Below are 72,089 nucleotides of genomic sequence, written 5' to 3'. Positions count from 1 at the left end.
ATCTAGTGTCACAGGCTCATCACTCTCATGAAAAATGGCAGTGTCGCCTATCAGTGTAGAAATATCATGTGGTCGATCACATACTTGTTTCACCAACTAAACTATAAAAACTATAATTTCTGAATACTTCGTGGAGCAAAACACAGATAGTATGCAAAATACTTCGAAATTTACTCATATTTAGAATATCGCTCTTTCTTGGGAATTCTTCCTTTGAAATCAAACTTACAATATTCATTTACATAAGTTCTTTTATATACTCATTGGTAATCGTCTCGTACCCACACAACGTAGTTATAAGCAAAAATTTGTTTACCTACCTAAATACCAATCACTCCACTGTGATATTCCTTTATTATCGCATCTTATACTTTCCAATATAGTTTAATAAAACCATTTATGTAAATATCACTAAAAATGCTATCATGAAACACAATAGAGATACCAAAACCACCAGTTCACTTTATTAAGAGCTTTATTAAACCATAAACTTCCAAAAGAATAATCGTCATATATTATTTAAAATAATACTAGTGTGCATGATTTAAACAGGACTACACTTCTAATAATACCTCCACTACTACTAGTAATAAAAATTACTCTTAAAAGAGCCTTCCTCCTTGTGATTCGGTACCCTCCTGCTTGGACGGCCCGATATGTCCTCGTTTAGGACACTGCTTGGACGTATGACCAAACTCTCCACAAGTATAGCAACTACCCTGGAAAGTACCAAATTTCTTCCTCTAATGGTTAGCCTATGGCTGACCATGTCCTACATGTAGTCCCCTATTCTGCTGTCTCTGAGCTAACCCAGGGCATTGTTTGGTTATATGCCCATAATCTCTGCAGGTAAAACAATGACCTTTAAACATATTCTGTACCACTGGTACTACTTCTAGTGTCTGCTAAATGTGTGGCTAATTCTAAAGTGCAGTTGCTACGCCTGCTGCTATAGCCTGAGCAATGATGTAAACTAACTGAAGAGAATACTCTGGATTCCTGCCCTGATTGTAGCCTCGATCCTAAGACTCATGAGTCTGCTGAACTTCCTCATGCTCTATATGCAACTAACCATATTCCTCTTGCTCCTCTTAAAACCTAGGCAGTTGTTGCTTTTCCACAACTTGCTGACGTTGTAGGAGATATTGCTACCTACGTGCCGCTTTCCTTTACCGCCTATTTCCTTGCATGTTCTGTTATCTTCTAGTGTTAACTATTCTATTAACACAGAAAGATAGAAATCAATACGATCTAAGCGGACCGCAAAAGAATACAATGAATCCTAAACTTAGGCTCTAAACAAAAGAAGACGCTACTCGGAAGTCTTATAAAGAAAGAATAGTAGAGACACTTGAATCTGGAGTGCTCTGATACCAACTATGATACCCCTCGATTCTAGAGCCACAGGTGATCAAGTTCGAGCACAGATCCGAGAGATACCAAACAATTAAGTATATAAACAAGCATTAGGTACGAAAATAAATAAGAATAAACAATAAGCGGAAAGAAATCTAAATAATAATCCTTGAAATACTAATTAAATAATCCTTGAAATACTAATTAAATAATCCTCCAATAAAAATTTCCAAAACCTCCAATAAAATTACAACTCGAGAATCCATCTAGTGGACCCCTAATAATATCCCAATTGGAAATAAATAACTGAACTGAAAGAAAATCCAAAACTAAAACATGAAGAAGACTCCTACGTAGTCGAAAGAGTGAATGACTGTCTCTTTTCAGCACGAACAAGCTCTAAGACTAGAACTGTCGAATACCTGAAAAATAATAGTGGGTCAGGCCCACGAACAAGTTCTGCTCTACTACAATCCAAACAGAGACCCGATACACATATATATCCTAGTCAACTCAACAATAGCGAAATAGTCCATATATATATATACACATACTATAGGACGCTCACTGGACTATAGGTCTGTCTTAACCTGAATAGAAGGCAACAAGCAAATTGCACATAAAGTAGGCATGAGTACCTAGACCTAGCAGGGCACCCAGAGGTCTACTAAATCCAATTATCCATCCTAGGCAATATACGCACCCTAACCATGATCCTGAGACTCAAGCTCATATCATGGCTCATAACTATATATATATATATAAAATCCATCCTAATCCAGAACATAAAATAAACATCCATTATGTCATTCAACTGTTTCAGTTGACCTAACATGAATATATGTAGGAATTAACATTTTAGTTAATCCATTCCGTTATACATGAATAGGTGGGAATTAATATTTTTAGTTAATCCGTCCCAAATATGCCACTATCCCATATTGGTACATATAATGGATATGATCCATAAATGATGCAACAATTATAATATCAACATCAAATACATCCAGAAATAAGTATAATAAAAATCAGATATATACATGATCATATTATGCAGCCAATATATGATTAAAATCATATAACCTCCGTTTAAATTGCTAGAATAGTATTAAGCAATTAAATTTTCCATACAATCCAATAATTGATGAAATAAGCAAAATAAAACAGTAATTAAATCCAGAACCAAGCATAATAAAATCAGACAATAAACTGAATATATTATACTACTAATGCACGATAAAAATCATACAACATCCATTTAACTTGCTAAATTAACATTAAGCAATTAAATCATCTTTTTACAATATGCAAATTATTCAAATTTCATATTGTTCAAGACCATGGCATATTATTATAAATTATGCATCCTGAGTATTTAACATGTCCATCATAGTCATTTTCAACTCTTAAATTGACCTACACAGCCCTGAAATACCCCAAAACCAAATACAGTAGCCAAAACCCACGCACAGGTGATGTCTCAAGAGTAGAGTGACCTCTACTCCTGCTATCCTCCTTCTTCTTCGTCTTCTGCGATTTTCGGACATTCCGATCGCTCCGTTAAGGTCCCTAAAGGTCCCAATGAAGTCTCATACAGTTCAAAATAATTATTTGAATATATTATGCATCTTAAACACCAATTAAAACAAGTTCTCATGTAATAAAATTCAAGATTTAGCAAGAACACAAAATAATACAAAACTCAATTTTAATCTAATTCTAGCATTCATATAAGATCAATTTATTGTCTATTTAAATCCTAGAATTAACCTAGGCATGCATAAAAACACGAAGTCCAAGGGAAGGAGTAAGTGAAGAACTTGCCTATAAGGTTTTTGGTTCAAAACCTCAAAATTCTTCTTCTCTAATTTTCCAGTGATCTCTGATTGCCGTCAAGCTTCTTACTGCTCTAGTTCTAATCCACAAGCAGACCTCTTCCTTCCTCTTTGGTCCAGCCCTTTCTTGGCCGCAACTCTCTCTCTTCTCTCACACAGTTTCTCTCTATCTGTATCTCTTTATTCTCACGTCCCTCTCTTTGCTCCTATAAGGGTTTACAAGCCCTATTGCAAACCATCTTATGTATATTTAGAGGTTAAACATAATCCAACCCTAGTCCTAATTTCAATCCAAGTCTAACAACGAGGGAATGAAAATAAAATAAAAGAAAAGAAAAATAACACATAATACATATATATCTAATATACTATACGTGACTACATAAATATATATTTATAAAATATAATTTATACTTATATATATGCATCTTACCATCCTAGTATAATAATAATTACTTATTATTAAATAAATTACTATATATATATATATAACTATTATATATATACATCCCTCCATGGGTCAATATCCGTACCCATTAAAAATCATATCCAAGTAGTCCATGCAACCCATTAGTGTGGTCTATTACTACTATCCACAGCCCAACTCCTTTATATAAAAATAAAATAGTTAAATCCTAACAATTAAGCTATACATAATGCACATCAGCAGATACAAATAATTCAATTAAAGCATTTAAATTCAAATAAGCTAACAAATTACATTTAACCACTTAATTAAATTAAACACATAAACAAATCATCAATTAATCAATTAAATAAATTAAAAATGCAAATAAAATAATTAAATAAATGCCGAGACTATCCTTTTAAAATTAGGGGTATTACAGTTTTGTTTATAACTAATCCAATTCTTTTTGGTTTAAAGGTAACAGATTTGATCTGATTGATTGGTTGTCACAAGCATAAAGTAAAATTAAACTAAAATTAAATTAAAGAGATTAGAAGGAGAAGGTTTTAGGTCTTGACTTCAGCACGAACCTTTGTACTATGGTTAACTGTTCAACCTTGGCATTTTAACAATTTATATATTCAATGAATTAAATTCAATAACATTCGTTTAATTCAGTTTTAAAGAAAGATGTTTTATAAATTTCAATTAGCTATAACCTATCTGCGGTTAGCATGGACTATCCACCTACCTACTTCTAACTACTTGAACTAATTTTGCAGTATAATCCATTTTTCCTAAGCATAGACTATGAAAACATTCATTTATAAAAAACATTAAAACACCATTGCATGATCTCCATTCTTATGTCTGAGAAGCTATTAGCCGCCAATCTCATACACTAAGAATGGGTTGAGAATAATTAATGAATACCTAAATCTAAGACAAGGTATTAAATATTCAAAAACTATTTAAACAGTAAAATCCAATTTATGTGACTCAATTGCTCAAAATCATGCAATCCAAATATATAATTCATTAAAGTACCCAAAGTTGAAACAATCAAACCACAGTACTTACATTAGGTTACATCAGTGCCCTAATGGAGGAATTAGCTACTCATGACAACGCAGGATATCATCTGTGCTATTATGGTCTTCATCGTCACGGACGACACTTCTCTTCTCAAGATCTTCACCTTCTATGGTTATGAAAACCCGAAAAACTGCCACTACAATATAAGATTTTTAAAATAATACGAGAGAAAAAGAACAATTTTTCTAAGGCCTTGTGCCTTCTTTTATAAAAGAATTAAGATTCTAATGGGCTTTTAGGTCTTCTAGCCCATCTTAGATGAAATAAGACTTAAAAAGGAAGCTTATAATTCCAACCTGTCATGGAGGGCTCGAGCTTTAGAAGTAGAGCTCGAGCTATTTGGCAAGAGCTCGAGCCTTGGAAGCAGAGCTTGAGCTTTCTTGAACATGGCTCAAGCTTCATTGAATGGTGCTCGATCTTCACTTTTGTACTTAGCCAAATTTCTTCAACTATTTTTCGAAGCGTCTTTTCCATCAACACTTAGAATATTTTTGGATTTTTTTCCTTTTAACAGTGCTCGATCTTCTCTTCAAGTTGCTCGAGCTTTAGGTGTAAAGCTCGAGCTTTTGGCTCAGGGCTCGAGCTCTGAGTGACAGTGCTCGATCCCTTAAGGTCTGGCACGAGGTCGTGGAAGCATGGCTTTCTCTGAAATCAACTCTTCAAATTCCGATGACTCAGGCTGAGCTTTTAGGCAAAGGCTCGAGCACCCTGAGGTAAGGCTCGAACACTCTTAGGTAAAGCTCGAGCTCTGAGATGGTGGAAGGCGTCAGTAGTGTAAGTGATCATGGTGAAAGGCAGTGCTGTGGTGGCAGTGAAAAACGACAATGGTGTAGGTGGGGTGGTGGTGGTGGAACACAATAAAGGTATCGGTGGTGAAAAGCAGTGTTATAGGTGGAATATGGTGACAGTGGTAGTGGTACTAAAGGTGATAGTGGTGGTGGAAGGCAATGGAAACGGCAGCAAAGTGGTGGTGGTTGAAGGCAACGACAGTGGTGGTAATGGTAGTAATGGTGGCAACGACGGTGGTGGAAGGCAGTGGTCGGCGGTGGCAGTGGTGGAAGTTGCGATTATCATTGCTCCAATGGGCTACGAGAGAGTACTTTCGAGATCCTATAATAAATTTGAAGGACATGGTAGCAATGATAGGAAGATAGTGTGTGAGATATGCAAGGATGATATATCAGTTATGCTCTGTACGAGGGAAAGTGATTGTGTAAAAAATATAACTAGTAGAGTGAGGAGATAGATTCGCTCCTGCATAGGAGTTTCCCCTTCTCTTAGGTGATCTCTCTGCATGTCAGAGTCGTTTGATCAGTGTCCGGAGGATCTCTTTGGTTTCTTGCCTTCCTTTATTTTTTTGTTCTTCCTCTTACTCTTTTGTAGGGTTAGGTCGGGTTTGTGAACAGTTGGTCCTTGCTGTCTGTTTTCTCTTGGTACTCTGTAAATTTGTGTTCAGTTGTTCGCGATTTGGGTGTGACGGTTGGAGATTGAGATCACCTCTCTTCGATATGTCTTCATTTGGGTATTATTCTAGATTTTAGCTTGTTATTAGCAAAATTCTAGTTCTTTGGAAAATATGGTGGTGCTATATTTTGTTGTTTTGTCTTTTATCATCTGATCTATTCCATCTCTTGGCTGGTCATAATGGTGGGTTGATTTAGGGTAGTTTCTTGCTTTTCTGGGTGTTGGTGGTGGTTTTAACTGAGATTTGGAGAGACTTTCGCTTGGAATGTGATCGACGATGGGTGTTGTTTTCTTTGGGTCAGATTCTTGGCATCTATGATCTCCATTGGAAATGGATCTAGATTGGGGACCCATTTGGGAGCTGTTATATCGTTGGCTTTGGTGTTGTGATTGGCGATGGCTTCGTCCATGTTTTCTTTGGTTTGTTTGTTGCAAACTGATCGTCGGTGGGATGACTGGTTTGACAATCGCTTGGTCGGCTTGTCGGCTTTGTGGGTCGGTTCATCCTTAGTGGGCCAGGTTCCTAATGATGTCATGGCTAACGATGGTACAGTATCTTAGGCATGATTTATGCTACCTTGTGGTGGGCCAAAGGCGTGGGATCGTTTCATCTTTCTGTTTGGCGGTCCTAAAGTACTTGGTTGGTACTTTTTCCTACAACGGCATATGTATTTTATTCAAATCTTGTGTGCTTAGGGTTAAGGAGCATACTCTTTATGCCTTTTCATCTGCTAACATTTATTGTTTATCTCTTTAGGGTTCATGTGGCTGGCTTTTTCAACTGTGCTTGGCTAACTTTGGGGATCCTCTTATGATTACACTTACATTTTTTATGCATACTTCACTGTATATATCTAGTGTGATCACCCAGCGATGTATGCGTGATATTTTGTTTTTATGGTATATTCTGATTCTGTGGTGCGCTTTTGTTTTCATTATCTTTCCTCCTCTGGTTCTGTCTAAGGTGGTGATGGAGTAAGGTATTATTGAGCAATTCTGGGGGATAATGTTAATTGCGGTGGAGAAGGAACCAATCATTTTATCTGAAGAGGATACAGTTCAGAGTGATCAACTGTGCCAAGCTAGTCTGTTTGCTATAACTAGAGAGTCAGTCTAATTCGGGTGTTCCGGTGTGTAATCCTTCGGCTTCTTCTAGAAGGTCAGGGGCACAAGTTGGGGAGTCAGTTACCTCGAATTCCTCTCAATCTCAATCTTTTACAGCTCAGCTTGTGTTGTTGGTGGGGATGGGTTGTCTAAAAACACACGAATGCCTTCGAATTTACTTTGTGATCAACCATAATCAATACAAAATAAATATAAGTAGCAATGATACAAATATTGAAAATATAACCCTCTAACTATAAATTACATAATTACCCAAAGTGCCGGTCTAAGGATTCCGAAGATTCCGCCGAACAAATCAAAGTAACTACTAATTAATAAAAGAGTCTATACTTCTCTCATGCTTAAGAGTCAAATCCATGACAGTGATAGGGAGCAATCGCATACGACGGCTCTCGCAATATATCTCAACCTAACGCGGATCCAGTTTAAGTCTTAATTAATTAAGAGTCCATCCATAATTACCGACTATGAATAATTTATTATTACTATTTATATTCATGTATTGATCGCCATCACATACATATATAAATATCTCTTATAATCAAGTGGACACTATCAATTCCATAATGAATCGAAACTTAATACATTGAATTCACTAATTGTATAAAGTATAAATATTTCAGATACGTCAGGAACATATGTCACTTTAATCCAAATATGAATTCGCTATGCCGGGACATATAAATCCCAACACTTTCAACAACAACAATAATAAATAACAAAATACGAAGGAAGATGACACTAGCTAAGTCAAAGATTGGCTCAATAACCTCAAACGAATGACAGAGACAATGCATACGGGTTTCGCATAAGATTCATTACTAACAAGAGACTACTCAGTTTAGCATTTGCTACATGGAACGCTTGAACAGTGGTTTATAACGTTAGTCCAATTTTTATTTCTCACATTACTTCACTAAAAACAGACATTTATGTGGAGAGAGCTGTTGCGACCCTCTTCAGCGAAATGAGTTAAGACACAGCTCATACACATCTATTTTTCTTTTCCTATAAGAAACAGCTCTCTCCACATAAAACCCAGTTAAATTTTCTTTCATTCTTTCTTCCCCCACCTCCACCCCCCCCACCCCCCCCCCCCCCCCCCCTCTTATTTCTCCATAGAACACAAACACTTGTTTGGAAAAGTAATGATTGTAACACAACCCTCCAACACCCTAAAAAAATGTGATGACATGGGAGTGATGGGACACGCTCATATGCATGTCTAAATTTTATATATTATTCTATATATATTAGTCAAAAGAGTGACTATAACAAGTATACAACGATCAATGTGGCTAAGTGATTCCCCAATGCTCCATGAGGCCCAACCAGGTGACATTGAAATTGTGAAAATCCATACAACCATTACACATGGATATCCTCTCTTATGATACCCCTTATATCCATAACACCTTTGGGGAACCCTTCAAGAATCCTCATTTTAGGATCTCAACAAATTTTGGCTTAGTTCATGTATTGGATTCTTAATTATCCCTTAAAATAGCCCACCATTACCTAGCTGTTAATAAGCTAGAGTCTCAACTGTTAGTTGGTGAGATTATTGGTCCTATTTGACTTTTATTTTTATTTTTATTTTTTTTTGCATTGGTAAGAAAGACACCACACCCACAACCCTCTTTTTTTTTTTTTTAGTGTGATGATTTAAAGAACAGGAATGTCACTTAGGATAATTGAGACTCATTTTTCTACCATTCATGATCAAAAGGACTAGAAGAACCTAAATTCCTCTTCCATTTAAAAGGTGAATATAAATTAGTACGAGAAGTGTGTGTGGAGGACATGGAAGGTTGTGGGCATATACATTTAAAAGGTTTTCAAAGTATTTATTTTCATAAATTGCATTAACTGGTTGTGTATAAATGGAACAGCTTGCGCATTGAAATTTTTTTAATACGTTCTCTAACCATTACTTTCTGGCATAGCGAAACTGGTTGCGATTCTGTGGAGCAGGTTGCGCTATTTCTACCAAAATAGAAAGTTGAATCCTTTTTAGTTTTGGTTTCTCTTTTTGACGAGATTTTTTAAAGAAATTACATGCACGAAATTGATTTGGTTTCCAAGTATTTGTATTTTTTTATTCAAAAAATCAATTCAATTTTTCCGATTTTATTTTTGAGAGCACACACATTAACACAAGATTGATTTAGAGTGATGTTCTCTATTTGATCAGAATTAGAGTATAATTGAATATTCAACTATTCCGAGAAGCAAGATTTTGTTTGTCTTCGCATAAATTCATATTTGAAGAAAAAGGGTGTTTCGATCACACTTTGATGAGGTCAGAGCATTCATAGAGTGTTCATGATCTACTTGCAATCCTTCTACAAGGTTCAAGGAGTAAGTCTGAAGTCCTCTGTTGGATAGGAGGTCGTAAAGCCGACGGCGTTCAGCGAGTTGATTTTTGATAGAGTGGAGGGGTTTGTACTTGAGTCAAAGTGAGATGTACTTTGCTTCATACATAGTGGATTGATTCAACTGAGATAGCTGAAAGTCCTCGAGGTTTTTCCAATTGGTTTTCCTCACTAAAAATTCTGATGTCATCTCTCAAACTTTACTTAACTTGGTTTATTTCACAGTATTTATTTTTGCGGTTGTTGATGTTTAATTGATCTTAATTTTAGGTGAATTAATCAATCACAAAAATTGAGCAAGTTGACTTATTCACCCTCCTCTAGGTCATTTAGAGAGTTAATCACAACTTAATCAACTTCCGCACCACGTAACTCACACTTATATGTATTTGTATATTTCAGATTCTAGCAAACTAAACAATTTGTCAATTGAAAGAAGAGGTGGAAACAAACAATTAACGCCGGAGCGTCCCTTGCCAAAGCCTAACAAACTCAAGGTTACTTAAACTATGATTTTCTCAAAATGCAGAATTGGTTTTTAGCCCAATTTTGAAGCCCAACCGAGAACACTCCAGAAAGAATTGGGTGAGGAGACACCTATGGATGGAAAGATCTAGAAGTCTAACATGAGTGACCAAAAATTGAATGTAATAAAAAAATTAATCAAAATTTAATTTTTGACTATTTATTACATGTAATCAAATATTAATTAGTTTGCATGTAATCAACTATTAATCATAAAAATTGTGATTAACTATCTAAATGACCTAGAGGAGGGTGAATAGGTCAACTTGCTTTTACCTAAAAAAAAAAAAAAAAAAAAAACTATTAATCATAAAAATTAATTAATTTCCAGGACTTCCCACCAAAAGGATGTTCTAGAGATTCATCCATCAATTTGAATCGAATTGACTTAAGTATTTTGTATAGAAATGAGTTTGCGGTTAACTTCTTCTTCTTGAATACCCTACGGTTTCGTTCTGCACAAATGTTGTAAACAAGAGATGTTAATGCCAAACGAGAAATGTGTGCTCTGTAGTTAGTTGCCTTGCCTTTCCAATGGTGAGCAGCCCGTGCCACCAAGTTGTTCCACGAGGAGGGTAGAATGTGGAAGGCACAACGTGCTTGAATAAATGTCAAAATGGGAGCATGGAAAAAGCATTGAAAAAAAAAAGATGGTAATGTGATTCATATTGCACAGCTGACAGAGGTTTGGAGCATTCAAAAATGATGTGATTGTTTAGTTTACTACATCCTTTCATATAGTTTTCCTTAATGGATCCAAACCATAAATTTACTGTCATGTTTTGCATGAAACTATTGTGCACACTCGTAACATTTGTGCATGGTTGTTAGTTACTTGAGCCTCTGTTTGGTTAGCATATTTAGTGAGGGGAAGGAAAGGGTAAAAAAGAAAAAAGAAAATGATTTCTCATGTTAATTTCATGTTCAAATGAGAATAGAGGTTAGATTTTTTTAATGGTTTGTAATACAATAAAAAGGAGAAATATTATGCAAAATTGAAATATTAAGTGAAAAATGATATTTCATGGTCTTCTAATTCTGTTAGTAAATCCATGAACCAAATGGTCATCCCCGGACCGGAGGAATCAGCAGATGAAAATCATCCGATATTGATGCTCTTTCCTATTATTGAATATTTTACCATTACTAGAGGAATCAGTGGAGAATAATCCTCTAGTAATTATATTATTTCCTATTCTCTATCTATTTCCATTATCATCGTTTATTCTCCTGTATAGAGAAGCCTCCACCATTGTATTGAGTATGAAAAAGAGAGTTTATAATAAAAGTGATGTAGCCCTTAGGGTTTGTGCGTCGTGGTTCAACCTTAGTAGCTGAACCACGTATATTCTTGCTTTGTGTTCTTCATTACTTTGTTTCTCTATTCATTTTTAACAGTAAGTGACATGATTATGCAGAATGTGTACACTACTATTTTGAACTATAGGTTTTGGAGTTAGGATCTCAAAGTAGCATTAGTTAATTACACTCTTTGACTGGAATTGCCCATTTCATTTTCTGAGAAATCATATGCTTTAGCACTTGAAGTGTTCAACATTGTTGCTTGAGAACTTAATTGAATTGCATGAGAAAATTTATTATTGTATTTCGATCAAATAGTTTAATCAATCCATACAGGCTTGAATTGGGGAACAAATGGAAAAATGAAATTACTGACTCATAATGGTTTAGTCTTTGGTTGTGTTATGTACCAAGAAATATGTGCCACCTTTTTACTTTGAACTATATAATGTGTTTGGCATGCAGAAATGAAATGGAATGCAAGTGGGAACGGAATGAGAATGAAATAATCATTCTCATTATTGTTTGGTTGCATATGTGAAATGTGTAAGAATGGAATAACAATAACCATTCTAGGGTTTGGTTAGACCAATTAAAAATTTTAAATAAAATGATTTTCAAATTGAATTCTCCAAAATATCCTTCTTAGTGAAAATTAAATTAAATAAAATTCTTCTATATATATTTTTAAAAGAAATGGTGGCGATGGTGGATGATGCGTGGCGGTATTGGATGGTGGAGGTGGAAGGCGGTAGTGGTGTTGAAAGGCGACAGCGGCGGTAGTAGTGATGGAAGGCATCAGTGGTGTAAGTGATGATGGTGGAAGGCAATGGTGTGGTGGTGGTGGAAGGCGACAATGGTGTAGGTGGGGTGATAGGTGTCGGTGGTGAAAGGCAGTGCTGTAGGTGGAATGCGGTGACAGTGGTAGCGGTAAAGGTGACAGTGGTGGTGGAAGGCAATGAAAACGGCAACAGAGTGGTGGTGGTGGAAGGCGACGACAGTGGTGGTAGTGGTGGTAATGGTAGCAACGTCAGTGGTGGAAGGCAGTGGTCGGCGGTGGCACTGATGGACTTGCGATTATCATTGCTCCAATGGGCTACAAGAGAGTACTTTCGAGATCCTATAACAAATTTGAAGGACATGGTAGCAATGATAAAAGAAAGTGTGTGAGATATGCAAGGATGATATGTCAGTTATGCTCGCTATGATACGAAAGTCACATGCTTATAATAATGTTAATTTTTTTTTAAGCTCTGTTTGTTTGGATGTAAAATATTTTTTTATTTTTTTGTATTTGGTTGTCGTAAAATATTTACAAAGAAAAAAAATATTAAAATTTAACAAAAATAACTTATCCATCAATTTTCGACAAGTTATTTTACATGCCGTGCCCGATGGACTCGACCAAAATTAACCTCGACATAGACCTTTGCCAAACACCGGCAAACTAAAAATAAAAGAAAATTTTACCTGAAAAAGAATATTTTACGTCGAAACAAACGGAGCCTAAAGAAGGGGTTTCATATTTAAACTGTATTTGTATTGTTTTGAAGATTCATATATATATATATATATATATATATATATATATATATATATATTTGAGAGTGTAGGATGTGTAAGCCTTTGAAGCGTCCATAGAGTATTACGCACACGACACCTACCATACGACCAAACTTAATGCACGAGCCTCTGCTCATTGTGGCATTACTTTCACATATCATGAGAGGTTGTTTTCTCTTTTTAGACATGTAACCTTGATTTTCTTAGCTGAAAATCAGTTAACCAGACATGTGGTGGTGCATGTGAGATACGTGTTTTTGTATAGGATAATATCGATGTCAAAACAAGTCCAATAAAATCACATTTTTATTTTATTTTGAGTCTCGATATTAGATGAGATACCTCAATTAAATATGAGTATAGAATTTCGCTTAGAACATGTATGGGAGTGAGGACACAAGTTAAGTTGTTAGGACTTAAGAAAATATATATTGTAAATAAAATTTTAATTTTCAAAAGTGTCAGACCGGTCCCACTTTTCTTAACCAGTTGCACTTCTTTTGTCTAGTTCCATCTAAAGACTAGAAAAGTCCGATTGGTACCTTTATTTGTGATCGACCGCACTTGTTAGAATTTTCATTTTTTGACCGCTGGAAAAATCCAACCGGTTCCATTCTTCCCGACCCATTGCAATTTTTTTCATTCGTGCGGAATTTCATTTTTTTGGTAACTTTTAGGTTTTCTTTTTTAACCAAATTTGTGGGAGATGGACCGTTCGTTTTTTTACCTAATTGTCAACCTATATAAATACTTCCTTTTTTTTTTTTTTTCCTTCTTGTCTCATGAAAAATATAGAGTTCCGAGAATATTATTTTTACAAATAAAAGAGCTTTTTGAGAGAAGATCATCTTTGATTGTTTTGTGTATTTTTTTTTTTTTTTTTAGAGCACGTGTTATTACACATGATTAGAGCTTCTCTCTTTGGGCCTGCTTCTTTTTGTTGTTTTTACTGTTTTGGGAGTTAGATTAATCTTTCGTTTTTACCCTTCTCTTCTCTCTTTCAAATTAATGTGTGCGTACTTGCCTCTATATATTTTTTTATAACTAACATGTCACGATATAATTGGATGATTAATTAATTTTAGATCAAATTTGACCTTAGTGTAAGTAGATTAATCAATTTTTATTATTTTTTCTTTTTAATTTTTTCTTTGTAAAGGATACATGTCACTTTTCAATATAACCATATCAGCAATAAGAAAGAGTTTTCTCCTTTCATGTTTGAATGCAAGTATTCATCGCCACTATTTTTGTAAATGGCATGTAAAGCTCCAGAAAACTAACATAAGCCTGTATTTTAAATTTCTTCTTAATTAAGGGCCTAATTTAGAACCACAATTATTTTGTACTTTTGCTATGATAAAAAATATAAGTAATGTTTCAACTTTAGAGTGTGTTTAATACTATTCGGAAGCTTGTTTACTAACGTATATTTGTTGCATGATTTTTGGAAGCAAAAACATTAAAGTATGTTTGATAAAATATATATATATATATATTGCAAGTTTGAAAAATAAAATGGCTAATTAAAAAGGTCATTTTAAAATTTGTTTTTTTATTTTTTTTTAATGGTACTATCCATCGATACAGTATTTCTGCTACAATGCGGCTTGGTGTTCCGATTTTGGCTTCTTTTTCGGAAGTGATTTAGTACCATTCAAATTATAACAAACGTTACCGGATATGATTTTTTTATATTTATTTTTTGCTAAGCTATAGTACATTATACGAAGCAAAAAACACAAAATGTAAGCGGATGTCAAACAGAATAAGTGTTTATTTACAAGTGTTTGCTTTATTATAATTTTGAGGTTTAATCTACATACGAGTGGGCCTAGACTATAAGATCGGGCCCTAGACTATTTAAATAGAGGTCGACATATATTGGATGGACAGGGAATGAGCTAGCATAGTCCTATATACTACTCTAAATGTGTCAGTCGGTCAAACCCAGCCCGTTTGGCCCATCATGGTCACCCCATTTATTAATTGATTTTTTTGGTTGTTTTTTCTATTAGAAAATTATTATTCACAGGACTTGTACAGTCACAATATCTACTTTAACCTCCGACATCAATTACTTGCTCTTAGTAAAGTTTATTTAACCTCCAAATTAAGGGTAAAACAAATGGAATTATTATTTTTTTTATAACTTTCCAAATCCAAGTCGCACTCCTAACAGAGTTAGGATTCTTCAGAAGCCTTTAGTACATGCATGCTCTGTTTATTACCAAAGTGTTTCCTAATCCAAATCCAATGTTTATCCTATTCCTATTCCAATACTGTTCTTGTAATTTTGTATATATACAACACACTCTTCTGCCGCAAGTTTGAACCATCGCCGATTCACCATCTTTCTTTTTCTTAGTTTTCTAAGTAGGTAGTATCGATCATCATACACCACCTGTTCCTCTTTGTTATCCCCTAATGGCTGCAACAAAGCTGCAGGTTAAGAGCCGAGGTCTTATTAGCGGAAGTAATAATCAATTACTGCCTTCCATTCAACTCTCCCTAGATTTTAAGGTGGAAAAAAACTATCTCTCTTCAGATGGATCCTTCAAAACCAACACCAGACGAGACCTTATCGCACAAATCTCGAAACAACTTCCATGCGAAACCTTAACACCCGATATCATATCCGGAATGTTTTCTGGAATGAACGTACCATTCCCATTAGAGGGATTTGAATACAGACCATATTATGACCACGAAACAGTGTATGAGCTTGACAAGCTAGATGATTTAGTCAATACTGTCATGGCTGATGCTCGTTGGACCGTCGCTAAATTCTCAAACTGTGGCCGAAAAATACTGGTTTTGAACATCAACATTGAGAAAATAGTGATTTTGTCTAGTCAGGAGATCCAAGCAATGGACCATGCAAAGGAGATGGAAAAACGTGTGCTCGAACTTCACCAATTCGTTTCCTGGATCGTAAGGGTGCGGCCTGGTATGGATTTTGATGGCATATGGAAAGAAATAGCAATGAGAGTGAGGAACACAGCACCAAAGAAAGCTCAGTTGGACGAAAGATATGAAAGAAACTTGCTCTTGTCATTGATGGATCGGACCATGAGAGAGTACTTGGGATATGATAGACTAGTGCCTGCAAGTACATCATCTATCGAGGGATTAGAGACAATCAAATTTGAAGAGAATAATGATAGAGGGAAAGTGTGTGCGATATGCAGGGATGATATGTTTATTGGGTCGGAAGTGAGTCGCATGCCATGTTCTCATACATACCATCAAGTTTGCATTTTGGAGTGGCTCAAAAGGAGTCACATGTGCCCCTTGTGTCGCTTCGAGTTGCCAAGCCAACCACATGGAGCAATTTAAATATTTTTTCCCTACCCTTTTTCTTGTTTTCTGTTATATATATGTAGACAAACTACTGAATTTTAATTTTGCATGATTATAGAATGTTTTCTGCAGTAGGATGTAATTGACTTGAAAGTCCAAATCTGGAAAATATGTTATAAAAAAGTAGTTGTTGATATTTTTGTAAGTACTGTCATAAGTAGAATTTATATATTTTCCCTGATGTGATTGATATATCTATAAAACTATACATGTCCAACAAAGACGAATACTTAGGCAACACTCCAAGAAATTTATCACAAGCCAACGGAAGCACCACTTTCAATTACCACCTATATTACCCAGCAAGAACAGTCAAACAGAGGCAGAATGTTAAACCACCCCAAAAGACAGCAAGAGAGAAAAGGAAACATTTACAAACACCCACTGTGTTGTTTACAGATGATGGATATATATTCCTAACTAAACCCCATGACCGGTAGGAATTACAGTAGTATTTCCCCGAAAGAGTCTTTTGGCACGTACACATGGCGGCAGCATATGGAAACAAGACATGTCAGCAACTTAATTTCTGTGTCAATACGTCTGACTGAACTGTTCTTGTTAGCATCTTTCGAAAGTCTTGTAAAGTTTCTCCAGTGAAGCTACCTACAGAAAATAAATAAATAAATAAAATTACTCTAATAATCAAAAAAGAGAAGATACAGTGCACAAGCGTAGAAGGAAAGTATAGAGAAAATAAAAGGAGATATTAAGTGCATTAATGGATGGAACTTGTCGAATGGAAACTTCCAAACTAGGGCATATAGCTATCTTATCGAAGTTCCCACAGGTATATCCAGAATGCAATAGATATGAGGCCTAGGATGCTCGAGAAATGAAACATTTCAATTGGAATATAAAGAATTACCTTGACAAATGTTCCGTTTGTTGCCATCGAATTTGGGGGCTTGAGAAAGAGTCTCATGGAGGGAAACAAGACATGCTGGATTGACCATTCCCGCTGGGCCCAAGCATTCTCTGCCTCCGACAGTAGTTCATGCTCAATTTCATCGCCCATTACATCATCCTCTGTATAACAACAGCATTCTTTCAACAAAAACAATAATAAATAACAAAATGCGAGGGAAGATGACACTAGCGAAGTCAAAGATTGGCTCAATAACCTCAAACGAATAACAGACAATGCATACGGGTTTTCGCGTAAGATTCATTATTAACAAGAGACTGCTCAGTTTATCATGTGCTACATGGAACGCTTGAACAATGGTTTATAACGATAGTTCTAAAGCTCCCAGTTCACCATTTTTAATGATTTATAACGTTAGTTCTAAAGCTCCCAGTTCACCATTTTTAATGGTTTATAACGTTAGTTCTAAAGCTCCAAGTTCACCATTTTTTATTTCTCACATTACTTACTTCACTAAAAACAGACATTTATGTGGAGAGAGCTATTGCGACCCTCCTTCAGCAAATGAGTTAGGCACAGCTCATACACATCTATTTTTCTTTTCCTATAAGAAATTTGCATAAAGCTTGGAAAGATGGTGCATTAATTTTTTGCATCAGCACCCAGTTCAATTTTCTTTCTTTCTTTCTTTCTTTTTTCCCTTTATTTCTCCATAAAACACAAAACACTTTTGGAAAAGTAATGTTTGTAACACAACCCTCCAACACTCTAAAAAATGTGATGACATGGGAGTGAAGGGAGATGCTCACATGCATGTCTAAATTTTATATATTATTCTATATAAATTAGTCAAAAGTGTGACTATAACAAGTATACAATGATCAATGTAGCTAAGTGATTCCCTAATGCTCCATGAGGCCCAACCAGGTGACACTGAAATTGTGAAAATCCATACAACCATTACACATGGATATCCTCTCTTATGATACCCCTTATATCCATAAACACCTCTGGGGAACCCTTCAAGAATCCTCATTTTAGGATCTCAACAAATTTTGACTTAGTTCTGATAGATACACAGTTCGAGGGAAAGGACAAGGAGAGTAGAGTGTTGATATGAAACTCCATGGTGGGGACCCCAATCTAAGGCAAATCATAAACTACGAGGACCTTCTCTATATAGATAAGCCTCAATATCAGCACTAGGACCTCCTCTAAGCCTCCATAATGTAACCTCAGCTTCTATGGCTAATGTTAATGCACTGAAGGGCCCTCGAGAAACCCCTCTCTATAGAGAAGTTTCGAGGATGCTTAAGGGCCATCGAGGAACTCATCTCTCCAAATAAGTCTTGAGGAAGATTGTAAAACCCTTGAGAGACTACTTTTCTACACAAATCTCGAGGACAAATATAAGGCCTGTATAAGTCCCATATATGAATAACAGGCCGTAAAATTTTGAACCTCCTAAGCATAAGACTAATCCTGCAAATACTTTGTGTTATAGAAAAAGAATTCATATGAAAAAAAAAATGCACACATATAATATTAAAATATAATATAGCAAGTGTAATAATAGTATAATTTAAAATTTATGTAAAAGATGTCTGTTAAGCTTATGCATTCATTATTTGAGAAGAAAAATCAAAATTAAATATTACCCATTACAATTTACATACACATACAAGAGTTACTGCCATGTATTCTATGTATCTGACATGTGAGATTCAAATCTATGTTCCTGTTCAAGCTCAATTTACATAAACAGATATTCTACATTTCGAGATTATGTTCATGCTAAAATGTTTGCTTTTATTGCTTGGTGACAGCCGTCAACGCTGTTTAAGTGTCATTCCAAGAGGCCATTATGACCCCTATGCCATATAAGATATAATACTTCTAAGAAAATCTCTCTTATTTGCAACTTCAACCACAATGTCGCCTTCAAATTCCACAGGTTTCTTTTCAAGGTTGTTAGTTTTTCTCTAAATTCTCTTTTGCGGTTTAAAGATAGCAGGGATTTTTCTTACTAGAAGAGGACACGGCCAACCCAAGGTTTTGTCTAGAATAGACTAGAGAGGGCCCCATTCTTGGGCCCAAAAGAGAAATTCGGGAGAGAGACAAAACAATTTGTTGAAACCACAGAGTATTTGCAGATGCTTTATTGATTGACCCTGGGAAAAATAAAATAAAATATGAGAACCTAGCCATGATCAACCTGGATCTCTTCCTTTACATGTAGACCAATAAGATTATCTTTGTTCTTTATTGAGTTCAGAACAATTCCTTCTTGTATACTGGGATATGGGTTCAAGAAGGGAATTAGATTTTTTTTTTCCTAGTTCATACTCCCTCCCTCCACCACCCCACACCCACCCCCACCCCCCCACAACCCCCCCCCCCCCCCCCCCCCCCCAACAAAAGGAATTGTTTTCACCCAAGAGGATATTTTGCTTTCCTACAATGGTGATGAGATCAGGAAGCCACAAGTAAACTTTTGCACACTCCAGGGGCCAACTCTTACAAGAAGCTCTGGGAAGTTCTTTGATACGGAAAGAATTATTCTTACGGTGGGATTAGTAATTTATAATCCAGGATCAGCAAGGACACTTGAATCTAGATCTTTTTCTCAGCCCCTCGATTTGGCGTAAGAGTGAGGAATGTCTATCAAACAGGTCTCTAGGGTACCAAATGCTCAAGGATACTTAAAATTTATGCAGGCAAGTGGATCAATGCTGGAGGGGAGCTTCTGAGGTGCCCATGGTTCAAAATTCAACTGCAGGGGAAAGCAAGGTTCTCAGCTCGCAAATGTAAAGGAAGGAGCAGCAAAAGAGAGCAAGAAATGTAGATTGTTGACCTCGACATAGTTCTTATATGATTATGTACACCTTATTTTAACTTGGCTTTGACTATTTTAGGATTCAAGCTCAAGTCTGCAACCACAAACCCAACAAACACAAAGGCAAGTAGGACGGGAAGACCCTGCTGTTCGAAGTTCCCTAATACAATCTGGATGGCCAGGGCCCAGTTCTCAAAGACAAAAAAAAAAATGAGTAAAGGAAGATGTGATGCAGAAAGAGTGGGTAGTACAAATGAGCCCCCGATACCATAAGCTCTCTTCATGGGAAGGGGAAAGGTCCAATGGAGAGGCTGATCCCAGATGGTGAGGAAGCATCACTAGGATGCTCATCTATGGAGATTAGGCACAAGGAAATATCTCATACAAGGAGGCCGTCTTCGCGGCTGGTGCAGAGGCCCTTATTTGCTGACATAGAGGCGCCAAAAATTGAAGACTATTCCTCCTAAACCTCACAAAGGTCAGAGAGCGAGCACAAATTGTTTTCATTTACTATACATTATGTTACACCAACTCATTATACTTCTATATGAACAATGAGGAAGGATAACATTAAATATTTGGTCTAGTCCAATACCCTAAATTCTGGATTATGGACAGCTAGACACATCTGCACAAAAATCTGGTACTATAAAGCATTAACCTTAAAAGAGGAAAATATCATCCAAATTACTGAGCAACAATTGGAAGGATTCATAGTTTTTCAGCAGAACAGTCATACCTGTAGCTTTTGAGGAATCTCTTGTGTCCTCAAGACCACTGCAGGCTGTTCTTCTCTTGTAAAATTGCAAACCATCACCTGCTGGATTAGGCAACAAAGGAGGATGCATGGCATAGAAGTTTCCTAGAGCAGCGGCAATTGATTGAAAGCAATTTTTCTCATCATCCCAATCAACCTACAATAATGTGCTAAAATCATATTTCTTTTTCTTTTTTTGGTAGTTAAAGCAAACACACACACCCATACCCACAACATGCCCCCCACGTCAAACTCTCAACCTCCCCTTTGGGGAGGAGAGATCATACCATCCAGGCTAGAGGCCTGGTAGCAATGTGCGAAAATCATCATTTGCACAAAGTAAAGAACATATCCCAGCTTTGAATGAACAACACCAGATTCAGAATGCAGGCTTCTTGGTCATGTCTGAGGATTCTCCAGAAAAAACGCATGATGATGGTTTTAAGTGTTTATATTGTAAACATTAAACAAGCAAGAAAAAAGTTTCAATCAGAAGCACAAACAATACAGGAACATTCTTTATGTTTTGTCCATATTAACCAGTCCCAAACGAGTCAAACAGTTGAAGAATCAATGCTCTTCTAGAGCATAGCTTCATATTTTTCTTTATTTTTTTTTGTAAGTAAGATTTTATAGAAGGCGCTCAAAAGGGGAGCGCTCCCAAAGAAGACAACAGCCATCCAAGATGACACTATAGCTTTAAGCTATCCACAAAATCCAAAAGACAATCCATTGAATTACAATCAATAATCAGGAATTTATATATAGTGGACAGAGTTACAAAAATAAAAAGAAAAAAGGACAGCGCACTTCGATCAACCAAGCGATCAATCAAAGGCCACTGAACTTGTGTCTATCGACGGATACTTGGCTCGATTGATCGAAATATGGTGAAATCAATTTCCTTTCGAAAACAAATCTCTTAAAACCCCCCAAGTGTTTTCCGAGACTAAATTCTATATACACCTCATGTTTAGATTTTTTTTTTTTTTTTTTTTTTAATTTTTTTAATAAGTAAAAATTAAATAAAAAGGCATTCAAAGGGGGAACGCATCCCAATTACAAGATTGGAATCGACGCTAAGGCCTCAAAGAATCCAAGAAAGTAATTAAATCATCGGAAGAGGAGCAAGAACTCCTCTTGACATAATTAAAAAGAGAGCGAATAATAAAAAGTTTCAGCGTCGCCGAAGACGACTCCTTCCCTTCGAACATTCTGTTATTTCTCTCATTCCAGATGCACCACCACACACAATGTGGAACGACTCTCCAGTAATCACGTACATCTCTCCGCATACGACATCCTCTCCAAACATGAATCAACTCCTTAGAAGAACGAGGCATTACCCAACGCATGCCAAACAACCCAAGAATAAGAGTCCAACAGTCGTGCGCCACGGGACAATGCATGAGGATATGATCAATTGACTCACCATCTTGCTTGCATAGGCAGCACCAATTGACAAGACAATTTCCCCTTTTCCTCAAATTATCAATCGTCAAAATCTTACCCCAAACAATGATCCATACAAAAAATGCTACCCGAGTTGGAGCCATAGAGCGCCAAATGGTTTTCCACGGAAAGTCAAGGCAATCAAAATTAGATAAGCATAGGAATAAAGATCGCACTTCAAAGCAACCATGGGAAGAGGGAATCCATATCAGATCGTCGCTTCCTCTACCTACTCCTTCCTGCCAATACAACTGATTCAGGAAAACACAAACCTCATTCAACTCCCAATCCTGAAAGAAACGTCGAAAGTGCACATTCCACGTAATCCCACTGTTATCAAGTCGATAACAATCAGCTACGTAAGCATGCCTATCAACTGCAGTACTAAAAAGTCTAGGAAATGTACGAGATAATGGTTGATCACTACACCAAAGATCTTCCCAAAAACGAACGCATCTACCATCACGGATTTTGAATCTAATATAAGAAAAGAAGACATCCCATCCCTTCCGAATGGATTTCCACATACCTACTCCACCTGCAAGGGTAACCGGTCTGGTAGACCAGCCACCAATCTCTTCCCCAAACCGACAGGAAACTAACCTTCACCAAGGACAATGTCTTTCCCTCCCAAATCTCCACAACCATTTGCCCAAGAGAGCTTGTTTAAAAGGAACTAGTCTTCTAAAACCAAGACCCCCTAACTTCATTGGCTTGCAAACTTGCTCCCATCTAACAAGGTGGTACTTAAACTCATCTCCTCTTCCGCCCCAAAGGAAGTCCCTTTGAATTTTCTCAATCCTATCAGCAACGGAGCATGGAATCTGGAACATTGATAAAAAATGTGGGTAGGCTCGATAAAGTGCTCTTTATAGGAGTAACTTTACCCCCTTTAGACAAATATTACTTCTTCCAACCTGCCAATCTCTTTGCACACCTATCAATCACAGGGTCCCAACTGCCTACTCTCCTGGAAAGAACCCCTAAAGGCAAGCCCAAATAAGTAATGGGAAAAGAGCTCACCCTACAACCAAGAACTGCAGCTAAAGAAGAAATATCCTTAACATTCCCTACCGGGACAAGCACGCTCTTAGCCACGCTAACCTTCATATTATACTCTAAGCATATGAGAAGTTAGTTGAGAGTGTGTTCCAGAAAATCTCTACTACAACTTTGTTTATTTGATATCGTCATTATACATAGCTTGGTGAGTATTGAATCAAGGTGTTGATCATCCATTGATACTGAACCTATAAAGTATTCGGCACCATTTAAAGAATTTTCACACCAGTAGACTCTACTTGGACAATTAGTTGAGGAAATCAAAGCCTAGGGTTGGTGCTTGCAACTATCAAATTAGATACTTAAACTCGAGTACTGTATAGATATTTAATTTTTTGATTCAAACTTCAAGTAACCTGTATTGGACTGAGTAATGTTTCATAGCACCTTTAGTCTGAATTTTCAGCATCCCATTTATTACATGATGGATAATTGGCCTGTTGTGCTATGTAGTCCCCAATAGTTGATCTATTTCGCTGAAAGTGATTGAAGCCATGTGCAAAGCATAGAGCACCTCCTTCATGGTAATTTCAGCAAAATAGGCTTGCTTGGTATAGCTCAGGATGTTGTAGGGCAAATAACAAGACGGCCCTTGGCTCTTTTGACCTGCATAGGGCGTCAAATAGCCCTATGCATGCCAACTGTTAATTATTAATTATTCCTTCATGTATTGGATTCTTAATTATTCCTTAAAATAGCCCACCATTACCTAGCTGTTAATAAGCAAGAACCTCAACTGTTAGTTAGTGAGATTATTGGTCCTATTTGACTTTTATTTTTATTTTTATTTTTTTCATTGGCAAGAAACACACTCACACCCACGACCTTTTTTTTTTTTTTTTTTCAGTGTGATGATTTAAAGAACAGGATTGTCACTTAGGATGCTAATTGTGACTCATTTTTCTACCACTCATGATCAATAGGACTTGAAGAACCTCCAAATGTAGAACAAGACAGACAAACTGCCATGGTAAAAAACAGCCTGACGAACTTCCATGAACTAGAGTTTAGACCCAAACAATCTAAACTATTAAGTATTAACAAGATGCATTCAAAATACGTAACATAGAGATCAACAAGACTGCAATAAATTAGAACCACCCCCACCTACCCAAACAAAAGAGACTATAATCAGGTAGATCACACCCAAGGATATCAAAATCAACCTCTTTATGTTAACAAAAAGTGATAAGAAACCATCAGCTTCTCAGATCTTGGTACTAAGAATCAAAAGCCATTTTCGACACTACCAGAAAATGGATTAAGATCCTAGGGCTTCAACTAGAATTCAAACAGAACACCACCAAACGGAAAGACTCAAACTAGTGACCAACTAGATATTATATTAGAGAATCAAACTTTGACCCCATCTTAACCACTACGATACTACGCTGTTATTGTGTTCAGGTCATAGAAAAAATAAGAAAGGGTGAGAGAAAGAAAGTGTTACGACAAACGCATCGAACCAAGAACAAATCATGAATCAAGACAGAAAAGCAAACACGCCACACAAAGAACACAAAGATTTAGCGTGGTTCGACACAAGTTATGTCTACGTCCATGGTGGAGATCCGGGGAAAGATTTCACTATGCGAAAAATGGTAGATTATGAGTTTCAGCCCCCGAACCCTAGTTCTCGCTCTCACTCTCTTTCTTGGAAATTTTCAGTGTTCTCTCATTAACACACTCCAAACCCTAAGTGCCATTATATATCGAGCTACATGAGAGTACTAAATAGGGTCCATGACCTGCAAGCAAAAACGGGTCAATTTTTTTCCTCAAACTGTCGAGGCCAGACAATGTGTGACCTTAGTCATCATATCCACAGGATTCTGTCCCAATCTTCCTTACTGCTATAGCACCATGTGCAATCACATCTCTGATGAAGTGCAACCTGACATCAATTTGCTTGGTCCTCTTATGGAATATCTGATTTTTAGTCAGATGTATGGCACTCTGGCTGCCACAAAACACATTCAAATCAGCCTGCTCTAAGCCCAGAATACCAACCAAGCCTCTCAACCATATAGCTTCCTTCACTGCCTGTGTAGCTGCGATGTACTCAGCCTCAGTACTAGACAATACAACTGTGAATTGCAAAGTCGCCTTCCAACTGATCACACTCCTATAAAGAGTGGAGACATGCCCAGTCAAGGACCTCCTCCTATCATTGGAATGTCGGGTTGTTGCGACCCGAAACCAAATTCGGGCCACAACATCACAGAAAGGCTGCAACAAAATGAGAGGGCTGCAGGATTCTTCTATTACTAAGCTGTTATTGTAATCCATTTTATTAATCCAAAAATTCTGAAGGTACAAAAAGATTACCACACAAAGGGCACGGAGAAATTTAAGGAAGCATGACTCTAGTATGAATGAGCAATTTATAAAAAATAAAATAAAAAAGAAGAAGAATGAACAAAATTTGTCTCACTTTCTGTGTGTCTGTGTATCTATTTTTGAAGTAGAATCATCCTCAATGTATTTTGATAAGTAAAGTATATTAGAAAAGTACTCAAACAGATCCATCAAGAATAGGATTCAACATTTACCGAGAAAAAAAAAAAAAAAAGAATAGAATTCAACCAATAGTAGCACATTATAGTAAAAAACAAAAAAGCATGAAAGGGGCGAAGGAAAATGATGACACGCTATAGACATAGAAACTTACATCATTGCCCAAACAAAGTACAAATTCTGGAACACGGTCCATGTCAGGTGTGTACTGGTCAAGTACAACAGGAAGCCTAGACAATTTACCATGAGAATCAACATGAATGCAGAAATACTCCCCCAGCAATTCAGCCTTTTTCTTGAGCAGTTCTGTATTCATCTGGATGAGCGAAAGAAAAAATAATATTAGTAGAACTTAAAATGACAATGGAAGACTGAACATTAAAGAAAACAAAAATGTATAATTGCATCATTAAAAAAAAAATAATTAAAGAAAAAGAAAAGTTTTGTTAAGATCCATATAGATAAATAAGCCCGTCAGTGAGAAATTTCAAAAGTAAAAAACTCAAGGAAAATAAAATAAAATAAAACACTAATTATTATAGAGAACAAGATGAGTCTAAGTTCGTAATGCCTGGTTGATTTATTTCTCATGAAAATCAAATGTAGTTAATATTCTTCATATGAGACAAGAACAGTAGCTATAATCCTTTTAAGGCACAAGATGACTCTAAAATCAGGAAAGTGAATTGAATTGAATTCCTCAAAATTGGTTGTTCCAAATAAATCTTGATATGGAATTGAATTACAAATCCAGATCCACCAACTAATGAATTCAATTCCTAAGTAGGAGTAGAGATTCCAAATTCCAAATCTAGTTGGAATTCAAATACAACCACCAACGAACATGAATAATATGCATATATAAATATATTCACATATACACACATTATGACACATAGTAAACATAGATATACATATATACACACATATATTGTTAGCATATATGATACCACGATTTATGGAATGACTTACCATAATAGCAGAGATTTGACTGTACATACGTTAGCATATATGATAGCCACGATTTATGGAATGACTTACCATAATAGCAGAGATTTGACTATGCTATAGAATATGCTTTAGAATATGTTGTGATTTAATTTACTTTCCTTTCTTGTAATATGAGCATATTGTCACGGGCCTAGAGATTTGGCGCAGCGGCACGGCCCGTGCGGCACCAAGGCGTTGCTTCAGCTCGCGCAAGCACCCTGGTCAGCCACCACGACCTACCCTCCCATGGATACATGCTGACTGGTTTCGGCCTGCCGTGGCCTCGTCAGGGTAACGGCTCCAGCTCCCGACCAGTTTGTGCAGGGATGGCCAACTCCCTTCTTCATAGTCAAGTCCACGACCAGCGACAAGCACCTCGAACTGAACCGAGTCGACCTGCCTGAACTCTGAAGAGGTACCATCCTGTGGTCCTGCACGCCCCTTCCCTGGAACCATTCCCAGTCAAACTCTGCTCTTTGCCAACCAGCATGCATGTCTTCTATCCTCCAAGCATCTTAGGAATCACTTCGTGACAATATGCTCTTTTTATCTATAAATACTAGAGCTGTAAATGAGTAATTCATCTCATTCAAGTCTTTACATAATTATCTCCTTTTTCTTCTTTTTATATTTCTACTTGTTATCAGAGCCAACACCTTTCCACACCTTTCGGCAGCCTTGCTACTTGTGCGACAGCCACCTTAGGCTACTTGTGACATCGTGTGACGTTGCCTACACATGTTTTTCTGTATAGCTGTTTTGTGATCGAAAACAGGTATTTTTAAGTTTTACAATTTCTTTTTTACTCTTCAAGGATTGGGTAAATTGGGATAGTTGGTCTCCAACACCTAGAAGGGTTTGGGTAAAAAAAAAAAATTAGTCTACAAAGAGGTTCCGGATATTAAGAAGGAGGCTATCTGGCTATATGTAAGCGGGCAGCGCTTCTTAAAAAAGGTATGTATTTGGATTTTTCGGGAATGATCTGAGCAGATATTGTTATTGTTTATGGTTTGGGAAGACCCTTTGATTTATTAACAGAATTTGTGGTGTTTTTGGAGTTTTTTTATTATCGGGTGGCAGATTATGGCAGATTCGGGGTCCTCGATTGTTAATTCTCTTGGCTTAAGTTCTGTGGGTGGTGGTGCCATTTTTCCCACCAACTCATCAGAAAATCCAGGACTTCAAATCACCACAGTGAAGTTGGATGGTTCCAACTATTTGATTTGGGCAGAGTCTGCCAAGATGTTCATTGGTGGCAAAGGCAAGATTAGCTATATTACTAGTTCTGAGAAAGAGTCAGTTGAGTCAGAGAACGCATATCCACAGTGGTTTGCAGATAACGTTATGGTTATGTCTTGGCTAGTCAATTCAATGCAACGAAACATAGTTGTTGGCTATATGTTTATGAAGACTGCTAAGCAGATTTAGGATTCAGTTCAACGCACTTATTCTCATAGGCAGAATAATGCACGAATTTTCCAGCTGAGGCAAGATATCACCAGGATTTCTCAGGGTGACTTGACAGTTTCAGGTTACATCGCCAAGCTTCGTGCTATTTGGGAGGAAATGTCATATTATGATTCCTTCCACTATTGGAAGGATCCAGATGATGCAGTTTTATATGCAGGGATTGTGGAGAAGAATCGAGTGTTTCAGTTTCTTGCCGGGTTGAACGACGAGTTTGAGTACGCTTGTGTTCATTTCTTGGGCTTATCTTCATTCCCTACTCTTGAGGATGCATACTCCTATGTGTTGTCAGATGAGAGCCGTCAGACTCATCCATTAGGTGTTGCTTCTGTTGATCATTCTACTATGGCAGTTCGGGTTCCCAACCTTTTAGGAACTGCACCATCCCAGTCAGTTCAGAGCTCTACCACCGGTCCTCCTCTGGGACGACAACGCGGATGGTGCGACCATTGCAGAAAAATTGGTCACGTCAAGTCTCGTTGTTATGCTCTACGTGGACGCCCACCACAGCAAAATAACATCCTCGATCCTCTGCACATTTTGTTACACAACCAGTCTCATTGTCAACTCCTGACAACTCTGCCTCTACATCTTCTGCCACAATTATCTTGACTCAAGCTGATTTGGACAAGTTAAAACAAATCTTCAACCAAATGAAGGCATCATCTCAGCCAACCTCCACTTATGCCCACTCAGGTACTATTACGTCTACATATAGCGTATCTACATCTTCGACACCATGGATCATTGATTCTAATGCTTCAGACAATATGACTGGTATGTCCTCACTCTTCCAATCTTATAGTATCTGCTCTGGCCATCCCAAGGTACACCTAGCGGATGGCTTTCCATCTTCTATTGCTGGGAAAGGTCACATATCAGTTACTCCTTCATTAACTTTGTCAGATACATTTCATGTTCCACAATTGACTACAAATCTTATTTATGTTAGTAGTGTTACCAAACAATTAAATTGTAGTGTAACGTTCTTTTCCTCTCATTGTATTTTCAGGATCTGGTGTCGAAACGGACGATTGGTAGTGGGCGTGAAGTGGACGGTCTATACCTATTGGATGCTCCTTTGTCACCTCAAGCACATTCAGCTTCATTTTCTAATATTGTTCCATCTAATAAAGCCCAGCTTATGCGTTGGCACATACGTTTAGGACATATTTCTTGCAGTTAAATAAAACATTTATTTCCTTCCTTATTTTGTAACGTAGCAGTGTCAGATTTATCCTGTGAGACATGTTATATGGCTAAACATGTTCGTTCCAATTATCCTGCTGGCAGTAATAAATCTGCTTTAACACCTTTTAATCTTGTTCATTCATATGTGTGGGGTCCTTGCCTAGTTACTTTTAGTCTTGAATTTCGATATTTCGTGTTATTCATTAATGATCATAGTCGTGTTACATGGGTTTATCTTATGAAAACCAAAAATGAGGTATACAACATTTTTAAAAATTTTATGACAATGGCTCAGACTCAATATGGTCGTACCATTAAAAAATTCAGATCTGACCAGGGTACGGAGTACACTTATGGGGAGGTACAGCGGTTATGTACAGAATTTGGGATTGAGCATCAGATGGCTAATGTTAAAACTCCTCAACAGAATGGTCGTTCTAAGAGAAAGAATCGCCTCATCCTTGACTTAGCCAGAGCAATCTGCATTGGCATGAATGTTCCTCAATCATTTTAGGGAGATGTAGTTCTTATAGTTGTTTACATCATTAATAGGACTCCTTCTAGGGTTCTTAACTTTGCAACCCCACTCACACTCTTACATCCCAATTCATCTCTTTTTTTTATTCCTCCTCGAGTCTTCGGGTGTGTGTGCTTTGTTCAGCAGTTGGGGCAGACTCGTACAAAGCTTGACCACAAGGCTTTGAAGTGTGTGTTTTTGGGCTAGTCTCATTCTTAAAAAGGTTATAGGTGTTACCATCCTCCCAGTCGTCGGCAGTTTATATCCACAGATGCTTCTTTCTTTAAGCATACACCATACTATAATGGTTCAATTGGTTCTCAAAGTGAATGGTTCCCATTGAATATAATGGATGATCACCTTCTTCCGTCTTCAACTCCTCTACCGTTACATGTTTTGTCTTCTATGATTCCTCCTCGTGATACCCCTCCAGCACGGGGAATTATTCCATTTTCACAGGTTTATAGTGGAAGACAATAGGTACAAGCTTCTCCTCCCACGATTGACTGCCCTGTTACTTCGGCACCAGCTCCGCCTTCTCAAGCTATTGTTTCGCTTGATGATCGCCCCATTGCTCCTCGAAAGGGTAATCGTTCTTGTACATACCCTATTTCTAATTTTGTTTCTGATTATGCTCTCTCACCCTCCTATCGGAGTTTTCTTGTTTCTATTGCCTCGGTTCCTCTTCCTTCTAGGGTTGCAGATGCACTAGCACAACCTCAATGGTGTGATGTTATGATAGAAGAACTACAAGCACTTGAGAAAAATTAGACTTGGGACATAGTTTCGCTTCCTATTGGACGAAAGGCTGTGGGTTGTCGTTGGGTGATTACAGTTAAGCATAATCCAGATGGGTCAGTTGCTCGTACAACGCCCGGTTGGATGCCAAAGGTTATGCTCAGACTTATGGCATAGATTATCAGGAGACTTTTACCCCTGTTGCCAAGATGAATACCATTCGTGTATTATTTTCCGTTGCTACGATTCGATTTTGGCCTCTATTTCAGTTAGATTTCAAGAATGCCTTTCTCAGTGGTGATTTGCAGGAGGAGGTGTACATGATTCCTCCTCCGGGCTTTCGTTCTCCTGCTCATTCTCGTATGGTATGTCGTCTTCGTTGTTCTCTGTATGGCCTCAACCAGTCTCCTTGAGCTTGGTCTGATCGCTTTGGCACTGCCATGCTCAAGTTTGGTTTCCATCAAAGTGCAGCTGATCATACCTTGTTTTTACGTCATTCAGGCTGTAAGACAGTTGCTCTCATTGTGTATGTCGATGATATTGTTCTTACCGGCGATGATACTACCGGAATTGCTGAGGTTAAGAGCTATCTTGGCCGTCAGTTTGAGATTAAGGATCTTGGTCCCTTGCGGTACTTCTTAGGCATTGAGGTGGCTTGCTCCAAGGCTGGCATTTTCATCTCTCAACACAAGTATGTTCTTGACTTGCTTTCTGCTTCTAGTCAGCTTAGTGCTCGTCCTACTGATACTCCGATTGAGCAGAATCATCGGTTGGCTGATTCTGAGGGGGAGTTGTCAGATGTTGGTCAGTATCAACGACTTGTGGGGAAGCTCATCTATTTATCCATGACTCAACCTGACATTGCTTATGCCATGAATGTTGTGAGTCAATTTATACACTCTCCTCGTGCCCCTCACCTTGATGCAGCTATTCGGATCCTTCGCTACTTAAAAGGGTGTCTCGGTCGTGGTATTTTGTTTGCCAATCAAGGTCACTTACGTGTTGAGGCTTGGACAGATACTGATTATGCAGGATCAATTTCAAATAGGAGGTCAACTTCGGGTTATTATACCACTATTGGTGGTAACTTGGTTACTTGGCGCAATAAGAAGCAGGATGTTGTCTCTCGATCTAGTGCAAAGGCAGAGTATAGGGCTATGGCTCTTGAGGTATGTGAGTTGCTATGGCTGAAAACCTTGATGACAGACTTGTGCCTTCCAGCGTCGCTTCCATTCTCACTCTATTGTGACAACAAGTCTACCATTAGCATAGCAGCAAATTCCATTCAGCATGACAGGACTAAGCATATAGAAGTGGACCGTCACTTCATTCGAGAGAAGATCATCTCTGGTCAAATTTGAACTCCATTTGTCACAAGCTCTCAGCAGCTTGCAGACATTCTTACAAAGGACGTTAGCAAGATTGTGTTTGAGAATGCATTGTCCAAGTTGGGAGTTTCAGAAATCCACGCACCAACTTGAGGGGGAGTGTTAGCATATATGATACCACGATTTATGGAATGACTTACCATAATAGCAGAGATTTGACTCTGCATATGTTAGCATATATGATAGCCACAATTTATGGAATGACTTACCATAATAGCAGAGATTTGAATATGCCATAGAATATGTTGTGATTTGATTTAAATTTGATTTAGTTTCCTTTCTTGTAATATGAGCATGTGCTCTTTTTATCTATAAAGACTAGAGCTATGAATGAGTGATTCATCTCATTCAAGCCTTTACATAATTCTCTCCTTTTTCTTCTTTTTATATTTCTACTTATATAAATTTATGTTATCAAAGGCAAGTTCCCTAAAAGCTCATAAGGTAACCAGTAGGCAGTAACCACGTTTTGAGTTCCCTGCTTTGGAAATGGAAAGTGGAAATTTTGATTTATCAACTAGGTTTATTTTCTGATTGACTTGCTCATTTAGGGCTTAGTCTGACTTTTGCATCATGAAATTGTGTAATGTCATGTGCAAATCTCCAGCTAGTTTGGATTCAGACATGACCCCTCCTAGACTAGACTAGAGACTGCCTCTTACTGAGCCTTTCAAACTAGGTGGGTATAGTTTACATGTGCCATGTGCAGGTTATATACACACACATATACACCTACATACATATAAATAAATACTTATATACATAACACACCTATACACAAATATACATACCTACAATCAAATATAAATTTATATACACATACATATATACAGCTATACATATACGCTTATATACCCATATACAACTAATACAAACATATACACCACAGGCCTGTCACCCAGTAGTTTATCTATTTCGCTAAAAGTGATCGAAGCCATGTGCATAATGTAGAGCACCTCCTTTGTGTTAATTTCAGCAAAATAGGCTTGCTTGGTATAGCTCAGGATATCGCACAGCATTTATCAAGATGTCCCGTAGCACTTTTGACATGCATAGGGAATCAAATACCAACAAACCAGTGACCTAGCGATACCAAGCCCCTACTTCCCAAAGGGAGGTCAGGGATTCAAGCCTCAGTGAAGACATGTGTGTGTGAGTTCCAAAATAAATAAATAAATAAAAGCATAGGGCATCAAATATATTGAACAGTAATGAAAGTTTCTTGAAATTTGAAAAGATATTTTAGGCATTGGAGGGTTTTTCTTTTGTTGAGAGGGATGGCATCCTCTTCACTCTCAATCGGCTTCTCTTTTCCTTTGTCTTTGGCTGCTGGGGGTTGACGTTCGGGTAGTGTCTTCCCTTTTCTGAGTTGCATCTATACACTCATATATACCGCTATACACAGATAAACACATATAAATGATACTGCCTCCGTCCCTTTTTGGAAATCTCTTTTTAAGATGATGAATTTTAGTGTTATTTTTTGTATTGGTAGTGAATGAATTACCAATCTACTCATAGTGGGTCCACAGTGATGTGATGGTTTACTTTTTATAGTTTCAATGCAAGAAGGTTAAATTGGTGATGTTACAAAAAAATTAGTACATTGACTTTTCAATTGGGACAATCATTTTGGGACATCTAAAAATGGAAAGGTGGACACTTATTGTGGGACGGAGGGAGTATATACATATATACAGTTAATTACACACATATACACCAATACACACTCATAAGGACCTATATAAACATTGATAGACACCTATAGGTCTATTATATATACACACATATAGAGACTATGCACATATATTTACCTATATACAAATGCCAATATACACAAACATATAAGCACATATTCAACATATACACCTATACTCAAATATACACCGATGTACAAACACATATATACATCTGTTCTCAACTATACACATATACACACATACACACCTATAAACACACACATACACCGATGCACACCGATATAAAAGCACAAGAAGATGAATAAGAATAATATTAGAGAGAAGACTCAACTGATGCAGTATGCTTCTGATTAATATGTATTTAGCAGCAAAGCAAGTAACTTATAATGAAGAGGGAAAATTGATCAAAATAGTTAACAGGCGACAACAATACAATAATTGAGAATCAAAAGTCTAAACCAACTCAATATGAGAGGTGAAACAAAATGGTGGAAGCAAAATTCACATCAAGCTGAATGAAATATCGCAGGATAATTTTTTTTTTTTTTAAACTTATTTTTCTTGTTTGGGTTAAGATTAAGTTACTTCTGCGATCTTTTCTTTCAGGTCGTCATTCTCATTACATTCTGCATCTAAATCCTCCTCTCTAAGTGCTAGCATAATTAACTCTGGCAGGGGAGCTGGATCACTTAGTTGTATTGCATTAAAATGAGCAAACCGACGCAAAACTTGTTGATACATGAGCTCTTTGCTGTGAAGGAAAAAAAAAAAAAAAGTAGAAGGAGGAGGAGGAAAACAAAAGAATCAAATAAGTTATAACTGGTTTTGTAAATCACAAAACCAAAATTAGCAATATCTAGTAGCCAGTGCTTCAAGGATAAACTTCAACCAGAAACATAAAAGAGAAGCATCAAAAGTTGTCAGGCTAAATGTCTATCAGAAATATCAAAAATAAAAAGTCAGTGAATGACTTCAGCAATTAATGGTTATCTAATTCACTCAACATATAGTGGCAATATCTAGAAGCCAACTTACCAACAAAAATAAATAAATAAAATTAAAAAATATCTACAGCCATTGCTTCCAAGCTCAACTTGAACAAGATAAACAAATAATACAAACTCAAATGGTTTTTAAAATGTATGTCTATCAAAAAGGTCAAAAATAAAAAATTATCAGAATCAATAATTTCAGTTATTCATCTTGAATTTATGGGAACATCATTTATCAATGACTGCAAAAGAGAAGGGAAGCAGGGGTGGGGGCTGGCATGGAGCCAGCATGGGCTTTGAGCCTGGCCCCTCATTTATTTATTTATTTATTTATTATTATTATTATTATTATTATTATTATTATTATTATTATTTCTTTTTTTTACTTCTATGCATATAATTTTGTGAAATTTTGCAAAACGCCTCCCTAAAATTCCACCATTCTAGAGATCTCTCTAAATCTTCTCTCTTTTACTCCTCTTCTTCTTTAAATTTATTTGGTTCTCTTCAATGGATTTTTTTTAAAAAAAATGTATTCCCCTTCTTTAATCAAACCCTATTTTCTACCCTTCAAAGTTTTCTCATTTTTCTTTTCTCACCTTTTTTTTTTTTTTTTTCTCTTTGTTGAAATATTTGTATTATTATTTATTATTATTTTTTATTAGCTGTTTTCAACCTTTTATTAGGTGTTTTATGTAAGATCCCTATTATCATGGGATCACATAGATAAGATCCCCATAATCATGGGATCACGTAGATTTTGGCATATTTCCTATTTTTTTTAATTTGGTTTCCTTTCTTTGAACCTTATTCTTGTATATAAATATAGCTCTTGGCTCTCGATTTGAGTAAGCCAAAACCCAAAACTTCTTTTTGGAATCAGAGCAAAACAAAAACCTTCGTCTCCCCATCTTCCTCCCCAACGCCGCCACCTTCTCTCTCCCTCTCTACATTTTCCCTTACCTTCAGCGAACCTCCATCTCCTCTTAGGTTTTTTATGACCTAAGAGTCTTTCTGGTGTTTTTTTCTCTTTGTGAGTTGCCGGTGTTTGTTCGGCAGCATATTTGGAGGAAAGGGCCGATTTTTCCGGCCTTGTTTTTTTCTCTTTCCTCCTGTTTTGACATGTGGACCAGCCTTATTTTGGTACTATGACTGATTCTAGTAGCCAAAGGACCATTTATCCTCGGTCCAGCAGACTTTATCTTCGGCACATCTTACTCCGACACAACGGGTTACTACTTACTAGTGTGCTCTTGAATGGGCACAATTTTGTATCTTGGTCCCGTTCTCTTCAACTCTATGTTAGAGGGAAAGGGAAAACTGGTTGGCTTTTGGGTCTAGTCAAGGAACCAGAAAAGACGAATACTAAATATACTGCATGGGACATGGACAGGTGCACCATTCTGGGTTGGATCTTCAACTCAATGGAGGAGCGTATCTATAATATGTTCATGTTTCACATTTCCGTTTTTCATCTGTGGTAAGCTCTTAACAAGATGTATGCCGATTCCCGCATATCTTTGAACTCTATCAGGAGATTGCTCATGCATCTTAGGAGACACTCAATCTGTCAGTATCAAAATATTTTGGGTACCTCCAGTCTAGGTGGGAAGAATTAGCACAGTATGAACCTCTCTGATTTCTCTAAAGAAGCTGCAACTCTTTTGGTCAAGAGACTTGACCGCCAACATACCTACTAGTTTTTGATGGGTTTACGATCTGAGTATGATGCTCTTAGAACTCAAATCATAAACACCTCTCCTATGCCTGATTTATATGATGCCTTCGCTACTGTTAACCATGAGGAGCATAGACGTCAGATCTCTCAGCCAGTAGCTTTACCAGAGATTCAAGTGGATCAGATGGCTCTTGCTGCTAATTCTAGACTTTCAGAGGGAAAATTTATTTGTCAACATTGTGGAGCCACAGGGTCATGTAAAGGATCGTTGCTAAAGCAGAAATTTTCTCGCAATCATCCTTCTGGCCGTGGCCGCAGTAGCCGGTACTACTGGTGGTATACTATTCCACAGATTGTTGTCCCTCCTACTTCAACTCCTCCCAGACCATCTTTTCAGGACTTCAATCAGTTACAGTCCCAGATTGGTCAGCTTCATGAGCAGTTTGGAGCTTTATATACCAGGGTTGGCTCTTCTATTCCCATGGCTACTATAGCTACAGGTACTCCTGCTTTTCATGTTAAAGCGGGAACCTATTTAGGTTCTGAATTCCGGAGCCAATGATCACATGACTTGTGAGTTGTCATTATTTTCTACTCCTGTTACCCCTGTTAATCAGGCTGTTAGTCTAATCGATGGGTCAACCACCATTATTCGTAGTAAAAGAGATGTTCATCTATCCCCTGATATTATTTTGCCATCTGTTCTTCATATTCCTAACTTTGCATTTAATCTTCTATCTGTTAGCAAACTTGCCAAATCAGTAAATTGTGCTGTGATTTTCTTTCCTCATTATTGTGTTTTACAAGACTTGTGCTCGAAGAGGATTTTTAGCAGGGAATATAAGCATGATGGCCTCTACTGCTTTAGGGATCCTCCGCCGACACCTCCTCCACTTGCTTCAAGCCTTCAAGCCTCTGTTCTTCCAGTTTCTAGGTCTTATGATTTTTCTTTTCAGACTTTAAATCTATGACATGCTCGCCTTGGGCATGTAAACTTTTAGTATTTATGTCTGTTTTTCCCTTCATTAATAACGGCTTGTAAGGATAATAAGTTTCAATGTGAGATTTGTGAACTTTCTAAACATACTAGAACCAATTATATTTCATATGCATCGTGCACCTAGTATGTTTGATCTCATACATTCTGATGTGTGGGGTCCTTCACCCGTTATTGCTTTTTCGGGGAATCGATATTATGTCACATTCATTGATGATTATTCCCGCTGCACATGGGTATATTTACTTTAAAAGAAATCTAAAGTTTTTCCCTTGATCACTCTATTCCTCCAAATGATCAAAACTCAATATAAAACTGTTGTTAGGAATATTAGGTCTGACAATGGTCATGAATATGTTTCCAATGAGTTTCGGTCTCAACTTAACCGACAAGGTATTCTTCATTAACTTACTTGTCAGTTGTGGCAGAGCGTAAAAACCGCCAACTAATGTCAGTTGTTCGATGTCATTTAAGTGGAATGAAAGTGCTAAAGTCACACTGGCACATAGCGTTTCTTACAGTTACTTTTCTCATTAATCGCACCCCTAGTAGAGTATTAAATGGTAAGGCCCCTTTACAAGTGCTTCAGCCTGATATTACTCTTTTTTCCATCATGCCTCGGGTGTTTGGATATACATGTTTTGTTCAGAATCGTAGCCCTTCTCATACTAAACTTGATGACAAGGCCATTAAATGTATCTTTGTAGGATACTCTTCAATGTCAAAAGGTTACCGGTGTCATGATCCTGTACACAAACACATGTATCACTCTCTTGATGTCACATTTCATAAGCATACCCCTTTTATGGTTCTAACATTATCTTGCAAGAAACTTTTACTCCCGACCAAGAGGCTTCTCTTGCTCGTCCTCTTTCCTATTTTTCAAGAAGAGTCTTCCCTTGTGATATCCTCAACCCCTTTTCAGGTCTATTCTCGCCGCCCTCGTGCTCCGCCTCCACTGCCTTCATCCTCCTCAGATATAGGTTCAGGTACATCTCCTCTCTTTCCTTTACATTTCCCTGACCCTGTTCCTGAGTCTCGGTATCCCACTCAGGACCGCAAACCCCCTGCTCGATTTGGATTTGCTTGTAGTACTGATCATCCTATTTCGCAATATATCTCTTATGATGGTCTTTCAGGGTCTTACTGAGCCTTTCTACGCAAATTTGATTCCATTTCCATTCCCAGAAATGTCTCTGAGGCTCTCCTGAATCCCAATTGGATGTCTGCTATGATGGTAGAAATGGATGATTTGCAGCAAAATGAAACATAGGAGCTTGTATCTCTCCCTCCTGGTGAAAAGACTGTTAGTTGCAAATGGATATTCAGTATTAAATATTTGGTTGATGGCTCTATTAATTGGTATAAGGCCCATTTAGTGGCCAAAGGGTTTACTCAAATTCCTGGTAAAGACATTAATGATACCTTCGCTCCAGTGGCTGAATTGACCTCAGTTCGTTTGCTTATCTCCCTGGCTACCTCTCACAGTTGGCCTCTTCATCAGCTTGATGTGAAGAATGCTTTCCTTAATGGTGATCTTCTTGAGACTATTTATATGGATCCTCCACCCAGTTTTCGGGCTGAGGGGGAGTATGCTGGAAAGGTATGTCGATTGCGGAAGTCTTTGTATGGGTTAAAACAATCTCCTAGATCTTGGTTCAACCGCTTCAGTGATGTAATTTTATCCATGGAGTTTGTTAGATGCCATTCTGACCATACATGTTTTATCCACCACTCCTCGACTGGTCTATGTATCATTCTTCTTGTCTATGTTAATGATATCATCATTACTGGCAATGACATCCCTGGGATTGCTCAACTAAAGCTTCAATTGGCTAAAGCTTTTGATGTGAAAAACCTTAGGCAGCTCAGATATTTTTTAGGAATTGAGGTTACTAGATCTAAGAAGGGTATCTCTTTATCGCAAAGGAAGTATGTCTTGGATCTTCTTCGAGACACAGGTATGCTTGGGTGTAAACCTGCTTCCACTCCTATAGATCCTAATATGAAGAACTCGATTGAGTCTGAAGATCTCCTTTCTGATCCCTCGCAATATCAGCGCTTGGTAGGAAGATTGATTTATCTTACCAACACCCGTCCTGATTTGGCTTTTGTTGTTAGTTTTGTGGGTCAGTTTATGCATGCTCCTCGTACAGCTCATATGGATGCGGTATCATATTCTTCGATATCTTAAGTCCTGTCCTAGACTTGGATTATCCTATTCTTCTAGCAGGTAGGTTAGGTTATCCTGTTTCAGTGATGCAATCTATGCTGGGTCCAAAACTGACTGGCGTTCCACATCTGGCTTCTGTACTTTCTATGGAGATCATCTTATATCCTGGAAAAGTAAGAAGCAACCTGTAGTTTCAAGATCTTCAGCAAAGGCTGAGTATTGTGCCATAGCCCAGGGTACTTGTGAGATTCTCTGGCTTCGATCTTTCTTGGAGGAATTAGGGCTAAGTGAAAAACAATCCTCAGACTTGTTTTATGATAATAAGTCAGCCATCATGCTTGCTTCAGATTCTGTTCTTCATAAGAGGATTAAACATATAGAGGTGGACATTCATTTTATCAGAGATAGAGTTCGTTCGGGAATTATCAAGCCGTGCTTTGTTCGGTTCTCTAATCAGTGAGCAGATGTGTTCACCAAATCCGTTTGTCCATCATTGCTTCATTCCTCGATTACCAAGCTGGGCTTGATTGATATCTTCACTCCGGCTTAAGGGGAAGTGTTGAAATATTTGTATTATTATTATTTTTTTTTTTTTATTAGTTGTTTTCAGCCTTTTTTTAGGTGTTTTATGTAAGATCCCTATTATCATAGGATCACGTAGATAAGATCCCCATAATCATGGGATCACATAGATTTTGGCAAATTTTTAGTTTTTCTTTGATTTGGTTTCCTTTCTTTGAACCCCATTCTTGTATATAAATATAGCTCTTGGCTCTCGGTTTGAGTAAGCCAAGACCCAAATCTTCTTTTTGTCGCTTCTTAAAATTTATTCTTGGTGCACTCATCTTTTTTCTCTCTTGTTATTCTATTTTTCTCTTCTTCTTTAATTTTATTTCTTCAATTCTATGAACTTAGTGTCTGTATTTTTTATTTTTTTTACTGAAATTCTTTTGTGAACACTATCTGAATCTTTTTTTTGACAAGTAACATACTATATGAATCTTGATTACTGCATTGTAATTGCACATCTATTTTTCTATTTGTTGTTTTGTTGCACTGATAGCTGGGGGAAAAAAATTTATCTTGGAAAAATTACTCGTTGTCACTGAGTAGTAAAAATTTAAAGAACAGAGCACAAACAGTAGGCACAAAATAGTTTCGGAAAATAGAATTGAGTGCACAACTTCATCAGTGGAAAGTAAAATTGAATGCATCTTTTAACTTCATCAGTTAAAAAGGTTTTGGAAACAAATATAATGAATGTGAATTTTGGCAAGAAAATTTTCCTCATACTTGGCTGTTCTATATTTGATTCCACATTATTTCAGGAAACATGTAAAACAGTATAATTACCTCAAGTTCACTACGTTTACAAGATATAGGTCAGTATTATACTGAAACAGCGCAAAAACATCATCCGCCATCCCAATATATGTGCAGTGTCTTACAATGTCCAGCAGACCTGTAAAGCTATATATTAGTAGGATGCACTAGTTAAAATTTGTTCAAATCTACGATATTGTTTCATTGTCAACAGAGATGAGTTTGGTTAACACCTACCAGAATGACAATTACAATCAATATCATCAATAAGCTCCTGAACACTAGTAAGATCTGCAGTTTCCTTTAGGTTCCTCCTCTGTCTGACAGAAGACCTGCACTCAAGTTCTTTGATATAAGTATACATACAGTAAAAACTTACTTGTGACTGGAAAAATACTATTAGGAAATTTGATCTTATATTCTGAAGAAATTATAGAAGTGGAAAGTTAAAAAAAGGAAGAAACAGATTGCAAAAAGACAGCCCAACATCAAAGCATGAAGGCTAACAAGGCATATACCCTTCCACGCACTAAGAGAGACTTCTTCAAAATGCATCACTAATTCTTGTGGCAACAAGAAAAGCGTAAGAAGTATCACCACAAATCCATAAATTCTTCTCTTTTTACAGTTGCCCCAGTGGAAGCAAGGTCGTTTTGCACTACAGCAAAGTGCCCTCTAAAACCAGTCTCTGAGAACATTTCTCAAGGAGAAATAAATTCCAAAATAAACCAACGCCAGATATATGTGATAGAAAACGAATTGGCCGGATGACAATGGACAAGACTAATCATATCTCCTAGGAGGCAAAGTCTCTAATAAAGCTGGTCAAAAATAAATAAAGGTTCACCTAGTACAGGTAAATTTAGAAGGATCGGGAGTGTGTCAGAATTTATGAACATGGAAGGAACGCTATATAATCTCTATTTTAGGTTGGGGGAAAAGAAAAAGAAAAAGAAGACTAAAGAAGAATGAACCTTCAGTCTATAACCAACCAAACGATCCTCCAGATATCCACCCAAAAACTTGATACAACTTTTTGGAAGCTGGCTACATCTTCCAATTACTCAACTTCTAAAACTCAATTGCAGAGAATTTTAAGAAATAACTTGATTAGATAATAAAACATTATCTCCTTCATCTTCTGCTATAACAAAGAGGAATATATCATTATGATATCATGGGTTTTGCTCATTATATCTCTGTATAATGTCACTCTATTATGATCAACTAGTCTCAAGCCTGCACTATCTGGTGTATATTTCTGGTATTTGTGTGCAATCGAATTAATGATCACGACAACATCACTGAAGGAGGTTTCAATCATGAAAACATAATGTCAGAAGTAAAACAATTAAGGGTCAAAGAACCATAATGATCATGGATCATGGAGTCGCGGAGGATCATGGAGCTAGTGGACCTTGGGTGTCACGGCTCTCATCTGTGTTAAACTGGATTTGTGCATTCCTTTGTTGATACCTTGATTTGAGTAGGTCTAATCCCGAAATAAACATAATAACAAGTAAAAATAATAACTATCCTTATATATATTCCACATAGAGAAATACTGACTAAACAGTGACTCATTTTGCTCCACATGGTTTGCTATCAATGCTTATGCAATTTTCACATTCATCTGTAACAGCGTATAGAAGTGTCTGTCTGAGTAATTGAAGTTATATGGATGAACATATAGACCGTACCGCACAGAGGTCAAGCTACAGTTTCTTTCAAGTTGACCAGGAGCCTTAGCTTGCAAGTAGGCATGCAACCTTCCAGCAGGATCCAGTGAATCAGTCCGTACCATCTTATTCACTGGAACCTTTTGCAATTTTGAACCTGTAAAGGACGAGGCAACAATATGGAACAAACAAATATACTTATTAGACATGCCAAGAGTTGAGTCCAGCCAACAGAAATAAAATAGAAAAAATTCTGCATACCAGAAGGTGGACTAATGGTTGTAGGCACAAGACTGGATGGAGAGGGATCAAGGCTCTGCCTCATACATGAAACCAAAGATGTCCAAAATAAGTGAAACATTTTGGAAGTACGTATTTGTCCAAAATGCAGAGCAAAGCAGAAACAGCACCAGCACAGGAAGTACGAATTCTTAATTTAGAGAAGGATAAAGATAGATAGACAGATGTAGAGAAAGAGAGAGAGGAACTCAACAGATAATGCAGGTAAGAAGAAGTTGCAACTGTTTTCCATTTAAAAACAAAAACAAAAACTACTGTTTCCACACCTTATCTACGTTATAAGTGTCCCATGTTTGCAATTACATTGCTACTATTTAGATATAAAACTTCAAAGCTTAGCCTGTCTATTGGGATGGTATTAGGTTACTTTGCAATGTTGGGTTCAAATAATGACTTGCTATCTGCATTCCATGATCAAGTGAAGTTATGTAATGTTAGCCTATCGAGCGACATATGAGGGGTCATATTGGTTGGTAGGAATAAATCTAGTTTTCAGTAATTTACAGCGTAGGTAATTTTGGTGGTTTTGCACCATCATACAGCATTTTGTAATAAGATCATTGTAAACTAGATTATGGAACATTTAGGTACAAAAAGAAGATATAGAACGTAGCAACCGAAACTTGGAACACCAGAAAATCTAGCATGTCCTATGGAAGGAAACATGAATGACATGTGCCCTCTTTCAGTTATTATACCCTCCTACATAAAGCTCATTAAGGTAATACAAGGGGCAGTAATCAAACTATTTATTGAGTTTAAAGAACCAAAAATTTTCTTATCAAATGCTGAAAAGTATCTACTTGAGCTCATACACCAAGTTTGCAATATACCTGTTCCTGAAATGTCCTTGCATCATTGGAGTTTCTCAATTTTGATTCAACGGCAGACTGTATCTTTTCAATAATAACTTCCTGATTCAAAAGACTTACCTGCATATCCGCAAACAATGTTCTAATTCACACACGAACTTAAATAGATAAACAATTCCAGTACAAAACAATCAATAATAAAAAGAACAGCAGAGAATATTACTGGTTCTTTTTTCAAATACAGTTTGTTGGTTTTTCATTTCAAGGTATACTCGATGAAGTTAAGCAATCTAGGCGACCTCTACCAAGTAGTACCCCTCGGTAACACATTGTCTACACAAATGCATAAGCAATAAAATTATTCTTATTTTACATGCATAAAACCTTCACATGTTCACACAGATAATTTAAAATAATAAGCTTCAAGCACGTCAGTCAAGCCTTTGTAGCCTCAGCCCAAGCCCAAACCAAGTATATAAATATTAGTCCAAGCCCACAACAAACTCGAACTAGGCTCAAGTTATAGATAATTGGTCCTGTTCCACTTAGAACTAAAGTCTTCTTCCAAACATTCTTATGCTTCAGCATTCCACTCTATCCAGCTCCAACGTTTCAGTTGCTCTGAACCACCATGTCCTTATCCTAGAAACACATTTATGGGAGGGACATTTCACTCTTGCTTCATAGTGCCCCATTGGTTGCAATAATGCATGGCAAAACCATCTTGATTCTAGGCCAATTTGCTTTCACTTCACCATCAATTCGTTCTACTTCTAACTTTTTGTGAATGTATCCGAAACATTTGTTGTCTTGCTACACGTCCATCTCAACACCCACATTTCATTTACACCAATCTTATTAACATGTTCCCTTTTTGATAAGACAACTTATGAACATCTTCCAAATTCCTTAAAATTTTACACCCTAGGCATTACTAGTCTTGATGAAGAACGAGATGTGACCCACAGAGACGGAGCCAGGATTTCATTGCAGGAGGGGTCGGCAGTGTACTTGGTAAAAAGAAAATTAATAAATAAATAAAATAAATAACAGAGTGATTGAATATGTAATAAAAGGATGGTGTGGTAATTAAATATTCAGCACATTGGTTTAATTATGACCACATATCCTTTCATGAGAGTTATAGAGTTATATTTACATAACAAACAAACAAAACATATTAGCATAATTTACAAAGATAGAAAATAATGTACAAAAATAGAGAAGAGTTATGTAAAATCCCTAAATCACATTAACAAAAGAAGAAAAAAGCATTGTAATTCTATGTATGAGATCCAAGGACAAAGGTATAAATATAATTACAGAAATAATACGCATTTATCAGCCCACTCCACCACATGATTGAATTTGATATTTTTGGTTTATAGACAAACTAATAATATTAGAAACCACGGGCCAAACTTATAACATTACAAACTAGGGAGGGCATGTCATAGCTCACTCCACCACATGGATGATATTGTCCACTTTGGGCCTGAGACTGCACGGTTTTGTTCTTGAGTTTTACCCCAAAAGGCCTCGTACCATTTGGAGATGACACTAGTACATATAAGCACTTTACCTTCACCTTAACCAGGCGATGTGGGATAGTGTACCCATAGCCTACCAGCATGGTAGCCTACCAATGCCTCACACCCATCCACAAGGTCGCCAAAATCACCCCCCCCCCCCCCCCCCCAGGGGACGTTGGCCACAATTCCGTCTCTGATACCATTTGTAACAGCCCACTCCACCACATGGTATGATATTATCCGCTTTCGACCTGAGCCCACACAGTTTTTCTCTTGGGTTTTACCCCAATATGTCTCATAACATTTGAAGACAGCAGTAGCACATATAAGCACTTCACCTTCACTTTACCCAGGCGATGTGGAATTGTGCAACCATAGCTTACCAATGCCTCACACTCGCCCATGCACACCTGCCCACAAAATCGCCACAATCTCCCCCCAAAGGGGCCCAACATCCTCATTTGCCACACTTCCGACTGGGCTCCAGCTTTGAGATCATTTGTAACAGCCCACTACATCACATGGTATGATGTTGTCCGCTATGGGCCCGAACCTACACAATTTTTCTCTTAGGTTTTATCCCAAAAGACTTCATACCATTTGGCGATAACACTAGCACATAAGCACTTCACCTTCACCTTACCCAGGCGATGTGGGATCGCACCTGTAGCCTGCCGTTGCCTTGCACCCGCCCCCGCACACCCGCCCACAAGGTCGGCACATGGCATTTTGTTTAACTTATCAAAAAATACACATATACATGTAAAAATAGATACTTTGATATTCTAAAACCTTACCAAGTTGATTTAGATTAGAAAAAAGAATGGGATGAGAAAGAAGATGAGAATCATGAGATAAGGGGAAATGATGGAGGTGAGAAAACAGATTGAAAGCTAGGTAGGGTCGATTGAATGGTTGAAATGATAAAGAAAAAAGAAGATAGAGAGAATTCAAAAACCACGATAGTATTCAAATAATCAAAGCTGAATTGTCTATTATATACAGCCCTTTATCTAGGCACAATATGAATAAACCCTAAAACATCAAAATACCAAAAATTCCCTAAAATTCAAACATTGCTAAGGTATATCTAATTACCTATTCTTGTATACGGGTAGCTCATGCATACGGGTCACATCTCGTTCTCCAAGCAGACATGGGTAGCTCATGCATACGGTCACATCTCGTTCTCCATCAAGTCTTGTTGAAATATATATATATATATATATATATATATTTAACATCCTTTCAATTTAATTAGTGTACTCCACTTCATTCATCCATCTTTAATGTGACACGTCCTCTCCACTCTCTTTCTCATTATGAATGAGCAAGGGTAGCAATTAAAAAGTTTTTGCTTCAGTATTTCTTGGCTAATCATCAGTCTTCCTCATTTCCCTTTCTATGTGTCTGAACAAAGTATTCCACTTGCAACACTAACGCATAATATTTTCCAAGTGTTTTCACAAAGTGTATGTTTAGTGTTTGTTTGCAATTATCCTACTCGTGTACATATACTGTAATTCTATAAACAAAATACTAGATAAGTTAAAAGTATTAAAAAAAAAAAAAACAAAACAAAACATACGATAAAAGAACGGGATAGTGGATCATAGAATATTTGATACTTACTAACATATTACGCAGTTCATATTACTTAATACACAAACCAAATTGTGCATATCGATCAAATCAAAAGGCTCTTGGTTTTACAAAGTCTTCCAAGCAAATACCCATGTCTAGGGCCAGAAAATTGATGTTGTTACATTAGATGAAGAATCTAAGATTATTAGGTTTCATGTAAACAACATATATATCCATATATATATATATGGTTCAAGATATAAAGCAAGCAGTAAGACAATCTGGAAGAAAAAACATTCACCAATAGACAACCCCTATTATTAGCCAGAAATAATTATTAGTTTTTAAGAGTTAACCACAGGAAAAACTCATACCTCTTTCTTTGTAGGGTGTACATTCACATCAACATGCTCAGGTGGCAATAAGATTGACATATATATGAAGGGTTTTGATGCTTTAGGAAAGGTTGCAGCATAAACAATTTCAAGAGCCCTTTTTAAGGCACTGCACTCAACTAATCTATCTGGAAAAGAAAATAAAGAAATCGAATGAATCCATAAAACAGGAACTATGATAATGGATTAACTAAAATAAATTTGTGCAAATATCAACAATAATTAAACAAATAGGAATTCAGGTGTTTATTAGTCAAAATCATGCCATAAATTGAAAGAGAGAGAAAAAACACACAGAGAGAGATAACAACTTCCTGAGCTTGTTTCCTAGACAATAATATTTGCAAAACTATTTGCAAATTTTAGATTTCTGTGTTGTGATGAAGCTTGTAAGGAAAACTAATATAAGCAGAACTAGAATCACTATAACATCAAACCAGAAAAAGAAGCATAAAAAAATATAATAAAATTGCATAACCAAGAGAAGAGACAATCACTATCAACAAGTAATGATGGAATTTAAGTGACAACAGACAATATAATGGGATATCTTCTACAAAGTACATGGCATATGAAGAGATTTTGCATATAGATCAGTTCAAGGGGATCTCATGGTGCTTCACACTGGTCAATAATCAACTAGGCGAAGGTGGTTTTACAGCTTCATTATGCCTTACGTAAAAGCCAAGCTGTAAAGGCTGTGGTTCTGACTTTATTGACCAGCGATAGAAAAGCCAATAATGGAGATTGAACAAATATTCATGTTGAAGGATATGTCAAATTCTTAGTAGCTGGAATAAGACTATACCCCACACTTTTTTATATCACTCATCACAAGCATGACATAATTGATATTCCCAACGCCTGAAGTATTTCAAATACAGGGTTTATAGATCTACTAAAAAATGAGCAGATTTGAAGAGTAAAATGTTCGTTCAATCCCCCTTAATGGTTTGTTTTCTCTATTTGGTTTTGCATTTCTACGTCTCCAAATAAACCATGTCCTCTATGGTATTCCTTTTCAGTAATGAAATTTTGTTTCAATAGAAATATAATATAGAAGAAAGAGAAGAGAAATATGTAAAAGGTTTGAATGAGATAAATCACTCATTCATGGCTCTAGTATTTATAGATATAAAGTGCACATGCTCATATTACAAGAAATGAAACTAAACCAAATCACATCATATTCTATAGCATAATCAAATATCTGCTAATACGGTAAGTCATTCCATAAATTGTGGCTATTAGATCTACTAACACTCCCCTCAAGTTGGTGCATGAATATTTGAGACGCCCAACTTGGACAATGCATCTTCAAACACGGTCTTGTCAGCACCCTTCCTCAAAATCTACAAGTTGAAGAGTTCAAATTTGACTAGCGATGATTTTCTCTCAAATGAAGTGCTGATCAACAAATCAAAAATGTCTCCTCAGACCATAAACAATTAACAATGTCTCCTCAGACAATAAACAACCAATCATGTCTCCTCAAACCGTAAACAACCAATTAATGTCTCCTCGGACCATTTCCCTTCGCATGTTTAAAACATGTAGATGGAAGAATTAACAATGTCTCCTCAGACCATTCCCCTTTATACATATGTTTAAACAATGTAAATGAAAGAATCAACAATGTCTCCTCAGACCATAAAAAAGAAATAACTATGTCTCCTCAGACCATTTCTGAATGGGTGGTGCCGAAGTCGCAACATCCTCATTGAAGTCGAACCACCCTACCTACCCGACACCTCCCAGATGAGCGTTGTCAGGTGGTGCCAAACTCGCAACTCCCTCATTGAAGTCGGACCACCCTGCCTACCCGACACCTCCCGGATGAGCGATGTCACCTTAGACCATTCCCGAATGGGTGGTGCCGAACTTGCCATGCCCTCATTGCAGTCGGACCACCCCGGCTCTGAAACCAAGTACATACTTTTTTTAAGGAGCGTTGCCCGCTTACATATAGCCAAACAACCTCCTTAATATCCGGAACCTCTTTGTGGACTAAATTTTTTTTTACCCAAGCCCTTCTAGGTGTTAAAGACCAACTATCCCAATTTATCCAACCCTAGAAGAGTAAAAAAGAAATTGTAAAACTTAAAAATACATGTTTTCGATCACAGAACAGCAACACAGAAAAGACATGTGTAGGCAACGTCACACGATGTCACAAACAGCCTAAGGACGTTGTTGCACAAGTAACAAGGCTGTTGAAAGGTGTGGAAAGGTGTTGGCTCTGATACCAAGTAGAAATATAATATAGAAGAAAGAAAAGAGAAATATGTAAAAGGATTGAATGAGATAAATCACTCATTCATGGCTCTAGTATTTATAGATATAAAGTGCACATGCTCATATTACAAGAAATGAAACTAAATCAAATCACATCATATTCTATAGCATAATCAAATCTCTGCTAATACGGTAAGTTATTCCATAAATTGTGGCTATCAGATCTGCTAACAGTTTCCTATTGTAGTTGAAGAAGAAAATTAAAAATAATAACAACAATTATTATACTAAGGGTGCATGCTAAGTGCTTTTGTGTAACTTATCTTTTGAGAGAAGTTAAATTTTTTGTGCTAGCTGATGTCACCAAAAAAGTAAATAAATAAAAAAAAGGTCAATAGAAACCAAAAAAAGTAAGAAAAGAAAGGAGGCATGGTATCACAAAAAATCATTTCTCCATGCTTTCTCTCCCAATTGCTTCTCTTATATACTGTCGTAAAATTTGAGGCTGCTGAACCCAAAAAATATTAAGGGCCAATAGAAACCAATATAATAAGAATTCAAAAGAAACATAGTTACAAAAATAAAAAATAAAAATCCATTTCTCCATGCTTCATCTCACATTTGCTTCTCCCCATGTTTTGTTATCATGGAAATTGAGAAAGCCAAACCCCAACACTTCCCATTCAGAACATAGCTTTTGGGGTTTATATGACCCACTGCCAAAACCCTCAAACAAAAACCCAGCATGCCAATTCGCCTATTTACATCTGGAGCTGATTAGAGAACATAGCCAACAAAGCATGGCTCCTTTCCAATCCATCAACTCCCCCCCCCCCCCCAAAAAAAAAAAAAAAAAAAAAAACATTTTCCAACCAAGGTTGTAAGTACAACGTTAATTGTTTTACATATATACTTATTTCAGAATACACAAGATTAATCCAGGATTGCAAGGTAATTTCAGGGAGAAGAATCTTGGTGATTATGATATCCATTTAGTCCCACCCAGGGAAAAAAGTGCGGAATTAACGGCAGAAGTGAGACCGGACGGTACTGCAGTAGATGATGGCACAAGAGACGGAAGGATTGTTATCTCCACTAATGAAAGTAATTAGGACCCAAAAGCTCAAACTTGATGATGAGAAAGTTGCTCCAGTCGAAGACACAACTATACTTTATCTAAGAAATTCTCATATTTCAAAAGGTTGCTTGTAAACTGGCTAGAACAGCAAGTGAGGAGAACCAATTTAATTATCACTTATTGCCAAATGCAAACACTAACATCAGAATTGACTGAGAAAGCCTTCCAGAATGAATATTATTTTAGATTATTAATCTTTCACCAGAAGTAATATAGCAACAATCCATCCTGGAAGATTAGCAAGCCACTTTATATTCAAAATAGAAATCACCCTTTTCCTCGATAAACATCACCTGTAGTTACAAGTATAAAAGCAATTATAGGTCCTACCAGCCAGCAATAAAAGAAAATAGTTGAAGGTAAACATTTGTGTTCAGTAGTCACCAATAACTACCATATTCACATGATAGAGCATACTTTCAATTATAAACATTTTTAAACCATTTTTAATGATTCCTTAGGAGTTGAATCTTTGGTGTTTTCTATAGTTTTGGCGGCATGGCCGAGTGGTAAGGCGAACAAATGGGATTCAGGGATTCATATGAAAAAGACCAATTTATTCATTGACAAATATTTGTACCAAAATAACAGATGCCAAGAAGAACAAAAGACCTTGGACATGCATGTAAACCCAGGTACCCTACATATATGAAATATAACCCTAAGATCCATAACAGTCCACAAAATTAAAAATCTTATCCCAATATTATATTGCTAATAATATCATAGATAAAAAGTACTGTTGTTATCTTCATTTCAACGTAATTAGAATTGGAAATTAAACCATCCATTTCAAATACTGAAGTAGATGGATCATCATCACAAACTTTTATTTTCATCAGCTGTTGCAACATATTGAATTTAGAGTGGGAAATGTTAACAGTTTCAGCATATAAAATGGCCCATGGTTTAGTAATGACTCTCTCTCTAGCTCTTTTGGATATAAGGTGTTGACTGTGTTGGGGCTGAGGAAAGATTCCCTACTCTCCTCTGTTATTCATGCAACTCTTGGATCAGACCAAATAATGGCAGTCCCTGATTCTCTTTGAATCCTATCTCTGCTGTTCATATTGCTCAAGGTGAGGATCCAATTCAGTGGAGATAAGGTAGATGTGCTTTCAGGTCTGTTTGGGACCGAATTAGAATTTGTTAATCTAAAGTTACATGGGCCTCTTTGGTATGGAATAAAGGTAGACCTGGAGCAGCTGTTACCACTGCTCTTGCTGTTCTTGATAAACTCACTTCTTGGTAAACTTGCAGAGGAGAGGTCTTTAAGTTGTGCCCATTTGTCATAACTGTTTTAAGAATAGTGACTCAGCAGATCATTTTTTTGGCAATGCATTTTTGCCCAAGTATGACAGTGTATCATGGCTTGTATTGGAGGGTCTATCCCTGCAGCTCCACCTTTGGTCAGTTGATTCAGTGGAGAGTCAATGCTTTTCAAAGATAAATCTCAGAAGAATCGTATTTTTAGAATGGTGTTCACTAGTGCAGTTTGGGGCAATTGGAAGGCTAGGAACTTGGCACTTCATCAGAGATCAATCTCTTTTGTTTCAGCTGTGGCAACAAAGGTAATTTGGGATGTTTTTTATATTGAAGGAATTTCGATTTCTGATTGGCATGGGATGTAATGCTTTTATTTTGATGTCTTCTCTTATTTTCTTGTTCTGTGTTTACTGGAAATGGAGTTTTGTAATGTGAGGGTATGCCCTCACTTCTCCTCCAGTACTTTTTTGTTTTCTTTTTAATACAATTCCATTTAGGGGGAAAAAACATATATGAAATAGAACCCTAACAGACCACAAAATTAAAAATATTATCCCAGTATAATATTGCTGATACATACCATTGATAAAAAGTACCATTGTTATCTTCTTCGCAGCATAATTAGAATTGGAGATGAAACCATCCATTTCAAATACTGAGGTAGATGGATCATCATCACAAACTTCTATTTTCATTACATTGCGAGCAACTGACACCCCATAAACAGATCCGATCGCACCAAGCCTTGAGGACGTGGCGACTGAGTGAACATCTGCTCTAGCAGCTCCATGCTGCATACAATGGAAGAGTAATATGAAGAAATATTTCTCATCAGGTTAAAGAAGTTAGGAGAGAAAGAAAAGTTTACAACATGATAAAGACGAGCACGAATGGTGAAAAGACAAACCTTTCTACAGGAGAAGCTAGCATTTATGTGATGAATGGCAAACCTGCTTAGCATATCTACAATTTTAGGATAATCATCAGCAGAGTTCTGAAGTGTTTTTCTCCGAGCAGTCATGTTATAAAACAAATTCTCAATCTGATAAAAAGCCACAACATCCAAGACAAATAGATTAGGGCAAAAAAATTTTGTAAATTATACTTGTCTCATAAAACTTACAGTGTATCCTACAATTCAAATAACACAATGACCAATGGATTTCCCAAAAATATTGATAATTCTCATATTTTTGGGGGAAGTCATGAACTATTCCAAATAATTCTAGAATCATAACATATTAGTTTCCTTTCTCCACAGATTTGTTTTTCGCTTTCCTTATTCTTAAATTTGCTGGTTGTCATCGGTTTTCTCAGTCTCAAACTTCAGTACTTAATCCCCTTCAATTGTTTTTCACATATTCCTAACCATCCACAATTATTCTAATGCAATGATTTTCTCATATTTGTTGAGAAAGGCGAAAGATCCAGTCCATACCATTATCTGAGTTCCCTTTACAGCAGCACATGCTTTCGGTTCATGCTCCATCACACCATCTCTGTATGATACCCTGAACAACACATTTCCACTTTCAGAAATAGATAAATATGCATGCCAGAGACGATGCATGTGGCAAAATCATATGCAAAGAAAGGCCTAAAACAAAAATAAAGCACACACAAGCAACAACAAAAAAAAAAAAAAAATTATAATTTCCATTAAAAACAGAATTGAAGCCAAATGCAAGATAAATGACACAACAGACCCTAAACATATAGATACACAAAGTCACATCCAAGATTGTAACTTGTATGCAATATAGGTAACCTTCATTCACAGTTATATATGTATATCACAACCAAAGTTATTAGAGTAAAAACAGCTTTATATGAATCTTTAATCGAACTGGCGGTGCGGACAATTCATACCTGTAACCATGCAATTGGCCTTTGGTAATGGTAGTGACGGTAACATGACCAACATAGGTCATGCTGGCCAACGCCTCTCCTCTGAACCCCATCGACTTAATCGACTGTAAATCTTCAAATGTAGACAACTTGGAAGTCGTGTGCCTCTCGCAGAGTATCGGTAAATCCTCATACTAATCAAAACCAACAACAACAATCACTACGACAATAAATTCCAGAATCAATCTCTCTCTATATATGTATATACGTATATAGTGTAGTGAATTGGAAGAAGATGAGAGACAAAGGGGTTACTCGGATTCCGTGGCCGTCGTCGGAGACTTGGATGAGCTTGAGGCCACCGTCCTTGACGGTGACGTTGATGGAGGTGGAGTGGGCGTCGAGGCTGTTCTCGACGAGCTCTTTGACGGCGGAGACGGGCCGCTGGATGACCTCACCGGCGGCGATTCGGTTGACGACGGACTCGTCAAGTCGGTGGATTTTCGGAGGCTCTTTCAACACTGGAATCGGAATGGCTGCTTCTTCGATTTCCATTTCAAGGGCCTTTTCGTTCGTTTCCACTTCCATGCTTTGAGATTTCGACTGCACTTTCAATTATACAGCATTCTCCGTACTAAAAATAAGGGCAAACTTTCGCGCCAATCTAACCCCACATTCAAGGCAGCGAGTGGTTTGTTTGTTTATTTATTTATTTATTTATTTTCTGTTTTTTAAATTCCTTGTAATGTTATCCAAAAGTTGCCAATAAGAAGCCTTTTTAAAGGTCGGAGTGAGATTGGTTTCTTAAAGAAGGTCAGAGTGACATTGGTATTGTTTTGGTGGAAATGCAATTAGAAATGGATGGTTGTAAGCATGAAATGTGCAGGAATGGAAAATAATTATTATTATTTGGTTGAACTAATTTAAAATTTAAAAATATATTAAATTTTAAATTGACAAAATAATATTTTTTTATAATTTTTTAAAAATAAATGGTGGCAGTGACGATAGTAGAGGTGAAAAGCGATGTTGGAAGATGGCAATGGTGGAAGGTGGTGGCGGTGGTGTTGGTAGAAGGGCGTGGCAATAGTGTGGTGGTGGCGTAGGTAGCGATGGCGGTGGTGGCAGTGGAAGGTAGTGGCATTGGTGGAAGGTGATGGCAGTGGCAGTAGAAAGTAGTGACATTCGTGGAAAGCGATGGTGGTGGTGGTGGTGGTGGTGGTGGTGGTGGAAAACGGTAGGCAGTGGTGGTAAAAGGTAGAGATGGTTATGGTGGAAGGTAGTGGTTGTTTTTGAACTTGAAATATGAGGGTTTTTTGGAAAAGTTGATTTTTTTAAAACAATTTACTTGGGAATGGAATGGCCATTCTATTGGTTTAGTTGTAGAATGGATTTTCATTCCTAATGTCCATTCCCACTTTAAATTGCATATCAAACAAAGAATCAGTTCGGATGGGCATTTCATTCCATTCTATTACTGTATTGCATACCAAGCATGGAAGATGAGGTATTTAAAACAATTTTCATTTTTTATTTATGCCAAAGCAATTTAGGCTTGCTTTGGATAAACAAGACATAAAAAAATAAAAATAAAAATATATAACATTAGTTATGAGAGAAACCAAAAGAAATTATAGTAAATCATATTTGGATAAATTACAATGGAAAAGAAAGAAAATGATGATATTTATGTTTGGTAAAGGTCAAAAAAAAAATGACAAGAACCAAATTATTATTATACCTTTTTATAAAATAGGACTTAAGTGTCATGATGACAAGTTTCTTCTTTTATCTCTCCAAAGAACCAACATTTTCTTTTCTTTTCCTTCCAAATTCATCCATCCAAACAAAGCCTTAAGGTTACAAAAACAAACTAGAATAGTGTGGTTGAATTTTCTAAAAACAGTTATTGAATAACTCAGACAGCTGTTCCTACAAAACTATAAAAAAACAATTATCAGAAAACCTTCTTTTTTTTTAATCTTAAACTGAGTTTTAATAAACCAGTATTCAAAAACTGTTAATTTTCTCTGAAAACATAAACCAAATTATCAGGCTGTTATGTAAACCATTCAGAAGTTGGAATAATGACAGTTGAGATGATATTGTTTCAAATAAAGTAGGGATCTACAAACTGGTTCAAGAAGATTACCATCCGTATCTACCGGAGGAGCAGCAATGAAAATGATGATAAATACGAAACACTAGTCAACAACATGATCCTCTAGTCACCAAACCAGGCAATGCAAAAGTTTCTGCTTTTGCATTTCAAGAAACTACGACGATCAAGGTCGGGTTCCTCCTTTTAATCCCCAACAGCCTCCATTGCAAAGGGGTGCACACGGTTCTGGTTTCGCGTGTGCATCGGTCCCGGCGGAACCGAAACTGGTCCCAACAGTTCTTAAAAATTGAAATAGGAATCGGAACGGTTGGAACATGAATCCGAATCGAATCCGGTTCGTGTTTTTATTTATTTAAAAAAAAAAAAAAAATTGAATGACTCTAATCCCATTCGTAATGCATTTTAATATATAATATTATATACGAGAACATACTTTTATTATATATATCTTTTTGTATGCATCAATAAATATATATTTTTAATTATATAATTAAAAATATAAAAGCTTCAAATGGTAGTGCAAACAATTTTCCTTGGATTCTAAACGTGCTTTACCAGTGTAGAATTTCTTGACATTTGCAGAGAAAAAGTCATCGTACGAGTTTAGAGTCGATAGATCTTAGTTTTAACTATGTAGATCACCTCAGTAGGACACATCAGGGATTTTCTTTTTGCATACAACATATTTCAAACTCGCAGTTTAGGTCAGTATCTAAACAACTGCAGTTCAAATGTCCCAGCACAATAGCTCCATGATGCTGCGATTAGGCTCTAAAGAAGCGAAATCTATTGCTTCCAAGTAACAAATCCAGAAGTTTTAGACAGAGATGTCACTAATCACTGCATACATCATCCACAGCTAAGCCCTACGTTTCCTATCATCTTCCTCGTCGTCATCAGAATCGCCACTCTCACGGAAACGTGGATTCTTCTCCTGTCAGCATCAAAGCAATTGTGAATTTGCGTGACAAAACAAGTGTCATCCGCAAACTATAGATTACCAGAAAAAGTGAAGGAAAATGCTGCTCATCAGAAAGAATGAAGTAAGAAATATGCATAAGCAATGAAGGCGCCATTTCTATTTCATTCCCCCTCATTTTCTAAATTCAAATGGTAACCAAAATTTTTAAAAAGCAAAAAGACACCAAAATTTTTGAAAAACACACAAGGGCCTTGGTTTCTCCACCATAATCAACCACAAGGTGCTGCTGCATTTTACTGAAATGTGGCATTCCTAGTGATGTTTAACTTGAATGACAGCCTTACCTCCACTATATAGTATTAAAAAAAATTGGCAAATCAAACAGTTGCTACACACAAACACACAAGGGAAAGAAAGACCAAGTTATTAGAAATTACCGGTCTGGAGTCGTGATCGGAGTTTCTCCGAGATTCATGATCTGAACTTCTCTTTGAGATCTCTGGTCCACGGCGGTCGTCTTCCCGAGGTCTTTTGCGTTGGTAATCTAAAATAATAATGGAGATATCGACAACAGTAAATAAATAATTAATAAACGAGTGGCTTCACCATATTTACAGAAAAAATGGCAGGAAAAGAATATTTATAAAGAGAGCAATACCTCTACCCTGCCGATAAGAGCCCCCGTGGCCATGATTTCCACCATGTCTACCACCATCTGCAGGGGTTAAATGTTAGAAGTTGCAGTAACAGAATCATTTCCAAAAAATGCAATTGTACCCAACTGCATGGCTTTTGGAGCCAATGAGCAAAACAAATCAAGTTGCATATAGATAAGTGTGTATATATATATATTACTCCATAAAAAAATAAATAAACTACTCCACAGTTCAGGTGCCAGTATGAAAGTAGCTACAAAAAGAAGGATGAGAAATCCTTTGCCTTAAAGAGGCTACAAACAACCAAAACTGAACTCAACTCAACTCACTCCTTGTGGGAGATAAAATTGTAATCTGAAATGTAATAATGTAGTAGCTGAATCAACCAAAGAAGGGCTAGATGTTGATGGAACTTTGTTGTTAGCATGTGCTTTATCAATTTGATAGCATGTATGCCATCATGTCATGCACAAAAAATGTTTGGGGCAAAATGTTAGAAACTCAAAAGCAGTCCCCAAGAGACAATTTAAAAAAAGTGTGTCCGTGAGAGAGAGAGAGAGAGAGAGAGAGAGACACACACACACACACACACAAACACACACACAACTTCTGAGAAGGAGCTAATACATCATTCAGGAATGATCTAGTCCCATCAAGAAGTGTATGCATGTCACTAAGCCACAACCCTGATTGCTTGAAGCTGGGTGTATCAATTTATGATCCAGCAATATATAAGAATCGTTTACAATTGGTCCCAGCCTGATGTCAAATCTTTTTGAATGACGCCAAAAGTTCCTGGAAAGCAGTCTCGTGCAAAAGAAGTGTAGCAAATTGATATATAAAAACTCTCAAAAATCTTTGAGCCATGATGGAGAATCTCCATCAATTTAATATTTATTATGATTTTTTATGTACTTTTTTTTTCCCAAACTCTGGATGCACCCAATTGCCCGAAAACCAAGTGCATCATTTAAATCCATGCCCTCACTTTCGGTGAGACTCGAACCAGCGACCTAACGGTTATAGAGACATATTCCAACTGGTTAGTGGTTTCCATTAAGGCTGTCAAAATGTTTATCCAAAGCTCGCATAAAAAAAATAAATTCATTTCTCTGCAGATGTCTTCAAGCCCTGAAGATTCAGCAATAGCACCAAATGCTAGGTCAATCCTTTCACAAAATCAATTACATTTCTCAAGGTTCCCCCCAACTAAGTAATTTCATTTTTTTAGACAAGTAAAGATTTCTTTAGAAGTGCTCAAAAGGGGAGCGCACCCAGATATTACAAAAACCAAGGCTCTCCTCTGAACCACAACAACTATACAATCAAGCTATCGATAAAATCAACTACTTCATCGCTACTTTAAGGTCAGGTCCATATTATATATTAGAGTGTGGGACTCATGCAAAGACCACAGCCATCACTACTTTTAAGTATATAAAGACCGTGACCTTAGCTCCATACATAAGGGGTTTCTTTTAGAGCATTAAACTCAGTTGGATCCCTTTTGCTGTCTTACTTCCTAGCTTATAATTTTAAAAAAGCTGATGACTTTAAGATTTAAGGTCGGGTCTTAGAACATGGACCCTTTTAGAAGGAATGGGAACACCATCTTCCTTGAGAGGTTGACAGGCATCAATAGAGGATAAAGTGCGGTTTGGAAAATGGAACTCAAATGAAATGCTTATTTAGACTTGATGAGATCATTTGGAGACAAAAGTTACATCCGGTGGCTTAAATAAAAGAAGGATTCAAAACTCAAAGGTTCTTCAAGACCAAAACCAGAAGAAAAATACTTCAGTCCAAGAAATAGTGACTAGCAATAAACCAAACTTAAATAAAATAAAATAAAGCAAAAGCTGACACTAACTACAAATCAGTACCAAGTTGTCTAAAGATCCACTTGGCCTTTTGCATTAGACATAGATTATCCTGCATCAATTATGTGAAAGAACAAAATGAAGAAGCTCAAGCAGACGATAAACACAACGATTTTTTCGATAGAAGTGACAATGAGAGTTAAGGAAAATGAGAAGATGGTGAAAACGACGAGGACAACGAAAATGGCGGAGATGAAAATGATGATGATTGATTCCTCTCTTTAGTTTGTTTTGCACCATATCCATATAGAAGTATGCAGTATTTTTTATACTAGCATTGACCTGTCCGATTTTATTGTATGTATTTGTGTCTTATCTTTTTTATTGCTCCACTATGTTTTATTCTTGGTTTTATACTTGATTTTTTAATTATTTACTTAGCCCTATTTGTATCACATGAGATCAAGAGTGGGACTCTAGGAAACGAAATCATCTTGATGCACACCAAGACACCCAACCATGTCTAGATTAACTTGTTATTTTACAACCAGTGAAGGTATGAATGAAATATATTGAAATCTAAAGTCGGTATAGATGAAGTTTTGACAGCAGCAAGTTGCTGGATTCCTATAAAACAGCCTGCTAGAATTTAAAGGCCCATTACAACATTTGTTCCACACTTCCACCTCAGGCGTTGGGAGAAGTGGAGTAGACACAAACCTAGCCTATGGGAATAATATGCACAAATTGACTGATGTAAGACTTTAACCCATGCTCTTAACACTTGGCAGCCCAAACTTTTATTACTACACCAAGCCAGCAAATGGCCCTTCAGCCAGATAGCATTTTTCAATAGTAATTAATTTAGTGTTCTGTGTTCTTAAGTGAAGGCTTTAACATGTAGAAAGAAGATCGAATTATGAGACAACGGTTTTTTCAGTAAAATAAAACACTAATTAATAGCTAATTGTAGGTTAAGCATGTAAATTTGACAAAGTAGAAAACGATGACAATATGAATATTACACTTCAAGACCAAAGAATTTACTCAAAAGAACTATTTTCTTTACCTAGGATCAATACCACAAAAAGATAGATAAATAGATGGTGATGTAGTAAGTAGGATTGGATCGGGGTGAATAAAATGGAGGCAAGCTAGTGGTATCCTTTGTGACAATCGAATATTGAATAAATTAAAAAGAAAAGTCTACAGAATGGTTATTAGGCCGGCAATATTGTATGGCACGGAGTGTTGGGTGTTTAAAAAAAAAAAACAAATACAACAAATTCATGTAGCAAAAATGAGGATGCTACGTAGGATGATAGGAATCACTAGAAGAGATAAGATAAATAATGAACATGTGAGGGGACCGTTAGGTATAGCGCCAATAAATGATAAAATTAGGAAAAGTTGACTTAGGTAGTAACCATAGTATGGCCATATTCACAAGGAAGAGCTGTTTGTTTAGAAGGTACGCGACAAAGAGGCCAACCAAAGCTTACATGGGTTTGAAGTAATTAAAGACGACTTTAAAAAATTAAATTTAAGAGAAGATATGGTGTATAATAGGAAAGAATGGAAAAAGAAAATTCATGTGGCCGACCCCATTCATATGGGATAAAGGCAAGGATGATGATGAGCTAACTGTAGGTTAAGCATGAAATGGATGATAATACTGTTACAAATTGCAGAACCGAAATTAGCTTGGCCAACACTGGGGTTGAAATGCAAGCCTTGCTAACTTACAGAAGTTGCTAGTTGCTTGCCAGCCCAACCTTATAATTCAAGTACTCAAGTCGGTGGCAATTTACATTCTACCCAGCCCCACCAAACCTTCACCTTATAGGGCCAACCCTGCATGAAACTTGGGTAACATTCTAATTGTATTATAATAGAGTGAAATTAGATTGAATTTGAAGAAATTGACGAAAACTAAGTGACTTTGTTCATCTCCACTCTACCATTTTTTCTTCTACGCCTTTTTATTGCTTTAATTACTACTTAATCAAAAGCCGGCTTTTTTCTCATTAGTTCTAGAAGTAAAACCCTTCTCTCAAAACCAATATCTCTTTCTACCTCTTCACCTAGACACCTATAAACCAAAGTAATATGCTCTCCAGAAATTGTGCTAGGATATTTTCCTAAAATCCAATAACAGAGTACTATCACACCTCATCTAGTTTGAATCTAGTCATCCTTAAACCAATCTACTTACTTCCTTTCTACCTTCACAAACCCTAAAAATATGTGATCCCTAAATATTAGCACTCCAATAAAGTGATTGCAGACTGCATCACATTTGAGTTATTATCTTGCATTGCTCATAAACTATGACCAATAAAGCCATTGAACAATAAATTTATTATTAAAACAGGGGTTAATTTCACAAACACCCCAAACTATGTGTGCTATCTTTTTATCCCCTGATATAACATGAATTTATGGTTCCATTTCTAACAAATAATGTGGTTGGCCAAATCCAGCACAGCCAAAGGCTAAACATTTTAAAACATGCTTCCATTTCTAAAGATGAAAGATTACTTTTGGCATTAATAAGTCTGTTTATCATGTAATGCATTTTATTTTGTCCAAGTTGAAATTTTAAGGTTTTACTAGGCATCAAAGCATACTCATTTGTTGCATTAAAACACAATGGGAAAAACAATGTTTCTAATGATATTTTATTTTTATCATTTTTTAATTTTTGTGACAGACTATATTGACAAGTATTTGAGAAAACTATAATTGAAATATTCATGAAAATCAAGACAAATTTGTCCACTCTATTTATAATTAAGAACAAGAGCTCTATTAGTAAAGGTGCTTCAAAACTTACAGCGAGACGGCATAACAGGAGGGAAAGAGGCTAACGATCCAGCACCATAATCTACTAGCTGTCTTTGTGCTTCCAATTCTCTCTGAACCAGCTTTCCGTAACCACCTCTGCGTGTAGTTCATTAAGGAAACTAAAGTAGTGTCTTGTGTTTTACAAAAATGGACCAAAATTGTAAAGGCATCGTGGGTTTACCATTGTGAATTCTTACAATCACAAATTCACAATACAAAAGAATGCTTAGTGTTTTGCTCTCAAACCAGGTACTCCCAAAATCAAAATAAAAAATACCTAAATTACATGCCAAAATTAACTGATACACCATCAAGAAAAGCTAAAAGAAAGAACTATAACTAGTGCCACAAAATAATGTATCAGCGATAACATCTTATAATGAATATGATGTCAACAGTTATCTCCAACCAGCCACTCTAACAGAAGGATTTTACATACATTCTCATAAACAGTTCTCTTATAGATGAAAGATGAATAAACCCAAACTTGAAACGTACTTACAAGGACACTTCACAATATGTGAAGCACCCATGTCAACATATTCGACATGGCTATGAGAATGTAGTATGGATCCACCACATGCCAGGTACGCCACCCCCCCTCTCCCTCTTTGCCACGTGTCCATTTAAGATGCCACCCACAGCACTTATCATGTGTACCTTGCCTCCACTTTTTTTCTTTTTTCTTTTTGATAAGTTAGATAACACCTCCACTAACCCTTAGCATAAGCCACCAAATCAAGAAAAACCAATATCACAGGTGGAATGGATATCTTAACATCATTTCTTTTTTCCCCAAGTAAATCTAAAATCATTTTACTCACAACATGATTGTGGGGATGGGTAATAATGTGCATGGAGTTCACATTATAGCCACAGGGATTATGACTTGATGCTGGAAATTAAATTGCATTGCTCATCAATCTTGAGGAGGTCCCTGAGTACTGCACCTAACTCAGACAAGTGTGTTGAGCAATTGATTTAAACATTTTGCGTTGCTAAGGACGTCTTCAAGAGTCATAAAGTATACTTAAATATGAATATGTAGCGATCAAAAATATATGACAAAGGTTGACAAGTGTCAATTTGTGAGATCCTTCTATATCGTGAAAATTTGTCATTAAGGCTCTCAAGTGACGTGTGTCAAACTCTTTGTGGTCTGTGTGACTTTCCAAAAACCTAATATCTACACTTGGCAACCACAAATAAAGTTCTCCATTAGCATGTTCATGCTGGAATAAATTGAAAGATGAAAGCATGACCTTTTTAAATTAAAATTTAAAAGGATATCAGGATCATAGTCAGTGCGATATTCATCCCGTACCTGGACAACAAGGAAATATGTGAATCATATCATATACAAATGTAAACCTTGTACAATAAATGGCAGGCACATCACCTGTCCACCACTTCGACCACGGCCCCATTGCCTTCCTTCTTGAAATCCCCAATCAAAATCAACACGAATGTGGCGATCATCTAGAATGGTCCCACTTATATATTTCACTGAATCCTCAGCATCTTCTCTAGAGTAGTACCTGATAAATGTGATGTTTGCCAGTGATTAAGAGTTAAGATCAATAATTTGCAGCCAAAAAGAGTAGTATCTATGACCATTTATACAGAGGGTGGAAAATAAATTTATGTAAGAAGCAAGTTTGCTCAGAGAGCACCGGAAAACAAGAGTCCTGAATGAAAACACCAAACCTACAAAGCATTACACAAACATCTTGCCCAAACTAGTACAAAAGTAAATCTACAGATATTCAATGAGTGTAACATCCACAAGCAAAATTTGGGGTATCAGCGTCAACTAAAGTTGGGAGGTAAGCAGGCTGAAATAATAAATAGATAAAATCCATCAGCAAGTAACAAGCATTATTGGAAACATAACATCCTTGAAGCATTTACAGGGGGGAAAAATAAAATGAAATAAAAATAACTTCAAAGATTAAACAAGAAAACCAAAAATTGTGAAGGTTAGCACATTACAGAATAACATTGAACAACAAAATAAACCGATCAGATAACTCTTTAGCATCTTATAGAATAAAAAAAAGAATAACAAAATAACATTGAACGGAAAAAGAACCCAATCAGATAACTCTTTAGCATCTTATAGAATATAAAAATAATAATAACAAAATAACATTGAACAGCAAATTAAAATTAAAAATATATTCACAGAATCTATAAATAATTATTTCAATGTAAAAAATAAGGTTAGATTCAGATTAGCTGGTCTAGAACCACAAGCCAAACCAAACCCATCAATATTGTTCCAGGATCAAGCAATGAAATGATAGCTTCAGTTTGATGTTTCAACATCCAGTAAGTCTACTAACATAATGCAATTTTGTAACTTAATGCAAAGAAAGCTGAACACATAATTTTATCTATGAAAAAAGGTGATATGTTTATCGGCAAAAATCAATAGAGATAAGACTCCTTACAAGACAAAACAAAAGCCGCAAGGAGTTTTTGTGTTCTTGTCCAAACCCATGATTATCTTTTTAATTTCTCCAGCTCGAGTGAATAGCTCGTAAACTTGCTCTTCTGTTGTATAAAAGGACATGTTCCCAATATAAACAGTCGTTGAGGTCAAGAGTGCATCTTCAAATTCTTCCTGCGTTCCTGGAAACCTTTTATCCCGATATGCTGAAATCTTACTTGGATCCTAAGATGAAAAACATATAAGCCATGTAAAAATACAATGCAAGTGTTTTAAAATACCATGGAACGTACAATACTACCAGCACTGTCACCACTGACATATCTACCCAAATCTTTAAAATGAAAAACAACAATTAGAAAAGACAAAAGTTCCAACTGTTCAACACGAGCCACAAAGGAGAGATGTCGAAATACAGATTGAAATATATATATATATATATATATATATATATATAAAGATAAAGATCAGTCGGGTTGTTATTGACTACTTATAAGCTAAGTGTACATGTCAAATGTATTACATATGCAAATACACTCCACAAAACAAATTTGAAAAAAGAGGAATGCAACATTCATGTATATGCTTTCAACAGTAGCATAAAGTATCGCAGGACAAGACATAGGCTTACGCCTGACTAAATAATGCGAAATATAGATGAGCAATGCAGCTTTCTTTCATACCCAATTGATTAGTCGATCAAGCTTTCACATTGAAAATAATTTCACTTTATTCATTTAGTCAATATTGCTCAACAAGAAGAATCTAAACTATAATACCACACCTCATGGATTTATGATGGCACTTAAACTCCAATTTAATAAAAAGTCCCAACCCTTCTAGTCCAGAATCTTCAACCCTTATACCCCGCATTTCACTGCCCACACCAAATCAATAGTTGCTAAACAATTGACTTTTAAGTCGACTAATACAGCTTCAATTCCATGTTCTTCAAATGAGTGTGTGTGTGTGTGTCGATAATAATCAAATTTAAGTTAACAAATACAACTTCAATTCCATGTTCACTTTGCTGGATTGTGCCAGATGAAAGAAGTTGCAATATAATCCAAATAAAGAAAACCACAAGCGTAAATAGCAACGATGTTAAAAAAACAGGTACAGATCCTACCTTGAACAGAGAAGCCATCGTCGTCAGAACAGAGCGCCAAACTGGAAACTCAAGAACAATGGAGCAAAAAATAAGCCCTAAAAGATAAACATCCGGGTCTAACGGGTAGCCGGTTAAAATTCCTTGATGGGTCGTTGGTTGGTCGATGGTGTTCCTAAAAAACCCGAACTCCCACTAACGAGTCGGAATTACAGCGCTGGATTTTTAATTTTAGTTTTTTTTTTTTTTTTTTTTTCTTTTCAAAATACTCGATTCACAAAACATTTTTTCGACCCCACTCATCTGAGATTCTGAATAATTGAGTCGTTTGAGTTTTAGTTAAGTAGGACGAGCTGAGTTTTAGTTAACAATTTGAATGGAGCTCAATTGGTTCTTAAGAATGAACTCATAGCAAAAATATTGGATTAATTTTAATATGCGTGTCGTTTTTTAAAAAAAAAAATTATGAGATAATTATTATTATGGTAAAATAATTAAAGAACTCAAAGAGAGAATTCAAAAAAAAAAATTCAAATATCAATTGTAGTAGTTGAAATTAGGAGTGCGGCTTGTTTGTGCAACTCCAAATCAACCTGAGTACGTCTAACTCAATAATTTCGTCAACCATATTTACAATTAGGGTTAGGTTGCATTAAAAAATCTCAATGTGAATTTAATTAAGATCGAGCTTAGGTTGAGGTTTTAGCAACCTAAAATCAATCCGAAGTCGAATTATAATATTATTTTTATTTATATTTTTAATTATAAATATATTATATAATATTTATTTCAACTTTCTTTATTTAAATCTTAATTTCTTATATGTTAAAACTTTAGGACCCGTTTGGCAACCATAGTTGCTTTGTGCTTTTACTTTAACCCGAAGCAGAATCAATGTTTTTGTTTTTAGAGTGTGTTGAATACTATTTTTAAAACTTGTTTGGTAACGTCTATTTGTTGTAAGATTTTAGAAAGCGAAAACATACAAACATGTTTGATAACGTCCATACTTCGAAAGCAAAAACATGAAAATATGTTTGGTAACATCTATGCTTCAGAAGCAAAAATATAAAAACGTGTTTGGTAAAGTCCGTGCTTCAGAAGCAAAACAATGAAAGTATGTTTGGTAATGTCAGTATTGTGAAAATATATTTTTGGTAATGACCGATTGTATTCATGTATTTTATTACTTATTTTAAATTATTTATAATAATATTAAATTATCTTAATATCAAAAATTTGTAAAAATGTAATTCAACAACCAAAAAAATTCGCAAAACAGAAGTGTGTATATATAAATCCAATTTACATTAATGAAAAAGGAAGTTCAAACTTTGTATCAGTGGTATAACTTTTATCTTTAAAAAATAAAGGAAATGAGAGAGAAAATTGAAAATTTGGAAAAAAATATCATTTATTCAAAGCTCAAATGATGATATGTGTGTGTGACGACTCTACATTTTTACAAACCCAACGTGTCCTGTGATGACCCGAAACGGATCCAAAATGCGGAAGCTAAATATAAACAAGTCTATATAAATGTACATCATCCCTAAAACACGAGAATGACCTTCCGAGGAGTCCTATGACTTAACGAAAGCAAGACAAAAGTAAAAGTTTCAAAACCCTCCAATAAATGGACTAAAGGCAAAATGGTCATTCCAAACTGAAATGGGTACCACCGTGCACACCATTGGAAAGAAAATGAAAAATTAAAAAAGATGGACTCAAGAATCACTTGATTCGGAGTCCGGACAGCAAATATATCAATTATTGAAGTCAAAGGAAGAGAAACCCCATCCCAGTTCGAACAAAATCCTGACACTATCTCAATAAAACTTATATATCTTGAGCTACAAATGGCATCTATAACTTTAATTGGTACCATTGGAAATCTTATTTCGACGCGGTCAATTTAGACTCAAGAACGGACCAATTCAGAGTTAAAACAAAGAAGATATGACAACTTGAAGTCGGAGGTGCAGTGCTGAACCATGACACACACACACACACACAGACGAACGAACGCTCGCAAATGGGCATGTTAAGGCAATGTCCATTGTCCTAACTACGAGCACTCGTCTAGACCAACCAACTTGAAATGCGATTTTGAGGATTTTCTGGACCTTTAAAAAAAAAACACAAAGAAGAACCCTCCCCCCCCCCCCCCCCCAAAATTATGTTTTCTAGCTAACCATGCCAAAAGAAAGTTTTATTCTTCATGTGAAAACCCCAAAATACCCTTATGCACAGTTTTTGCAAAAGAAAATGCGAAATGAGCCCATAGGAGACTCAAATCACCAAGGAAAGGGTTTTGTCCGGAAACAATCATGCACACAGACGTAACTTACCTATTCGGACGTGCTACAATGATCCACGGTTTAAAAATACCGCCGATGCAAAATATGACCTGCCCAAACCCCAATGCGAGAAAAATGCCCTTCAAAGGCAAAAAATGCAAGAACCGTACCTAAATGCGATCAAAAGACCGTTTGGCCCTTGGCCATACTTCTTGCATAATATATGAGTGCTACTGGATGTGCCGGAACACACTATACGCCACCCGATTTGAAAATGAACCCTTAAAGACTCGGATTTTCCTATTTTAGCCCAAAAATGTAAAATATGAAACAAGAATGTAAAACCTAAAACAAAATGGTGTTTGACCCTTGGCCACACCTCATACATGGTAAATGAATACCAAATGATGAATTTCATACACAATGCACATTTCGGTGCAAAAATGACATATTAAAACCTTAATTTTCATACTTTTCTCATTAAAGACAAAATTCAACATTTATAGGTATTTATGGATTTCAAATGAAGTTTGGCCCTTGACCACATATCATATACATAGAATGAGTGCCAAAAAGTGTGCTTAGGCACGCATTACAAGTCCAAGGCAAAAATGATGTTTTTGTCCTAACTATATATTACAACCTTAAGAGTAAAATTTAAACATGCTAACACTTGCATGTGAACAAGAATGCATTTAAACGAACTTCAATCCATCGAAATGACCTAGGGATGTTGTGCATCCCAAACCAAGGCATCTGTACCTGAAAACAACCCGATAACTTTGGGGTGAGTAAACAAGTTACTCGTAGGGAATGAGCATGCAAAGACCTAACTTTTTACAAGGTTTTCACATTTACGTAAAACAATTCAAAATGATCATGTCACTTAACGTCTATGTCTTAGTGAGACTCAGGAATCATCCTAAGTTACTTTAAAACATTTTTAGCATAAATTACAATATTTATGCAATTAAACAATATAGAAGCATACTATACAACGCAACAAGGTATAGATTATCGAAGTTATCAACTTGAAATATGAAATATGAAATCAACTAAAATGGTTTATGCCACCTAACGTCTATGTTCCAAATGAGTCTAAAGAATTATCTTAGGCTACATTAGAACAATACAACACAAATCATATTATCGATGCAATTTAGCCAACATTGGAACTTCCAATACAACGCATTAAGCAATTTCTCAAAGTTAACATCGTGAAACTTAAAATGAAAAATCAAATAAGGAACAACAAGTTACAACATTATCTAGTTATTAACTTGAAATAAAATACGAAATCAAACAAGGTGGATACTTGGACATTACGCCGGATTAGACCGACAACGTGGTTACTTTCGGGTTACTAGTCCACGGGTAACCTCCCTATGTGCGCACTAGACTATAGGAGGACAATCCTCCGTACTAGAACCATGCCCTAGCCGTAGTCATACAATGATGTCCCAAGTTTTCAAAATTAACAAATTGTGTAACAACGTATATAACATCATGTATATACAAGGTAATCAATTATCTACCATGCATAACCGAATTTGGAAACACATACAATACATGTTCTAATTCGACAACTACTATGGCATGACACATGTCGAATCTTCAGTGTGTGATTCATTGCACGCTATAACAATATCGCTCAATATTGAAAACATAAACTCATTAATCTAATACAAGTCCAAAATCATTATTTAAACATACGACCAACCTCAAATACATGATTAACTCATTAATGTGATAGAAACGAAAATTAATTAAATAAACTAATTAATTTCTCTAGGTTTTAAATCTCAACCAAATAATCCCTAATTAATATATGTTAAACAACATAGCATGGTCATTACATATATCAAATCAAAAGTGTAAAATGAGCAAGATATCATCGTGTATTTGGGATTATTTGAATAACTTTTGAAATCTAGAGATTTAATTAATTTAAATTAATTAAATCTCTAGATTTCAAAAGTTATTTAAATGATCCCAAGTTAATATATAACAAGGATTAAGTCATGGTCATGCCATATATCAAGTCTAAAATGGAATACAAGCAAAATACAATTAAGTATAATTTAAATCAAATTAAATTAATTAAATCTCTAAATTTGAAAACTCATTTAAATCATCCCAAATTAATATATAACAAAGATCAAGTCATGGTCATGCCATATACCAAGTCTTAAGTGAGTTATATGCAAATTACAATTAATTATTAATTTCTCAAATTAATATAAGACATGCATACAACTTATATTTCACTACAAAAGCAAGTAAATCCCTTAGATAATAAACTTAGAACACTCCCTACCTCATTAGAGAAGTGTTTCTCTAGAATCCAAGGCAAGCAAGCTCAAAATGGTAAACCTTTTTAGGGTTATTTAGAGGACGATGAGGCAAAACTTTTGTATTCCAAACTTTATGGTCAAAGGTGAGTGGAAGGGGACCAAAATGAAGCTTAAAGCTCTTAGACAAGCTTTGCTTCAATGGAGACTAGGTTAGGGTTCGAGAGGAAAGAGATGAATGAATTTAAAATGGAAACCCTAAACTAATTTTGGTGAAATCTTCCACTCACTATGTGCTCTTATACTACCTCTCACACACACACTAATGCCAGACTAAATTTGGAGCCTACAGTTATCACTCATCCAAGCATCCATTGTAGGCTTAATCCTAAGCTTACATGTAATATCCCTAGTTTTCAAAAGGCTAATTTGGGAATTTTGATTGAGGATTTTATTGTGTTTTTATTTAATTATCTAAATTGTGTGCTTGATTTCTTAATTGATTAAGTGAGTATTTATTTAACTTGTATTTTTTATTTATTTTAAAATTAATTATTTAATTGGTATTTAGTGAATTTATTTTAAATAAATTGTTAGATTGTTATTTGGTTTAATTATTTGATTCATTGGTGATTTAAATGACATGTTTTATTTTACAGCTTGTATGGATTATTTGTATTAAGTTTTGTGTACTTAGGTGGACTTGATTGTTTTAAATTATTTTGTGTGCCGTATAGTTTAGGTTTAGGATTTTGATTAATGAGGTTGGAATAGTCGATTTACATTAGGTTTAATTAACGCTTATAGATGTATGGTTACAATCAGACTTAAGGTTGGGAAGCCTATATATATTCTTATACGTTGCTAGGGTTGGGAAAAACCCTATTCACGTACTTGTGTCTTGAGAGGAGAAAAACAGAGAGAGGCTGGAGAAATAAACAGAGAGGGTCCAGAGAGTTTGGTTAAGGGTGTTGCTCGTGGGTTGAGTCAAGAAGCAACAGAGGAAGAAGATCAGTGAACAGAGGAGGAATGAACAATCTTAGGATTCGCTGGAATTTAGAGACGATGTGAAAGGTTTCAAGCCGAAACCTTAAAGGCAAGTTTCATTCTCTCCTTCCTGTAAACTTGTGTTCTGTGCATTCTTAATAGTCTTCAGGGATCTAATTAACTTTTAAAACAGACTTGTATGCATATTAGATTAGGTTGTAATCTGTTTGATACTTTTAAAACTGAAATTGTGTTTTTCTTGCATAAGTTGCTTTGAATCGGTTATAATTTTTGTCAAGCAATGCTAGATGGAAATTGAGGAGTTGTTAGGACTGTGAGGGCTTAATTTAATCCTAAATAGTTTAAAAACAAAGGGGACAGAAGGTTGAACCTCGCCGAAAACACAGATGACAGCCAGACGAAGCAGAAAGAAGTTTTGGATGCAGAGACGGCTCTTAGAGGGTGAGAGACGGCTCTCTAGGAGAGGGAGCCGTCTCCCATAAATGTAGAGCCGGCCCTAGAGGGAGCCGTCTCCCATAAATGTAGAGCCGGCTCTCCATGAGGGAGAGCCGGCTCTGGATAATGAAGAGCCGGCTCCTATGAGGGGGAGCCGGCTCCCTTGAGCAAATACCCCTTCGGGGGTATTTTCGGCATTTTTCTGCCTTTAGGGCCTTAAACGAAGTTCTGGAAAATAAAAGGGGGTTCTAAATAATTAAAAATTTCCCTATTAGAACCTT

General features: G+C 36.4%; 2 protein-coding genes across 2 annotated transcripts; both read right to left on the bottom strand.

The window, feature by feature from the left end:
• Window positions 1–16,679: 16,679 nt before the first annotated feature.
• Window positions 16,680–54,536, bottom strand: LOC132273887 (DNA mismatch repair protein MLH1-like). Its single transcript, XM_059774995.1, has 16 exons — window positions 54,163–54,536; window positions 53,869–54,041; window positions 53,438–53,510; window positions 52,907–53,041; window positions 52,580–52,790; window positions 47,340–47,488; window positions 43,871–43,969; window positions 42,999–43,053; window positions 42,759–42,894; window positions 41,296–41,390; window positions 41,089–41,197; window positions 34,481–34,646; window positions 26,059–26,220; window positions 20,856–21,030; window positions 17,281–17,441; window positions 16,680–17,018 (listed from the first exon to the last, which is right to left on the bottom strand). Exons 1-16 carry the CDS (start codon window positions 54,433–54,435, stop codon window positions 16,974–16,976), a joined length of 2,217 nt encoding a protein of 738 aa, XP_059630978.1. The 5' UTR covers window positions 54,436–54,536; the 3' UTR covers window positions 16,680–16,973.
• A 1,945-nt stretch (window positions 54,537–56,481) lies between these two features.
• LOC132273885 (nuclear cap-binding protein subunit 2-like) lies at window positions 56,482–65,927 on the bottom strand. Its single transcript, XM_059774994.1, has 8 exons — window positions 65,796–65,927; window positions 64,668–64,891; window positions 63,614–63,752; window positions 63,505–63,538; window positions 62,204–62,314; window positions 57,550–57,606; window positions 57,329–57,435; window positions 56,482–56,903 (listed from the first exon to the last, which is right to left on the bottom strand). Exons 1-8 carry the CDS (start codon window positions 65,811–65,813, stop codon window positions 56,829–56,831), a joined length of 765 nt encoding a protein of 254 aa, XP_059630977.1. The 5' UTR covers window positions 65,814–65,927; the 3' UTR covers window positions 56,482–56,828.
• Window positions 65,928–72,089: the final 6,162 nt, after the last annotated feature.

Source organism: Cornus florida, unplaced genomic scaffold (assembly GCF_030987335.1).
Source record: "Cornus florida cultivar Cherokee Brave unplaced genomic scaffold, ASM3098733v1 CherokeeBrave_3.0.0_Hap2_Chr09, whole genome shotgun sequence".
NCBI classification, from domain to species: Eukaryota; Viridiplantae; Streptophyta; class Magnoliopsida; order Cornales; family Cornaceae; genus Cornus; species Cornus florida.
Note: the sequence above shows the minus strand (reverse complement) of the source record. Positions and strands in the feature narration are given on the sequence as shown.

Coding starts and splice junctions, on each gene's coding strand:
- LOC132273887 (XM_059774995.1), bottom strand. CDS start 54,435: ATGGAAGTGGAAACGAACGAAAAGGCCCTTGAAATGGAAATCGAAGAA. Junction 54,042..54,162: donor ACGACGGCCACGGAATCCGA/GTAACCCCTTTG, acceptor GGTTTTGATTAG/TATGAGGATTTACCGATACT. Junction 34,647..41,088: donor GTAAACGTAGTGAACTTGAG/GTAATTATACTG, acceptor TTTCCTTCACAG/CAAAGAGCTCATGTATCAAC.
- LOC132273885 (XM_059774994.1), bottom strand. Junction 57,607..62,203: donor TCCTGTTATGCCGTCTCGCT/GTAAGTTTTGAA, acceptor TAACCCCTGCAG/ATGGTGGTAGACATGGTGGA. Junction 57,436..57,549: donor CTCTTATCGGCAGGGTAGAG/GTATTGCTCTCT, acceptor TTATTATTTTAG/ATTACCAACGCAAAAGACCT.